Below are 72,089 nucleotides of genomic sequence, written 5' to 3'. Positions count from 1 at the left end.
GCTGTCTATAGGTACAGCAAATTAAGATGACATTTGCAATTATGAGAGATTCATTCTTCATTCTAGACCACGACATGAAGGAACTGACCATAATCTGGTGAGGTATCCAGAGACAGAGAATCTCCCAAACCAAACACGGGAAGACCTTCGTTGCTAGCTGTCCCACATGCCTGGAAACTGAATAGACATCAAGAAAGTACTCGTCGATCAGAGATTCACAGCATGTTATTTGTAACAGGGGCTCATAACATTTAGATAAACACAAACTCATCTTGTCAAGCTAAAATCCTTCTACCACTGGGAAATTAATACGAATACGCATCAAAGTTTCGGATAAAAATATACTCTACTTCGTCTTTCGCATCCGGATCTGGACTGAACTTCGCTTAAAGCTGTAACTTAGCATCATTAACTGATTCATGACGATGGCAACTTTATCTTCACCAGGTTCTACTCTTTCTCCGCTTACAAACATAACGGCCTCTAATGATTTTGATCATATGTATGAAGAGGTACTGAATCATCCATTTAATTTATGCATGTCGATTATAGCTGTTGCTCTATCGGTCATGACAAATACCTTTACCGTATACGTCTTGAACAAAACTGACTCTTTACACGAAACCGAAAATCTCCTTTATAAAGCACTTGCTATAAGTGACATCAACACTGCTGCAAGTCGAGCAAGCTTATCTATAATAATGATATTACAAATTGCTAAAGGATGCATACTGATATATCTTTATAATCTATTCGTAATCTATATTTCCGTCGTTATTATAGTCTTCGTGAATATCAATCGCTTCTGGATGATCATGTGGCCCTTCCATCATACACGCTCAGTGACGTCAAGGAGACTCTATTTTGCTTTATTGGTGAGCATGCTGAGCACATTTGCTTTAATAATGGTGGTTTATGATCTAGGCATGTCTATTACCTTACGGCAAATTTTATGTCCGAATGATTCTGCGGGAAAAAACAAAATATCAGATTTAGCTTCGAATCTGCTACTTGGTGCGCCAATTTCGCTTGGCCTCATTGTCATTGTCTTCACCAGCAGTGGTATTTTATCCAAGTCCAGACAACAGGCTAGAAGGATCGCCCAAATACGACGTAATTTCCTTCAACACAATGGACAACCCGATCAGAACAACCCTCAAGAAAATCATCAAGCAGTTGCTGCAAGTGCACTGAAGGGTCTCAGAACCATCAGCGCAATTACCATCTCATACATCATCGCATGGCTAGTACCTTGTGTCAGCTTATTAACCCCAATACATACTACAAATTGGCTTCAATATATTAGTATTTCTCTCATATCTTGTAATACAATCTGGAACCCTATGATTTTGTGTATTGCCAACAAGCCTTTCCGAATTGCTTCTCTGAAAGCTATATTGAAGATCAAAACTGCTTGTTGTAGAGGCAGTGACTAAAGCTTATTCGGTCTAAATTGCGCCTACATATACCACGATCGAAAAGCCTTCTGATAAAATAATGAACCCTTATGTAGATTTAATTGCCATGTTCATCACCCTTTGAAGTAGCATATGACACAAACTGACAAGGACTTGATGGGGACGAAGAGTGTACGTCACCGTGAAAGACACTGAAAGTCTGCTGTACAATAATAATAAATTAATAATGATAATTATAAATAGTCATCATAATAATAACAATTATATTCATCATACTTGTATAACGTTTAATACTACATTTCAAAGCACTTTACGTTGCAGTTATTAAAACCCTGGTCGTCAGATTCAATTGCTAATCGGCACATTATAGATCAACCATAGACGAAAGACTTCATGCATGGCTGGTTTTCAACGAAACGGTGTTAAGTCTTTTGTTCAATTATGTTTGTTGCTACGCCAGGCAGCCAGTACAAACGAATTCGTTTCGTGAAATTATGGAAATGCAAGCATTTCTTTAAACACACAGATTTTTGTTATTCCTAGCTCATTTGTCCTGGTTGAGGTCTCATATAAACGGACAGAAAATGAATCTTCTAGAAACGTGATTTTCTCTTCGAAATTCAGATACCGTCCGCCAAATGACTTTGTTGTACCTTTCCTTCAAATTAATTTTAATCGTTCATGTGTGAAATATGCATCATGTGAGTTGCATCAAATGAAAGAAGAGGATCTGAGCTTTACAAATACGTGTCATTTATTGATCATAATTGTGATTAAGTTATGATAAAACATCGATAATTCTCGGTTTCGTTTTTTCTGGGACGCACTGTATAGCTCGCTTTATTCCTACAAACAGACATACAGATGGATAACTTTGAGCGGTATTTCGGGGAAATTCCAATTTGAATTATTGCATGGAATTGAGTTTACAAATTCTCACTTAAGTAAATTTAAGTGAATTTAAGAAGAAACTTATAAGCATTTTTCATACATTTAAATTTACTGGGAATGTATGGGAAAGGTGCAGTACTTTATTTCATTTTGTTGGGTTTTTTGGCGAAAATTAAAATGGGAAAAGATACAATTCGGAATAGATTTACCCAATAGAGGAAAAGGACAGTTAGTGAATCATGTATAAATCTTAGCAAAATATTTACTTTAGCTAAATAAGAGATGAAAATACCGCCAACCGAATATAATATTATAAACCAGATTGGACAAGATAAAGTAGCAGAAAACGAGTTAGCGCTTTTACGTTATTCCTTAGTGATTCACTTAGAAAAGTGGGAAAATTGGCATGTATAGTGGTTGTCATGTAGCAGTTTCGGAATAAGTTTTGTGAATGAAGCTTGGTATTATTTTTGTTTTGATGTATTACTTTTACGGATACGGCATGTACACATCTGTATGATTTTATTTTTTATTGATACATCCCTTTTATTTCATGAACATAGTGATAATTGTATTTGGTCATAGACTTGTAATATCACGGTAATGCTCTAGGATTTTGTTTTTTAAATAATGTAAAAAAGTAACGTGAGACTGTATTGTTATTTTGTAATATACGTAAATACAAAAAAAAAACAAGTTTAACATTCATATATATTAACAAATGAACAAAAATCTTGCCAAAGAATGAACTATGCTCGACTAGCACTTGTGCTAACTTCTATTTCCCATAAACAACTTCACCTAAATTTAAGTAATACACATTATGTAGGTGTATATCTTTGTACGTTTAATAGTATGCAGATCTATGTCTAAATACATGTTTCGTTTTAAAACCATTACTGTTCAATCGACATTACTTTTGTATTATGTATAAATGTATCAGTATCATTCTTTGCTTTGTATGATTGTTCATATATTGTCATTATTGTGACGTGTTGTTGTTAATGAATTCAAATTCAAATGCCAAAAGCTTAAAGGCAATATTTGTGTTTTCCCCGTCGCAAATCAGGTAGTTCCAGGAGAGAGGAGGGATTAGGAGGGGAGGAGGGTGGGGTACGAAGGGGGTAGGGAGGGAGACTAGGTTTCTTGTGCATTGTGCACGGGGGGATCAGAGGGAACATTTTTATTTTTAATCTTATTCAATGTCATGAATTGTAATAAATTTGTTATTGTTGCTTTTTTAATATATTGTTTGTAATTATTTTGTTATCAAAACCGATGATTTTATATGTAACAAAAATTGCTTTCTTTTTGTCTCGATTATGTTAAATTTGGTTCATTGAATAAAGAATTAAATACCTTTATAAAAAAAGAAATATACCATTTCTAACAATTTTTCCCAGGTTGTACATTTTGACAGACAAAATGGTGCAATACAAATGTTCATGATTGATCTGCCGCGTAGCTTGGCAGAGCACCTATTGATATATTCTCCTTTTTCCTTCCTTTCTTTCTTTATAGATTTATATCGCTTCATATCTCATAAATGGCATGGTTAATGAAAATGAAACTTTCATGATTGGTGACACATGCATGATTTTTTTTATCCTAACGATAATAATTTGTTTATAACTGATGCGTGACGTCATTTAGGCACCATTTTGGTAATTCCTATAATATTGACTCTATCTCCGTCATACATTATCATTTCTGAATGATATTTGATATGCAAGAACATGACGTCATTGGTAAACTTATGGTCACATCCACTATTGTTCACTTGTATTGTGTTGCTGATACTATTATTAGCAATTGAAAATCACTTTTAGCCATTATTGAAGTAAATTTAGCTCATATACATTTGTTAAACCTCAAAATAGACGCACGCGCGCGAATGCAAAAATTGCCAAAAGTGGTTAAAAAAAGAGTACCTATTTTGAGCTCGCTATAACTCTTCAGAATGGCTGGTTATCCCCAATTTTTTTTTCTTGTTCTGATAGGCTATGATTCGGAAATGAGATTTCATGTATCATGTTTTCTCTTAAAACGCTTTGACGTCAACATTGTACCACTTAAAGAAAAACAATCAACTTTTATTTCGATTAGGTAATATTTGCCGTCGCTGTTTTGAATATACATGTATCTCGTCTGTCCCTATTGATGTGTCACATATGTAATTATGTCGTAGTTGAGTCGTTACTCTAGAATTGTGCAATGATGCCATTTTTTATCATAAAACGGAATCGTGGTCAGAATCTCGTCCGTACACTTCGCATTGCTTGTTGCTATTTATGATCCGACATATTCGTATAATCAATAATCAGAACTTTAACTTTATGGACGACGTGTTATTTGTATTTTTGCTCGCCTACTACTGCCATTACTGTACTGATAACAGGGTTGTATTGAACAATAGTCTGTTTCTGTTTCTACTTCATTGATTACTAAATATGCTTGAAAATAAGCGTGTTATATAAATTGAGGGTTGAACTTTTGTTAACAACATTTCCCATTGTGTTTCTACATGTGCTATGTCTCGATCAAAGCGGCAGGTCACCTAAATCGTCTCCGTGACGAATTCATTGTCTAGTTAATATTACAATTATCATCATTATTATTATTATTTCATAATTATCATTATTATTAAAATCATTATTAATTTTATTGACTACGGGTTAGTCATGGCGGAGTGAATGACAAAAGCAAATAACACATTTCCTTCCTACACACCCCTCATTCGGAGACACCGTTTTACCGCGTTTCATGTTCATATATACTTTAGAGAGACATACTCACTCTCTCTCTCTCTTTCTGGTTCTTTCTCTCTTTCCGGACCCACAATTGCTTGCTTGCACTAAAGGGTCTAAGAACAATCGGCGCCATTACCATCTCTTACATAATCGTATGGCTAGTACCTCTTGTCAGCTTATGGACCAATATAAGTACTATAACTTGGCTTCAAATTATTAGTATAGTTCTCATGTTATGTAATACAATCTGGAACCCTATAATCCTGTGTATTGCCAACAAGCCTTTCCGGATTGCTTTTTTAAAAATGGTATTGAAGATCAAAGCTGCTTGTTGTGCCGGCAATGATTAAAGCTTAATCGGTCTAACTTGAGCCTACATATATAACATGATCAAAAAGAAAATAGTGAACCCTTATGCATTTTTCATGTGCCATGGTCATCACCCTTTGAAGTAGTATATGACACAAACCGATAAGGACTTGATGAGGACGAATAGCGTACGTCACCGTCGGCACGTGCAGGATACTAAAAGTCTGCTATACAATACTAGTAATGATCATAACTAATTTGAATTTCGAATTTGAATTTATTAACAACAACACATCACAATAATGACAGTACATATGAACAATCATACAATGCAAAAAATAATACTGATACATGTATACATAACATAAGAGTAATGTCGATTGAACAGTAATGGTTTTAAAACAATATTTTTTAAACATACATCTGCATATTATTAAATGTACAAAAGATATATACGTAAATATGTATATTACTATATTTAGGTGAAGTTGTTAATGGGAACTAGAAGTTAGCTCAAGTGCTAGTCGAGCCTAGTTCCATTCTTTGGCAAGATTTTTTTTTCCGTTAATTTGTTTTTACATATGAATGTAAAACTTGTTTGTTTTGTATATACATATATACAACAAAATAATAAGATATCATGTAACTTTTTTTCTTTACTAAAATGAAAAAAAAAAAAAAAAAAAAACTTAAGCGTTAAATCTTTATAATGAAAGAAGACAAATCTTTGAAGAAATAAAATCATCAATGTGTTCATAAACATGAAAAGGATGTATTAATAAAAATAATCATACACATGTACGTACATGCACACATCCTGTAAAAGCTTAAGGCCGCTATAATCGTTAACAAAGAAGTGTATACATATATAAAAGGAAGACAAGTAATATAAAAGTAAAAAACGAAGGGGGATGGGATTGAGCCCACGTCATTTACATAATAATCATCTTCATAATAATAATAATAATAATAATGATAATCGCACTTGTAAAACGTTTAACACTACGTTTCAAAGCACTTTACATTGAAGTTATTGTTACACTGGTTATCAGATTCAATTGTTAAACCACACGTAATAGTGCACACGCTCTGCTCCCCTGGTGGTAGTGGAGTTAACTTCGTATCTTTATATTAAGCGGATAAATCTTGCTTTTATGGCCAATATGACGTTTTTATTCTTTCATTGCAAAATTGTGTCGTGAAGATAAAAAAATATGGTGATTTGCTTTCTTTTCTTAAATCAATGTACAGATGTTTGCCTACAAATGTGTCATTTTCTTACAGTTGTGCCAGGAGTTTAGATGTTGAGAGAAAATTAAGGCCTAATACAAATGTTCAGTATTGTTATAAATTAAATTGATCATCATCTTAATTATTATTATTATTATTATCATCATTATCACTATCTTGATAATCATTATTATTGTCATTATCACCAATACTAAATGGGACATGCTATACCTCTATCTCTCCTTCTTTCTCTTTGTCCTGACCCACAATTGATTGATAAATTTTTCCGTTCACCCTCCCGGGATACGCCAATGTTATAGGCAAGAGGCGGATAGCCAATATTAAAAGTTGCAAATAAGTAATGTTGCAAGAACTAATCCGTTTTGTTTGCTCTGTATCGTTATTAAAAGCTTTCTATCGACATGTGTCCGGTACAGGGGCGTACGCAGGGGGGGGGGTTTGGGGGTTCAAACCCCCCCCCCCCTTGGGTATTTTTATGTATGTAAATGTATGTAAACCCCCTAAAAAAAACCTAAACCCCCCCCCCCTTTGGTTTTTTTTCTTTTTTTTTCTTTTAATTATACCCACGGCTAACCTAAATAAGGTGACCTTACCCCCCCAAAAAAAACAAAAAAACAAAAAAAAGTGTCCGCTTACCCCCCCCCCCCCCCCCCTGAGGGACTTTTCGTCCGACGCGATTTTCAAATTTTCGGGAGCAAAATATTTTAAACCCCCCCCCCCCCCCCCCCCCCTCTTGAAAAAATCCTGCGTACGCCCCTGGTCCGGTATATAATGCCAAGCCATATTAAACGATCAAACGTTTCTTCTTTCAATCCCTTTGACTTGTGTCATCTGTGTTTGTTCTTGATATTAGACTTGTTCACTTTTTATTAATGTGCATCAATCAAAGCTCGGGGAAGTTGACATGTTAGGTCAAATTTAATATCAATTCAGTTTTCATCCCAGGCCGATAAGTTTGCTTTCAATAGGTAGAGGTAATTGAAGTAGACATTTTGCCAATATGAGAGTTTCGCTCTTCATTCTAGACCACGTCACGAAAGAGCTGAACATAATCTGGTGAAGTGGCCAGAGACACAGAACCTCCCAAACCAAACGCGGGAAGACCTTCGTTGCTAGCTGTCCTATGCCAGGAAACTGAATGGACATCAAGAAAGTACTCGTCGATCAGAGATTCACAGCATTTTATTTTTAACAAGGGCTCATAACATTTAAACATAAACTCATCTTGTCAAGCTAAAATCCTTCTACCACTTGGAAATTGATACGAATACGCATCAAAGTTTCAGATACAAATATACTCTACTTCGTCTTTTCCATCCGGATTTAGACTGAACTTCAGTAAGCTCCAACTTCTCTTTTGCATTATTCACTGATTCGTAACGATGATCAATATATCTTCTCTTGGTTCTACTCTTTCTCCGCCTTCAAACATAACGGCATTTCATGATCATGATCATATCTTTGAAGCTGTATGGACATTTTATACATACATGTCGATTTTAGCTTTTGTTTTATCGGTCATGACAAATACCTTTACCGTGTATGTGTTGGACAGAACTGACTCTTTACACGAGACTGAAAGTCTCCTTTACAAAGCACTTGCTATAGGTGACTTAAACGCTGCTGCAACTCAGGCAAGCTTCACTATAATGCGTATATTTAAAGCTACAAAAGGATGTATACTGATATATCTTTACACTGTGTTTGTAATCTATATATCCGTCGTTATTATAGTCATCGTGAATATCAATCGCTTCTGGATGATCATGTGGCCCTTCCATCATATGCGCTCAGTGACGTCAAGGAGACTCTATTTTGCTTTATTGGTAGGCATACTGAGTACGCTTGTATTGATAATGGTCGTTTATGAAATAGGCATGGCTACTAGCTTACGGCAGGCTGCATGTCCGGGTGATTCTCCACGAAGAAACAAAATATCAGATTTAGCTTCGAATCTGCTACTTAGTGCGCCAACTTGGCTGGGCCTAATTGTAATTGCCTTCACCAGCAGTGGTATTTTATCCAAGTCCAGACAACAGGTCAGAAAGATCGCCCAAATACGACGTAATGTCCTTCAACACAATGGACAACCCGATCAAAACAACCCTCAAGTAAATCATCAAGCCGTTGCTGCAAGTGCACTAAAGGGTCTCAGAACCGTTAGCGCCATTACCATCTCATATATCATCGTATGGCTAGTACCTCTTGTCAGCTTATGGACCAGTATAACTACTATAGCTTGGCTTCAAAAAATTGGTGTAACTCTCATGTTATGTAATACAATATGGAACCCTATAATCCTGTGTATTGCCAACAAGCCTTTCCGGATAGCTTCTCTAAAAGTGATATTGAAGATTAAAGCTGCTTGTTGTGGAAGCAATTATTAAAGCTTAATCGGTCTAAATTGAGCCTATATATATAACACGATCGAGAAAAAAAATAGTAAACCCTTATTTATTTTAATTGCCATGTTCATCACCCTTTGAAGTAGCATATGACACAGACCGAGAAGGACTTGATGAGGACGAATAGCGTACGTCACCGTCGGTACGTGCAGGATACTAAAAGTCTGCTGTACAATACTAGTAATGATCATAATAATCATCTTCATCATAATAATAATAACAATCACACTTGCATAACGTTTAACACTACGTTTCAAAGCACTTTACATTGCAGTTATTGTTACCCTGGTTATCAAATTCAATTGTTGAACCACATGTGATAGCGCACGCGCTCTGCCCCCCCCCCCCCCCCCCCCCGTTGGTAGTGGAGTTAACTTCTTACCCTTATATTAAGCGGATAAATCTTGCTTTTATGTTCAATATGACGTTTTAATTCTTTCATTGCAAAATTGTGTCGAGAAGTAAGATAAAACAAAACATGTTAATTTGCTTTCTTTTCTTAAATCAATGTACAGATGTTTGCCTAATGTGCCATTTTCTTACAGTTGTGCGAGGGGTTTAGATGTTGAGAGACAATATGGCCCAATACAAATGTTCAGTATTGTTTTTGATTAAATTGATCATCATCATTATTATTATTATTATTATCATCATTATCACGATCTTGATAATCATTATTTATTGTCATTATCACCAATACTAAATGGGACATGCTACACCTCTATCTCTCTTTCTTTCTCTTTGTCCTGACCCACAATTGATTGATCAATGTTTCCGTTCACCCTCCCGGAATACGCCAATGTTATAGGCAAGAGGCGGATAGCCAATATTAAAAGCTGCAAATAAGTAATATTGCAAGAACTAATCCGTTTTGTTTGCTCTGAATCGTTATCGAAAGCTTTCTATTGACATGTGTCCGGTATATAATGCCAAGCCATATTAAACGATCAAACGTTTCTTCTTTCAATCCCTTTGACCTGTGTCATCTGTGTTTGCTCTTGATATTAGACTTGTTCACTTTTTACTAATGTGCATCAATCAAAGCTCGGGGAAGTTGACATGTTAGGTCAAATTTAATATCAATTCAGTTTTCATCCCAGGCCGATAGGTTTGCTTTCAATAGGTAGAGGTAATTGAAGTAGACATTTTGCCAATATGTGACTTTCGCTCTTCATTCTACACCACGTCACGAATAATAATATAATCTGGTGAAGTGGCCAGAGACAGAGAACCTCCCAAACCAAACACGGGAAGACCTTCGTTGCTAGCTGTCCTACATGCCAGGAAACTGAATGGACATCAAGAAAGTACTCGTCGATCAGAAATTCACAGCATGTTATTTTTAACAAGGGCTCATAACGTTTAGATAAACACAAACTCATCTTATCAAGCTAAAATCCTTCTACCACTGGGAAATTGCTACGAATACGCATCACCGTTTCAGATAACAATATACTCGTCTTTCCAACCCGGATTTAGACTCAACTTCAGTAAGCTTTATCTCCTCTTTCGCATCATTTAACTGATTCATGACGATGGCCACTATATCTTCACTTGGAACTACTCTTTCTCCGCCTGCAAACGTAACGGCCTCTTATGATTTCGGTAAAATGTCTGAAGCAGAACTGAATTATCCTGTTTTTATATGCATGTCGATTTTAGCTGTTCCTCTATCGGTCATGACAAATATCTTCACCATGTACGTGTTGAACAGAACTGACTCTTTACACGAAACTGAAAGTCTCCTTTATAAAGCACTTGCTATAAGTGACATCAACGCTGCTGTAAGTCAGGCAAGCTTCAATATGAAAGGAATATTACAAATTACAAAAGGATGTATACTAATATATCTTTACACTGTGTTTGTAATCTATATATCCATCGTTATTATAGTATTCGTGAATATCAATCGCTTCTGGATGATCATGTGGCCCTTCCATCATATGCGCTCAGTGACGTCAAGGAGACTCTATTTTGCTTTATTGGTGAGCATACTGAGTACGGTTGTCTTGATTATTGTGGTTTATCATCTAGGTGTGTCTACTAGCATACGGCAAATTGTATGTATGGATGGTTCTCCAGGAAGAAACAAAATATCAGATTTAGCTTCGAATCTGCTACTTAGTGCGCCGATATGGCTGGGCCTAATTGTAATTCCCTTCACCAGCAGTGGTATTCTATACAAGTCTAGACAACAGGCCAGAAAGATTGCCCTAATACGACATAATGCCCTTCAACACAATGGACAACCCGATCAGAACAACCCTCAAGGAAATCATCAAGCCATTGCTGCAAGTGCACTGAAGGGTCTCAGAACCGTCAGCGCCATTACCATCTCATATATCATCGTGTGGATATTACCTTTTGTCGGCTTATGGACAAGAATAGATGCTAGAAATTGGCTTCAAATTATTAGTATTTCTCTCATATCTTGTAATACAATCTGGAACCCTATAATCTTGTGTATTGCCAACAAGCCTTTCCGGATTGCTTCTCTGAAAGTGATATTGAAGATCAAAGCTGCTTGTTGTGGAGGCAGTGATTAAAGCTTTATCGTTCTAAATTGAGTCTACATATATAACACGATCGAAAAGACTTCTAATAAATTAAAGAACCCTTATCCAAATTTAATTGCCATGTTCATCTCCCTTTGAAGTAGCATATGACAAAAACCGATGAGAACTTGATGAGCAGAGAGCGTTCTTGCAGGATACCGAACGTCTGCTGTACAATAATAATATTAATGATGATATTTATAATCACACTTGTATAACGTTTAACACTATGTTTCAAAGCACTTTACATTGCTGTTATCATTACCCTGGTTATTAGAGTCCACTGCTAAACCACACTTGATAGCGCACACGCTCTGCTCCCCTGGTGGTAGTGGAGTTAACTTCGGACCTTTGTATTAATCGGATTTTCACTTGCTGTTATGGTCAATAAGACGTTTTAACTCTTTCATTGCGAAATTATGTCGTGAAGTATGATAAAAATTATGTTTGTTTGCTTTTCTTTACTTAAATCAATGTACAGATGTTTGCCTAACAATGTGCCATTTTCTCACAGTTGTGCCAGGAGTTTAGATGTTGAGAGACAATATGGCCCAATACAAAATGTTCAGTATTGTTATAAATTAAATTGATTATCACCATTATTATTATTATTATTGTTATCATCATTATCACGATCTTGATAATCATTATTTATTGTCATTATCACCAATATTAAATGGGACATGCTATACCTCTATCTCTCCTTCTTTCTCTTTGTCCTGACCCACAATTGATTGATCAATGTTTCCGTTCACCCTCCTGGGGTACGCCAATGTTATAGGCAAGAGGCGGATAGCCAATATTAAAAGTTGCAAATAAGTAATGTTGCAAGAACTAATCCGATTTTTTTGCTCTGAATCGTTATCAAAAGCTTTCTATTGACATGTGTCCGGTATATAATGCCAAGCCATATTAAACGATCAAACGTTTCTTCTTTCAATCCCTTTGACTTGTGTCATCTGTGTTTGCTCTTGATATTAGACTTGTTCACTTTTTATTAATGTGCATCAATCAAAGCTCGGGGAAGTTGACATGTTTGGTAAAATTTAATATCAATTCAGTTTTCATCCCAGGCCGATAAGTTTGCTTTCAATAGGTAGAGGTAATTGAAGTAGACATTTTACCAATATGAGAGTTTCGCTCTTCATTCTAGACCACGTCACGAAAGAGCTGAACATAACGTGGTGAAGTGGCCAGAGACAGAGAACCTCCCAATCCAAACACGGGAAGACCTTCGTTGCTAGCTGTCCTACATGCCAGGAAACTGAATGGACAACAGAATATACTCGTCGATCAGAGATTCACATCATGTTATTTTTAACAAGGGCTCATAACGTTTAAACATAAACTCATCTTGTCAAGCTAAAATCCTTCTACCACTTGGAAATTGATACGAATACGCATCAAAGTTTCAGATACAAATATACTCTACTTCGTCTTTTCCATCCGGATTTAGACTAAACTTCAGTAAGCTCCCAATTCTCTTTTGGATTATTCACTGATTCGTAACGATGATCAATATATCTTCTCTTGGTTCTACTCTTTCTCCGCCTTCAAACATAACGGCATTTCATGATCATGATCATATCTTTGAAGCTGTATGGACATTTTATATATACATGTCGATTTTAGCTTTTGTTTTATCGGTCATGACAAATACCTTTACCGTGTATGTGTTGGACAGAACTGACTCTTTACACGAGACTGAAAGTCTCCTTTACAAAGCACTTGCTATAGGTGACTTAAACGCTGCTGCAACTCAGGCAAGCTTCACTATAATGCGTATATTTGAAGCTACAAAAGGATGCATACTGATATATCTTTACACTGTGTTTGTAATCTATATATCCGTCGTTATTATAGTCATCGTGAATATCAATCGCTTCTGGATGATCATGTGGCCCTTCCATCATATGCGCTCAGTGACGTCAAGGAGACTCTATTTTGCTTTATTGGTAGGCATACTGAGTATGCTTGTATTGATAATGGTCGTTTATGATCTAGGCATGGCTACTAGCTTACGGCAGGCTGCATGTCCGGGTGATTCTCCACGAAGAAAAAAAATATCAGATTTAGCTTCGAATCTGCTACTTAGTGCGCCAACTTGGCTGGGCCTAATTGTAATTGCCTTCACCAGCAGTGGTATTTTATCCAAGTCCAGACAACAGGTCAGAAAGATCGCCCAAATACGACGTAATGTCCTTCAACACAATGGACAACCCGATCAAAACAACCCTCAAGTAAATCCTCAAGCCGTTGCTGCAAGTGCACTGAAGGGTCTCAGAACCGTTAGCGCCATTACCATCTCATATATCATCGTATGGCTAGTACCTCTTGTCAGCTTATGGACCAGTATAACTACTATAGCTTGGCTTCAAAAAATTGGTGTAACTCTCATGTTATGTAATACAATATTGAACCCTATAATCCTGTGTATTGCCAACAGTCCTTTCCGGATTGCTTCTCTAAAAGTGATATTGAAGATTAAAGCTGCTTGTTGTGGAAGCAATTATTAAAGCTTTATCGGTCTAAATTGAGCCTACATATATAACACGATCGAGAAAAAAAAATAGTGAACCCTTATGAATTTGTCATGTGCCATGTTCATCACCCTTTGAAGTAGTATATGACACAAACTGATAAGGACTTGATGAGGACGAATAGCGTACGTCACCGTCGGTACGTGCAGGATACTAAAAGTCTGCTGTACAATACTAGTAATGACCATAATAATCATCTTCATCATAATAATAATAACAATCACACTTGTATAACGTTTAACACTACGTTTCAAAGCACTTTACATTGCAGTTATTGTTATCCTGGTTATCAGATTCAATTGTTGAACCACATGTGATAGCGCACACGCTCTGCTCCCCTGGTGGTAGTGGAGTTAACTTCGGACTTTATATTAAGCGGATTTAACCTTGCTTTTATGGTCAATATGACGTTTTATTTTTTTCATTGCAAAATCGTGTCGTTAAGTATGATAACATTATGTTAGTTTGCTTTCTTTTCTTAAACTAATGTATAAAATTATGCCTACAAATATGCAGTTGCGCCAGGAGTGTAGATTATGAGAAACATTATGGCCCAATACAACTGTTCAGTTTGGTTATTATTTGAAATGACCATAATCGTTATCATTATCAGTGAATTAGGCCATGGAGAAGAAAAAGGCAAAGATAATGTCATGACTATAGGTTTTAAAAATAATGAGTTTGGATATTTATTTTCAAGTAAGAATGATTCATATGAGACATTAACAGGTGGAATATTTTGGGTGATATTCCTACACCCTCTCTCTCTTTCTTTTTCTTCTTTATTTCCTGAACCACAATTGCTTGTTCAATGTTTCCATTCACACTATTTGGCTAGGCCAATATTGTAGGCAAGAGGCGTATATATGACCAATAATAAAAGTGGATGTTCAATGAACTAATCCGTTTTGTTTGCTCTGAATCGTGTTTAAAAGCTATCTATTGTCATGTGTCCAGGAAATTGCCAAGCCATATTAAACGATCAAACGCTTTTCCTTTTTACCTATACGAATTGTGTCATGTCATGTTTGTTCCGCCTTGTGTCACGTGTGTTTGCTCCTGAGCTTAGACTTTTCACTCTTCGTTAAGGTGCGTCAATTAAAGCACATGGAAGCTGACGGATTTGGCAAAATTAATATCAATTCAGTTTTCATCCCTGGCAGATGGGTTTGCTGTCAATAGGTAAAGCTAATTAAAGTTGACATTTTGCTATTATGAGAGTTTCGCTCTTCATTCTAGACCACGGCATGAAAGAACTGAACAGAATCCGGTGAAGTGTCCAGAGACAGAGAACCTCCCAAACCAAACACGGGAAGACCTTCGTTGCTAGCTGTCCTACATGCCAGGAAACTGAATGGACATCAAGAAAGTACTCGTCGATCAGAAATTCACAGCATGTTATTTTTAACAAGGGCTCATAACGTTTAGATAAACACAAACTCATCTTATCAAACTAAAATCCTTCTACCACTGGGAAATTGCTACGAATACGCATCACTGTTTCAGATAACAATATACTCTACTTCGTCTTTCCAATCCGGATTTAGACTCAACTTCAGTAAGCTTTATCTCCTCTTTCGCATCATTTAACTGACTCATGACGATGGCCACTATATCTTCACTTGGAACTACTCTTTCTCCGCCTGCAAACGTAACGGCTTCTTATGATTTCGGTAAAATGTCTGGTGCAGAACTGAATTATCCTGTTTTTATATGCATGTCGATTTTAGCTGTTCCTCTATCGGTCATGACAAATATCTTCACCATGTACGTGTTAAACAGAACTGACTCTTTACACGAAACTGAAAGTATCCTTTACAAAGCACTTGCTATAAGTGACATCAACGCTGCTGTAAGTCAGGCAAGCTTCACTATAAAAGGAATATTACAAATTACAAAAGGATGTATACTAATATATCTTTACACTGTGTTTGTAATCTATATATCTATCGTTATTATAGTATTCGTGAATATCAATCGCTTCTGGATGATCATGTGGCCCTTCCATCATATGCGCTCAGTGACGTCAAGGAGACTCTATTTTGCTTTATTGGTGAGCATACTGAGTACGGTTGTCTTGATTATTGTGGTTTATCATCTAGGTGTGGCTACTAGCATACGGCAAAGTGTATGTATGGATGGTTCTCCAGGAAGAAACAAAATATCAGATTTTGCTTCGAATCTGCTACTTAGTGCGCCGATGTGGCTGGGCCTAATTGTAATTCCCTGCACCAGCAGTGGTATTCTATACAAGTCTAGACAACAGGCCAGAAAGATTGCCCAAATACGACATAATGCCCTTCAACACAATGGACAACCCGATCAGAACAACCCTCAAGGAAATCATCAAGCCATTGCTGCAAGTGCACTGAAGGGTCTCAGAACCGTCAGCGCCATTACCATCTCATATATCATCGTGTGGATATTACCTTTTGTCGGCTTATGGACAAGAATAGGTTCTAGAAATTGGCTTCAAATTATTAGTATTTCTCTCATATCTTGTAATACAATCTGGAACCCTATAATCTTGTGTATTGCCAACAAGCCTTTCCGGATTGCTTCTCTCAAAGTTATATTGAAGATCAAAGCTGCTTGTTGTGGAGGCAGTGATTAAAGCTTTATCGTATTGAGCCTACATATATAACACGATCGAAAAGACTTCTAATAAATTAAAGAACCCTTATCCAATTTTAATTGCCATGTTCATCTCCCTTTGAAGTAGCATAATAAAAACGATGAGAACTTGATGAGCAGAGAGCGTACTTGCAGGATACCGAACATCTGCTGTACAATAATAATATTAATGATAATATTTATAATCAGACTTGTATAACGTTTAACGCTATGTTTCAAAGCACTTTACATTGCTAAACCACACTTGATAGCGCACACGCTCTGCTCCCCTGGTGATAGTGGAGTTAACTTCGGACCTTTATATTGAGCGGATTTTAAGTTGCTGTTATGGTCAATATGACGTTTCATTTCTTTCATTGCGAAATTGTGTCGTGAAGTATGATAAAATTATGTTTATTTTCTTTCTTTGCTTAAATTAATATATAGATGTTCGCCTATGAATATGTCATCTTCTCACAGTTGCGCCAGGAGTGTAAATGTTGAGAGGCATTATAATATAGGCCCAATACAAATGTTCAGTTTTGTTATTATTTAAAATGACCATCATAGTTATTATTATCATCATTAATATCATTATCCTTATAATCATTATTATTATCATTATTATCATTATCATTATAATCATTATTATTGTGATTTACTAAGGGGTAGTCGTGGCCGAGTGAATTAGGCACTGGGAAAGAAAAGGGTAAAGATAGTGACTAAAGCAAGTCTTACGGCTCCGTCCCATACCCTCCTATAACTCGGAGGCACTGTTTTACCGCATGTCATTATAACCTCTACGTAATGAGACATTCTATATCTCTCTTTCTCTCTCTTTCTTTCAATCTCTCTTTCCAGACCCACAATTCCTTGTTCAATGTTTCGATTCACCCTACCTGGCTACGCCAATCTTGTAGGCAAGAGATGGATGGCCACAAAAAAAGTTACAACCAAAAAAATGTTGCATTAACTAATCCGTTTTGTTTGCTCTGAATCGCTACCAAAAACTTTCAATTGACATGTGTCCAGGATATTGCAAAATCCATACTAAAATATAAAACTCTTCTCCTTTTTGCCTCTTTGACTTGTGTGCTTTGCTCCTGAAATTAGACTTTTTCGCTCTTCATTAATTTGGGTCAATCAAAGCTTAGGAAAGCTGATGTATTTGGCAAGATTAAAATCAATTCAGTTTTCATCCCTGGCAGATGGGTCTGCATTCCTAGCCGTACTCTGATATTATTTTATAGAGCCTTTATAAAACCACACATTTCTTACGGAATAGAGGTGTGGGTAGCACTTATAAGATATCCTAAAAAAAACATAGTGTATTACAGGCGGTTCGTGCTTTAACATTTAGTAAATGGAGAACTCCTACAGCTCCATTATTTAAAAATTCTAAATGTGTATAATTGACATGACTTATCAATATCTACTTTTATGTTTGATCTAGTCCATGACAATTTGCCCCTTTTTTAAATAGAGTACTGTGACATTGTAGAGCATAGCAAGATTCACTAGATTTCTGAAATAATATCCTTATAACAATAACCCATTAAGATTAGTTAGGTCCTCCACACAACAACTTCTGCAAGTACCACGGCAGCTATAGAACAATATTATGACGTACGGTGAAAGGTCTCTTGTATCTCTACCAAGTGCTCTTCGTTCTCAGAATAACCCTGAACTCTTCAAGAAACAACTCAAAACATGTCTTTTCAATGATGCATTCAATTAAACCATGTTTCGTAGATTTTTAAGTATTGTTGTTGTTAATATTGCTATGTATCTTAAGTGTAGAATAAGGTATCGATATTGTTATGTATTTTTAAGTGTATTACCTTGGACGTAAAGCACATTGAGAGTTCTATCAGTTCTGAAATGCGCTATATAAAATGTTACTATTATTATTATTATTATTATTATTATTTTAGCTATTCCACAAAACAAAAATAGGTGGACAATTACGTGTTCCAAGATCTAGAACGACACAAAATCAACGTTCATTGTCTTTTGCGGGCAGTGAATTTTGGAATAGATTAGCTATTAGTGTCACATTTACAAGGTCTAGAAATAGTTTTCGGAATTCTGTTAGTCGTCATTTGTTAAACAAATCATGAATTTAATATCGGGTTAAATAATCTGCATATGTACAAAGGTTATATTCTACATTATCAGTGTGTATATTGTAAGACATTGTTAAGTGTTCGTAATTTTTAAAGTATCGATTATATTAGTAAATTCATTATTTTTGTTTTGTTATATTCTCTAAACTTACCAAAATACTTTGTTTAGCTGTTTAAGGGGTTAGGCTCGACTAGCACATAATTATCTGGCCCCTTAACCAACCAAAAGTTTATCTTCTTGTACAATTAAACTCATTGTATGAAATATTTTACTGTATTACAGTTGGTAATAATACAGTTGGTAAATCAAATCAAAATCAAATCAAAAATATCCACTAGATCTTGGCACCTACTTCTCTACAAAGAACTTGCTGTTCGCAATATCATCAGCGCTACGACCCTAGGAACCTACACTATTGCATTCTCATTTCAAATTAAAGAGGTTTGATGGAGATATTTCTAAAAGCATTATTCGTGCTCTATGTATCAGTGATCATCTTTGTTTTGATCAACATTAATCGCTTCCATTATTCGCAAAATACACCCGACATGCAGCGCAAAAGTTAGACGGTATGGTCGATACATGTACCTTCCTGATCTTCGAGTAAAAGAACTGGGGGTGTTTCACAAAACTTGTCATCAGTGACAAATGACAGTTTTTGTCTGATTGGTTAACAGCATATTTGTCACTGATTTTTGTCATTTTTCATTGAAAAAAGGCTTTGTGAAACGAGTCCCTGGACATTTCCTCACTCTGAGCATTTGCAGACATGTATGGAGGTGCGTACTGCTCTAGGAAATAACAAAATATCAGATCTAGGTTCATGCAATCATGCTTATCATGAGCCATGCATCCACTGTGCATGTCCTTCAAAACCATCGACAGCCCTACGAGAACAGCACTCAAGGAAATCATCAAGCCGTTGCTGCAGGAGGACTGAAGGGTGTCAGATCCGTTGATGCCATCACCCTTTCATACATCATCTTAATTATGTTGACCACCTGTAATCGACCTAACGAGCATGGACAGTTTCGGATCGTGTGATGTGGTTCCAGGACCTAGTGTTAGCTCTTGCACTCCTTAACACTATCTGAAAATCCCTTGATCTTTTGTATCATCATCAACCGATTCTGAAAAGCATATTTGACAGTGGTTGGCAAGCTGAAATTGGCATGCTGCGGAAATGGATGGGAATTGGATATCATATAAGCATATATACATATGTATATAGTTCTTTAAGTTCCTCGCTCTTGTCCCATTGGATGAATATTGATGTATACTATTGTCAAAAGGGCATGTAAAGCACTTAAGTGGCACTTTATATTATTTTACTATGCTTGTATCAACTAGTACTGAAGGTGCCCTAGGCCCTGGGTATAACACGTTATACTGTCCCTGCCATAGTGGAGAAGTACTTCTACAAGTTGAGTGTTCAGTGACACAAAGGCGTAACTCCATATTTTTCCAAAATGATTATTTGATATCAAAATGTTCAGAAAAATGTGGGCTTTCCAGAACACACAAAAATTTAACTCCACCCAACATCCCATTGAAGTCAATTGCTAGTGAAACATAGACTTAAGGCCCAAGTGCTCAGTGACACATAAACCACTTTTTCTCGAAATGGCCAAAATGGAGTTACGTCATTGTGTCACGGACCTCTCGAAGTATATACTCTTCCAAGTACTGCATGTGTCTCGTACTACATGTAATTGCACTATATGTAATGGCATTACATGTATTTACTAAGCAACTCTTCATCGTCATCATCATTTATTAAAGTCAGCATTTTCCCTCTTACGAGGGGTTATCAACTTTCGCGCCATGATGAAAATCCCTCCATCAACTTCTTGTCTCGAGCATCCTCCTCATTTAGACCATCCTTACTCGCTGCTTTGTTTCTTCACCATATCTTTTCATGATATCTTCGGTTTTCCTTTCCCTCTTTTGCCATCCATATCTTCAAGATCCTAAGCTCTTTTCACAGGTCCATCATCTTCCCTTCTCAACACATGACCCATCCATCTTAATTCACTTCTCTTTTCACAGGTCCATCATCTCCCCTTCTCAACACATGACCCATCCACCTCGATCGATCCAAAACTCTTTACCACTTCCACCATAGTTTCTTCCAGACCGAACCTTTGTGTTCTTTTTGTCATAGTTTCACATCACACATCTTCTGTATCGTGGCTCTTTCCATTCTCCTCTAGATAACTTCTTCTACTGTCTTCGCATTTCAAGATTCTGAACCATATACCATCGCTATTCAAACACAAGCCCTCATAGGTCTTATCTTTTGCCTTTCTTTAAATTCATTTACCAGTTAAACAAGGGAGAGAAATGTAAAAGTACTACTAATATGCATTTTTTTTTAAATACAGAGTTGCTTCTATATAACACATTATGAAAAAAACTGTCTGTTTCGAGTTAAAAGGGTGTGAAGTCATAGCATTTTTACACAGAATTAAAGCCCTCTGGCTCTAGACGAAATATCAGCTAAAACTTGGTCTTTCGGACCAAAGAAATTACCTTGTTATGATAGATACCTCATTATATTAGAGCCTATTAAACCAAGGTTTTACTGTACAATATAATACATTCCATCCAGGTTTTATTCCATGTTTCAGTTGTTTATTCATAAAGGGTGGACATTGTAGTTGGTTAACAATTTTACAAAACATTGTAATTAATCAGAGTTCACAGAGTGACATTGGATTCTTGGAAGGTGCGTAAGAGCCTCACAAGGCCTGTCCTCATCAGCTCGAGATTGCCAAATAGCCTTCTACTTCTGATTTGGGAAGTAGTCTCGAAGTTACAAATCGCGTTTTCATCAGCTCGAGACTTGAGCTCGAAACTTGAAACTCGAGCTCAAGAAATTGGCTTGAGATATTTTACTCAGCGTTTGCACATAGTGCGAGTCTTCGGGCTGCTGAAGGCGCACCGGACAAATAGCGGGATACTTTGCAAACTAGCCCAAGATATCTTGGGATGATTATTTCAACCAAATATCCAGCTAATTGCAACTTCGGGCTGATGAAGACGCAAATTAACTGGATAATTTGCGATCGGGATAGTTCAAAAAGCGGGTAATTTGGCAATCTGGAGCTAATGAGGACAAGCCTACAGAGACACTGAAGCGTGATCACTCAATACTGTGCTTTGTTGAAGCTGAAAACAAAAACCCTATCTGTGAAAACAGTATTGAATACCCCTGTTACTCACTGATTTATAGTAATGATTTGAGTCTCTTTGATCCTCTACTTTTTTTACAAAGACAAACTATACAGTGTACATACATAGTAGTTATTGTGTTATTATCATTGCGGGTGATTTGCGACTGGCTCTTAACTCTTTATTCGCCATTACATCGAAACCCTAAACTGCCATATATATTGTTTGGAGCCAGAAGACCTTAAAGATTAAGTTGAGTTCTGGTCATGCGATTGCATTGTGAAAGAAACGGTGTGGAATCGACCAGAAAAGGTTGATCATCTAGCATATAAGAATTTGTGTGTATTGCAAGGTTCTGGAATCATCAAAATGATAAGAAATTTGGCCAAGTCCTGGTAAAGTTACAAACACTGTACACAGAAAGATGTATATGGGACTACATGAACATGTGGAGTCCCAATTTTTATCATGTTACATTCCATATTTGGAATATTAAGGCATTGAAGAGCCATGCTTTTCAGGGAACATTTTTTCTCCGATGTTCTTCCACACTTGCATAATACAATAACTCTCACAAATTATTTTTCACCTCTTCCCAGAACTCAACCTTCTCTTTAAGTCTTATATTTGAACACAGGCTTAATGCCCTTCTTCTAGCTCTGCACAGATTATATTACTCACAGATCATATTTTCACTTATTAAATCACTTGATTAAGAACTTAATTTGTATCAATTATTACTGAATTCCTACTGTCTTTTGTCTTTATTTCAAATTTTTGACAATAATATTTTTAAACAAATTATTGTGTGTCAACTGTTTTGTTAATTGCATCTGTTTACTGTGTACACATATATCGTGGCATTTGTTGTTTTATACTCCATTATTTTTGTTAATTTACTTAGCTAAATCATATAAGGTCTATGACAATTTTCTCTTATTTTTTTCTTCAATAGTCTGGGCGTCTAAAAAAAGTTATAAGCTTCTCAGTAGACCAATCCACATTTTCCCATTACTCTATTGTTCTCATTCTCAATATTGTCATCATGCTCTGCATTTCTTTCTCTTCAAATCAATGTAAATACTTATCATAAGCTTGAATAATATGTGGAATATGAATAAATGAAGAGTAAAGGACACTTATCTTCACAGAACTTTTTTTTTAATGCAAAAGGGTTCAGTATATAACATGATAATGTCAAAATACCATGGATTAGGCGTTGAAAAGTTGGCTTCAGGCTCAAACTTCAAAGACTAGCACCACTTAAAATCTATCAATCAAATCTCCTTTGCTTTTTGAAACGATCCTTGTTGCATCGTATCATCGAACGGTGAAATTAATTTGATTATTATTGATTACCATGAAAATTCGTTTTGGTATACCTCAAAGAAGACCATCGGTTGCAATCAATGAGTCAAAACAAGAGTGCTTTAGGAAGTGTATTCATTAGAACATAAAATAAAAACATAAGGTTTCAAACTACATGATTCTACAAAATAATAAAGTAATGGAAGATAAGTTATTATCTTTATCATTTATATTTTGCAGAAATATGGCTGATACTTTCTGATTAAAAATAAGGGTCTCATGATTGCAAATTGGCAAAATACTAGCCATAAAAACTTGGGTCTCAAAATAAATTGGGTGAAATTTTGAAACTAATAAGAATTACAAATGCTATATTTCTTGAAAATAGTATTTTCTAATCTCAAAGAGAGAATATTTTAACACTTTAGTCATAATTCCTTCCTGAATATTCAGTGAAAAAGGGGGCTAGTGAGGCCCTCGATTAGACTGCAATATGAATTATGCAATCAACAGTTCTCCAAACAAAAATGGACTTCCTAATGAAAAATCAAGAAAAATAATTCCATCGAAATCAGATTAGAAGAAGTCCGTTGCCCTTGCCCTCTTCTTCTCTACCTTTCCAGACTTCTTTGATGACCCTTTGACCTTTGCACTCTTGACCTCTGACCTTGGGGGTGTCTGCTTCAGGACAGAGAATGCTGGCTTCTTAGATCCATCGAAAGGCACACCGGGACTCATCTTGATCCTCTGCTTGTATTCACTCGCAGCTAAAGCAAAGAGAAAGAGACAAAAATTACATGATCTGCACACAAGGAAACGAGCTACTGTAAAACAACAAACTTTCGCGCACAGCAAACTTCAGAAATGTCATGGTTGAATGGTTTAAGCACTTGACTTGCAATTCAAAGGTCGTGGTTTGATCCCCGATACGGCACTAATGTCCTTTGGCATGGTATTAAACTTCATTTGCCACACTCACCTTACTTTAAATGAGGAAAAACAAGGAAAATAATCAAAACTGTAATCAACACAGTGTCAACATTGAGAAAGATTATACATTGACATGTTGCCAGTGAAAATCAATGATGATGACAGCACTACTGAATTCAAGACGATAGCTCAGTCGGTAGAGCAGTGGTCTCGTAATCCGGTGACCCGGGTTCGAAACCAAGTCGATGCACTAGTGCCCTTTGGTAAGGCATCAATCCTCATTACATGGTCTCTGGGAGAGGACCTTAAGCCATTGGTCCGCTGGTTGCTTACTTACAAGCATTTATGCTTTCTTAGCAGTCAGGTAAAATAACCACCACTTGAAATAACTTGCCATTTGAAGTCAGGAAATCACCATCTTTAAATATCTTTAAATCAAAACTGAAAACATATCTTTTTTATTAACTATAAATCTAAGCATATCAGGAGCTCTTGTAGCACAGTAGAATATATACTTCATGTTGGATAGTTTCTGCACTCTATAAATGTATTATTATTAATATTACTACATTAGATAGCTCTTAGAAAAAAAGTAATTTGGTAAACTCACCTTGGAATTGGTTCATGGATAGCGCAATCTTCACCCTCTTTCTCGTCATTGGCGGTGAGAACTGTGTTTCAACACGGCTCTACATATCATAAGATAAGAAAGACATGTATAAGTCAACGGTGATAACTGGGTTTTAACAAAGCTCTACATATCATAAGATAAGAAAGACATGTATAAGTCAGCGGTGAGAACTGGGTTTCAACACGGCTCTACATATCATAAGATAAGAAAGACATGTATAAGTCAACGGTGAGAACTGGGTTTTAACACGGCTCTACATATCATAAAATAAGAAAGGCATGTATAAGTCAGCGGTGAGAACTGGGTTTCAACACGGCTCTACATATCATAAGATAAGAAAGACATGTATAAGTCAACGGTGATAACTGGGTTTTAACAAAGCTCTACATATCATAAGATAAGAAAGACATGTATAAGTCAGCGGTGAGAACTGGGTTTCAACACGGCTCTACATATCATAAGATAAGAAAGACATGTATAAGTCAACGGTGAGAACTGGGTTTTAACACGGCTCTACATATCATAAAATAAGAAAGGCATGTATAAGTCAGCGGTGAGAACTGGGTTTCAACACGGCTCTACATATCATAAGATAAGAAAGACATGTATAAGTCAACGGTGAGAACTGGGTTTCAACACGGCTCTACATATCATAAGATAAGAAAGACATGTATAAGTCAGCGGTGAGAACTGGGTTTCAACACGGCTCTACATATCATAAGATAAGAAAGACATATACGAGTCAGTGGTGAGAACTGGGTTTCAACACGGCTCTACATATCATAAGATAAGAAAGACATGTATAAGTCAGCGGTGATAACTGGGTTTCAACACGGCTATACATATCATAAAATAAGAAAGACATGTATATGAGTCAGCGGTGAGAACTGGGTTTCAACACGGCTCTACATATCATAAGATAAGAAAGACATGTATAAGTCAGCGGTGAGAACTGGGTTTCAACACGGCTCTACATATCATAAGATAAGAAAGACATATACGAGTCAGTGGTGAGAACTGGGTTTCAACACGGCTCTACATATCATAAGATAAGAAAGACATGTATAAGTCAGCGGTGATAACTGGGTTTCAACACGGCTCTACATATCATAAGATAAGAAAGACATGTATAAGTCAGCGGTGATAACTGGGTTTCAACACGGCTATACATATCATAAAATAAGAAAGACATGTATATGAGTCAGCGGTGAGAACTGGGTTTCAAAACGGCTCTACATATCATAAAATAAGAGAGACATATATGAGGCAGCGGTGTGAACTGGGTTACAACACAAGGTACATGGTTCAAATCCCAGCTCAAAATTAATGTCCTTTGCCAAGAAATTAATCTACATTTGCCAATCTCTACCCAGGTGTAAATGGGTACCTGATATGCTCGAGCGCTGATAAATTTGGCTGCTCGCCTATACCCATGGTAAAAATGTTTAAGCGTCATGAGCGTCGATGTGTGATGGATATGAGCGTTATATATAAAGGTGCAACCACTATTATTATTATTCAAATGCACATGACGGGGATGAATCTTAATAATAATAATAATAATAATAAATTACATTTATAAAGCGCTTAATACAATGTTTCTAAGCGCTTAACATACAAGTAAGGTACAACGTAAAATAAACATACAGGAATAATAATACATAATTCTAATAATAACATTACAGATAATTAAAACTGCCCTATAAACATTTTGATTGATCCATGCAAGCAGTTCTACGAAATGTACTCCAGTGAGAATTACTACCCGGTCAATTTCATACAGAAACGAAATTCCTTAATCAACAGAGAACCCAACACTATACCAAACCCCAATCCTATACCTTTGGCAAAGTAGAGCATGGAGCAAAGGTCACTGGAGTGAAAGTTGCTGGAGCACATGTAAGATCCCCTTTCAAGGACTGTAATACATTCTTCAGGGATATTACTCTAGGAGATCCATTCCATGAAATTAATGAGCGCTACAGTTGCCAGAGCTAAGGCCAGGGTAATAGTATCCTAAGTCCTTTGGAAGTGCATAGAGATGCTATATCATACTTTGATATGCGCTACACAAAAACTGCATATTATTGTCAAATATCTACGGGTAAAGCTTGTTGTAACATTGAAATGCCAGTTACTCACATGTGCCTTTGCTCTTGGTAGTGTACTGGGTTCCATCATCTTCTTGGACTTCTTCACGTACGCTGGAGGAGTAGAGACCTTCTCGAAAGCTGCAAATGGTTTGGGCGACCCTTCCTGCTGAGCTGATTTGACCTTTGACCCTTTTGACGCAACATCAACAGTGTTCAACTCCATTTCATTGGTATCATTAGTGTCATCGCCTGTTGGTGATTTCTGCTTTTTCCCTTTCTTTTTAGATTTTGTCCTAGGAGTTTGTGGCTCGACAGGTGCAGCGCCCTCTACAGTCGCACCATCCACGTCACCTGGGGAATCTCCAACTATTTCCGTGCTTGATTTATTTACGCTCAAACCAGAATCACTGTCCGTGTTGCTTTTAGCATCTTCAGACGATTCATCACTCATTTTTGCCTTTCCCTTCTTTTTCTTTTTTCTCTTGCTTGCCCCCGTAGGACTAGGAAAGGTTTCCGCTTCAGCATCCCCTTCAGGATTTGCGGCTTCTGATTGGACGGATTCTTCTACAAGTACTTCGTCATCTCCCCTCTTTTTTCCTTTCTTTTTCTTTCCTTTTGCTTTGGCGGATTTTAACTCTGTGAATTCATTGTCAACATCAGTTGTTTGTTCAACAGTGGCTGCTTTTTCCTCTGTCTGTTCTTCAATCGAGGTTGTCTTTTTCTGCTTCTTCTTCTTCTTCTTCTTGCTAACCGTCTCCGTCTCATCTTCTTCCTCCTGCTGTACCTTCTTTTTCTTCTTCAGAACCACCTCTTCCTCTTCTTCCTCCTTCTCATCATCAGATCCTTCACCATCATCTTCACTATCATCTTCTCCATCTTCGTCGTTTCCACCTTTCTTCCCTCTCCTCCTCTTCCTCCTCCTGTTCTTCTTTTTCTCCCTCTCCTGTAGTTTCTTCCACCAAGGTAGTTCATCCTTGAGGTACTGGTTGTCCTTCTCCTCCCGAATCTGCTTCAGGAGATCAGGCATCGGGTACACCCCCTTGGCTAAGCTTTGGAATCTGACAAATCAAACAACAAAGAAGAGAAAAATATATATCTGTGGTTAATACTATTTCACATTAAAGCCCTACTGCACTAGTTTGGCCAGGAGGGATTAGACCTCCCTGCAAGGTCACTAACAGGTGGCTATCTCATCAAATCAGCTCTCAATTAACATAAGAAAACGGTGATCATGGGGGACAAACAGGCACCGATTAGGGATTGTTTGCTATATAGAGGGGGTAAGAAGGTACAAGTAGTACAGCGGGATTAAGAAAGTCATAGATATCACCCCCTCCCCCTTTCCTGGTTAAGATTCGGAATCTACAAAACAATCCAAAAGAAAGCGGGAGAATCACAATTAAGCATCATACAGAAACATCAAAGAATATCAAACGTGTCCAAAGATTTAAAACCTTTGCATTGAACAAGCTACCAAGAATTAACAGGCAGTCAAGAAACACCTTCATGATTACATAGTAAAAAATATGCAGTCTTGCTTGCTATGTGAAACCTATTTAACCCTGGAATTACTAGATTATTGTATCAAAAATGTAAACTACATACTGGGCAAGCAGTTGCTGTACATTAACTACAAGCTGGTGCAACCTTAACCCTTACTATACTGGGCTATTTTAAGCACCTCCCTGACTGGGGGAGGGGGGTCGAATGTCCGATGAACAAAGAAAATTGCATGTTTGTAGATATTCATGTAAGGAACAAGACGTTATAATCATTTTTAATGTATTCTTTTGTTTTGGAATACATCAAGTTACTTTTAAAAACATATCAAAGACATGTGCTCCAAAATCAAAGAATACATTGCGTACTGGCATACAGTCAAACCTGTCTATTAAGGCCACCCAAGGGAAACACAAAAAGTGGTCACTATAGACAGGTGGCCACTAAGACAGGTTTTACTGTATTTCACAATCTAATAGAGAAGATTATTCCAATAAGATGTGAAATAAACTATACTAAGGCTCAGTGACTTACATACAGTGCAACCTGTCTATAAAGACCTCCCAAGGGAGATAAGAAAAGTGGTCTTTATATATAAAGGCAGGTGGTCTTTATGTACAGGTTCCTTTAGTTCACGTTTCAATGAGAAACCATTTTCAAGGGAAACCAAAAATGTGTTTTTTTAAGACAGGTCATTACAATAAGCTCTCGTTACAACTATACCCCACACTTTAACACAGGAGTCTATGTAATCTGATGGGGTGCCAGGACCCCATTTTCGTTTCTCTCGTTAAAACTTTGAGAGAGCTTCTACTTTAACACAGAAGTCAATGTAATTCTGATGGGGGGCCAGAACCCCATTTTCGTTTCTCTCGTTAAAAACTTGGACAGAGCCTTGAGGCTCTGAGTGAGAGATTAAGATATTGGATTGCAGCTGGACAGATTAAAGCGCTAGTGTTAACTTAGGGCTTATCACAATCTCAGCTCTAGTACAAGTACTGTAGTAGTGGTGAAAGTAAAATGGGGGTTTCAATTTTAAACGACGAGTTTTTGACATGGGTGGTCTTTCTATACAAGTGGTCACTAAATATAAATAGTCATAGAAAATAAGACTTACCTTTCAACCATTCTATAGATTGGTTTTCTGTTGCGTGTTGGAATGTTCTTCTCACTGGCTAGATCAAACAACTTGTCTGCAATCATCCCATAGTCGTACTGTAACACCAGAGACAAATATAAAAAGAGCACTTTAAATAAATCAATCATGTTCTAATCTGTACCACAATAGCTCAAACACCTACTTTTAATGGCTATTGGGGGAATTACACAGGACATGGGGGGACAGGAACACTCACTAAATAGACCATTTTTATACAGAGGCCAAATCTAATGCATACATCTTTGTGAGGTGCCCCGGTATTACTTCATGCATCTGTTAAAAGTAATTGTATTTCAAAGGTCAGAATGTGAACTGAATACATTAGTTGCTGCAAGGTAGGACAAACATTATAGCTTGCCCTACCCAACAACACTTAATGTACGCATTTTGCATTCTGACTATTGAAATACAATCATTCATTACAGATGAATGCAATATTTGTATTGAGGCACTTCACAAAGACCTTTCCATCAAATTTGGTTACATGACGAAAATAGTCTATTAATTATCAGATTCACATGAGGCTTGTTATCTTACGATCAGTTGATGGTTTCAATTCCTACACATGTTTTTAATGTCCAGTAACAAGGCATTTAATTTCAGCTGTTTCTCTCTATCCAGGGCCCCATTTCATAAAACTTGTAATCAATAACAAATGATAAAGTTCTATGACAAATCTGCTCTCAGCCAATCCAGGGGTGAAAGTGAGCACTAAAAAAAAAATAGGTTTTTTGTTTTCCCCTCAACCACGCCCCCCTTGAGTAAAAAAAAGAGAAGAGGATTCGCGGGGGAAAAAATGGCATCTAACAACATTCCCCACTTTCGAGTTAGAAAATTGGAGAAAAAAAATAGGGCAAAATAGGGAAGATTAGAGAAAATAACGGGGAAATCGGTAAAATTAGGATAAATTTTTTTTTTTTTTTTAAACCGAGAAGAAAAAAATCGGGGGAAAATCAGGAAATTTTTTTAAAAAATCAGGAAACCGATTTAAATCGGGGTTTTATCAGGCCTGCCAATCAAAGGCCACTTTTTCAGTAGCTTATAACGGTTATTTTTACTTGTTATTGATAATCAGTTTTAAGATACAGGGCCTAGGTGTTGAACATGGATTTCTTGGAGTGAGGAAAGCTCCACGCAATGCACCAACTTGCACACCTAAACCAACATAGATGAGTTTATTTAGCTGGCTTAAATCACTATACCACCACCAACTCGTACAAGTCCCAGATCGTACACTCTATTTCTGCATGCTACAAAAATGTTCAAAATGTTACAAAGATTCAAGCCTTTTATTTAATTTCTTGTGACGCATGCACTAGCAGCAAACATTTAACACAATTGATTATACTTGTTGAACTTCTCTGAGAATCTGAAAAGGTATGATTTACCTGAAGAGGTGGAACCATCTCCTCCGGAAACATGACTTTGGCCAAGATATCAACGTCATCTTCTTTCTCCTCCTCCTCTTCTTCTTCTTCATCATCATCCTCCTCGTCGTCAGCCTTTCCTTTCCTCTTCCTCTTCCTCTGCTTTACAGCTGTTAAAGAATTTCAGAACCCACAAATTTGAAAATTTGAAAATTGAAAATGATTTAGTGGTGGTTATTTAACCTGACTGCTATTAAGAAAGCATAATAATAATCATGATATTTGCTTATATAGCACCTAACACTTACTTTATCAGAAGTCTCTAAGTGCTCTAGAATAATGCAGCATAATTACCCTGGCTTTAGCAGTGCAGCTGGTACGCGCGCTGCGTTTCAAGGAATAAATTCGTACCAGGTACCCATTTACTTCACCTGGGTGGAGTGTGGCAAATGTAGATCAATAAATGCTTGTTAGTAAGCAGCAAGAGGACCACTGCTCTACCAACTAAGCTATCACACCTCCTCTATCACAGACAGCAAGTTACATCTCTACCCAAAACAAAAAAATGAATATTGACAATGCTTTAGTTGTGATGCTTTTGCTGATCTAAAGAATAATTTGGTGGCCTACCATGTTTGGAATAATCATTAGAAGTGAGTGGACGTTGTGCAAACTTGTGCATACGTGTGCTTGTGTGTAGATTCGTGGTCAGGTGGGTACCGAGGTCACTCATAAAAACTGTACCTTCACTTTGTAACTTTGTAAATCTAACTTTTAAAATCTCCCGTCTTTAAGACTCTCCTGTATTTTTGTGTGTGCTTTTTTTTGCTTGTTTTTTTTCTGAGGGGGGGGGGGGGGGGGGGGGAGGAGATAATGAAAACAAATTCCTTCTCACCATTCTTGGAACTCTTTGTTCTATCCTCATCCGATGCTATCCCTTCATCCTCCTCTTCTTCTCCCCCCTCTCCTACGTCCGACCTTTCAACCACGTCCTGGAAAATATCTTGGAGCATCACATCACGCAGCTTCTTACTGAAATGCACAAGAAAATTGAGATCGAAAAATGAGATGAAAAATGAGATAGAACTAGATGGAACTTCAACTGCGCGCAGTCGAAATGATGCCTCCGTCATAGAGCAATTTTACAAACAAAAACAGAAGAAATTTTTCAAATTCAAGTTCAATTGTAATCCATTAACAGTTTCTCAGAATATCGTGATTACAAGCAATTTCTCATATACATATATGACCCTTTGATCTTTGACCTCATGACCCTAACATCTACTCAGTTCATTGGCTCTACGAGATGTCCCGAGTTAAATAGTAATCCATTTGTCAGTTCTAATGAGAATGTGTTCACGAGCTATTTTTGCATACATGAGCCGCATGACCTTTGACCTTGACCTTATGACCCCAAAATCTAATCAGTTCATCGGCTCTGCAAGTAACATACATGACCTAATTTTGGCAGGAATCCATCAATCGGTTCTTCAGATAACGCGATCACGAGCTGTTTTTGCATACATAATGAGCCCTGTGACCTTTGACCTTTGAACTCGTGACCCCAAAATCTAATCAGTTCATCGGCTCTGCAAGATACATACATGACCAAAGTTTGGCAGGAATCCATCAATCGGTACTTCAGATAACGCGATCACGAGCTGTTTTTGCATACATAATGAGCCCTGTGACCTTTGACCTTTGAACTCGTGACCCCAAAATCTAATCAGTTCATCGGCTCTGCAAGATACATACATGACCAAAGTTTGGCAGGAATCCATCAATCGGTTCTTCAGATAACGCGATCACGAGAACGGGACGTACGGACGGACGGACGGACGTACGGACGTACGGACGGACGGACGGACGGACAACCCGAAAACATAATGCCTCCGGCTACTTCGTAACGGAGGCATAAAAATACAGTCTTTATATTATGTGCCATCAAAAGAGTACACAATTCTTGGATTTTACTAATTTATTTTATTAATTTATTGACCACTTGTGGGATGGAACACCCTGATCAGCACGAGAGCTGTTAATCATAGCGATCTGCTTGCATTAAAAACAAATACAGATTTTAAAAAATATATATTAACTAAAAATCAATGAACATGTCAAGATCAGAAAATCAAAGAGAAATACACATAGGAATGTGATATATACACAAATAACCTGACACACCATCAATGATGTGAAATCGATTAAGGGATGAATGGTTGCTTGCTTTCTTGACAATTAAGGCTCTCAGTCTACTCCTAACTACAGATTATTTGTACCATGCAGGCACTACCAATACCACCATACAGTATACTGTAAACACGCGCTGAGCGACCCCAAAACATATTTGCGTTGCATGCAATTTAGCCCGTTCAAAACACGCATAAGAAATCATGATTATATTTTTGTGAGTTCTAAAATTTGTGCTTGCCGATCTTAGCGCGAAATCTGCGAAAATGAATGTACCCTTGAATATTTCTACTTTTACAGTAGCTTATTGAAGGATCCATAAAAAGGGAGATGGTAAAGCTTCATACTGTAACCAAGGTTGAAAAGTTATTAAAAATTCCCTTAGTACAAGAACGAAATGGAATTTGTCTGCTTTCCAACAAACATTGATTACAATATATCATATAATACTGGTCATGAATTTCAGAAAAAATATAAACTTACTTGAGAGTTTTGGTGACCAATTCCGCAAAAGGGAATAAGAAAGTAGAGGCCTGCTGTGGACTCAGCTGCAAAGGATGGAAGAATGCAGATCAAATTTACTTTGGGATCTAGTACATCGAGGGTTCAGTGACACAAAGACATAACTCCATATTTTGCCTAAATGAGTATTTGATACCAAAATGTTCTGAAAATGTGGGCTTTCCAGGAAACACAAAGACTGAACTCCACCCAATGGCTAGTGAAACATAGGCTTAACTCCTTAAGGCCCAAGGGCTCAGTGACACATAAATCACTTCATTTCATACAATGGAGTTATGTCTTTGTGTCCTTGACCCCTCGACATGTAGGTAGTTTGAATATCCCAATATCTTACAAAAAGATTTCTTTGATCATGTAGAATACGTGTAGTGTACGTAGTAATCATAAAGACAAATTCACCACTGTAAACTAACATATTCCGTGCTTTCCGCTGTGAGTACACACCTAAATAGACATTACCAGGTTGGTATTGTCTACTTAGGTGTACTCAAGTCACAAGCATCAGGGTGTTCAACGCTCTTCCCAGCACCAAAAGGCAAAAACCATTCATTATACACCCGACACAAAACAGGTACAACCGACACCAAACACTAAGCACTTTGTAGCCAAAAATACATATAGATACAAGACACCAAACACATAAACAAACACATAAATAGTAAAGATGTTCAGAGAAGGCATAGACCTGCATGCAGTGGCGTACGCAGGATTTTTTCAAGGGGGGGGTTTTAAAATCGGGTCCAAAATTTCGCAACGACTCAGGAAAATTTGAAAATCGCGCCGGCCAAAAAGTCGTTCAGTGGGGGGGGGGGGGGGGGGAGGGGGGGGGGGGGTAAGCGGACACTATTTTTTTTTTTTTGGTAGTCCAAACAAAATCGCAACGACTCAGTCAGCCGAAAAGTCACTCAGTGGGGGGGGGGGGGGGGGGACACTTTTTTTTTTTTTTTTTTTGGTCTCGAAATTTGAAAATTTGACATTTTGTTCCGTTGGGGGGGGAGGTCACCTTTCTTAGGTCAGCCATGGGGGTAATTTTTTTTTTTTTTTTTTTTTAATAATTTAAAAAAAAAAAAAATCCAAAGGGGGGGGGGGGGGTTTTAGGGATTCTTTAGGGGGGTTTACACACATAAAAATACCAAGGGGGGGGGGTTTAACCCCCCCAAACACCCCCCCTGCGTACGCGCCTGCCTGCATGTATCACACTGCAAACTTATACATCTTTTGTGCATTCCCTTGCGAGCTCATCTAAGTAGATGTTAGCAAGCTGGAACCTTATAACATCTGGGGGGGGGGGGGGGGGTGTTTCACAAAAACTACGATCGACTTTAAATTGGACTTAACAATGACAGGCCATTCATGCCACTGGTTGCTCTCACTATTGGTCTTTCAATCATGATCCTTAGATAATCTTTTTTCCTTCAATAATGAATTATCAAAAAAGATAAATTCTGTAGATTTGTGACCATGATTTGTACGTCCCTTGAGAAACCAATGCCAGGAATAGTTAGAGGAACCAGTAGCATGAAATGCCTGCCATAGTTAAGTCCAACTTAAAGTTGATCTTGTCTTTGTGAAACACCCCTCTGGACATGCAAACTGTCCAGACTCCATAATGAACACCAAACACAAAACAAAAGACACCAAGCACCAAAAAACACAAACATGTAACAGAGAATGTGTAGACCTTCCTGTGTAAACTTACATCTTCTGTGCCTTCCCTTGCAAGCTCATCTAAGTAGACATTAGCAAGCTGATACCTCAGACCATCGGGACATGCATCAGTAGTAGGATTCAGGGCACAACGACTTATGGAAGTCAGGAAACACTTCACCAATCTGTAATGTGAATTGAATAGGAGGGAGATTGATAATAATAATAATAATAATATTGGATCTGGATTAAAATGAATTATACAGTGCGTCCCAGAAAGAACAAAACCAAGAATTATCAATGTTTTATCATAACTTAATCACAATCATAATTAATAAATGACACAAAGATCCTTCTCTCTCATGTGATGCAACTCATATGATGCATATTTCATGCATGAGTGATTAAAACAATATGAAGAGAGGGTACCAAAAAAAGTCATTTGGCGGGTGGTATCTGAATTTCAAAGAAAAAATCACATTTCTTGAAAGTTCATTTTCTGCCCATTCATATGCCACCTTAATCAGGAAAAATGAGCCAGGAATAACAAAGTTCTGTTTGTTTAAAGTAATGCTTGCATTTCAATAATTGATTAAATGAATTTGCTTTCACTGCCTGCCTGCCTGCCATATTAACAAACAAGAGTTGACAAAAGGCTTAACTCTGTTAAGTCTGTTGTCAACTCGGTTTGTTGCTAGGGCAGGTAGCCAGTGAAAACAAATTCATTTAATCAAAATATTTGTGCATACATAATGAGCACTGTGACCTTTGACCTTTGACCTTGTTACCCCAAAATCTAGTCAACTCATTAGCTTTGCAAGATACATATATGACCTAAGTTAAGCAGGAATCCATCAATTGGTTCTTGAGATAACACGATCACGAGAAAGGGACGTATGGACAACCCGAAAACATAATGCCCCCGGCTACTTCGTAACGGAGGCATAAAAACTAACACAAAGGCTTCCATCATCCTACAAGTTCCCTATTTTTCTTCTGAGTATGGAGTGGCAAACGTGCCTTGCTGAAATATTTATGAATTCAAAATGTAAATTCAACTTCCTCCTTTTTAAGCTAATTATTTCTGGAAAAACAAAAATATGTATTCTCATCTTTGGTGAGAGCTGAATACTTACTCTTCATCCCATTCGTTGTTGTGGAGTACAACCAGCATCTGACGGAAACTGCGTCTTATAAGCTGTCCATGTTTGGGATAAAAATATATGATGAATAATTAAGACAAAACTTTTAGAAGATAATTATAGTGTTCAAGTATGTTTACATTTCCCTTTTCATAGCCACTTTTGCTTTGCACAAAAAGATCATACTTTTCATATTTATTGTTCTTAATTTCCCCTGCTTTCTGTGAATTATGCAGCAGTTTCTGTATTTCCAAACTGAAATAACTAATAACATGATGCAGAGCTTATGGCAGGTCTTGACGCTTACAAATTCCCACTTTGTTTTATATTGCCCAATCATTTGTTTTCAATTTTATTCCATCCTTTTACAATACCATTCAATTCCAAACAAAGTGATAACAGTTGTCCTATTTCATTCACTATTACTATTATATAATCTCATTTCCTATTTTGCTTACAGTATCATGGGTACTTTACAGTAAGGATAATTGTTTTCAATGCTGTTACCATGAGATACTTGTCCATGCGAAGATGATCGATGCCCATCCACTCACGCCGCATGGTAGCAAGGAATGTTTCAAAGAAGAGGCAAGCTGAAAAACAAGGGAAAATTCTCAATTATAGCTAACAAATAGAGGATGATGCAACTTTTGTCCCGCAAAAATTGCTCGGGGCTTTATTTCATCATAAATATAGGGTTCTGGTTATGGTTATGATTGGGTTGTTAGGTTAAGATGTAGAGATTATAATGGTCAAAGGTAAAAGTTAGAAATTTGGTTAGTGTCGGAAATTGTCCCATGAGTAGGTGCTGTATAATCTTATGGGAAAAACAAGTAAATAATTTACATTAAATGTATCATGAATAAAAGTGTTTAATACAAAAGAAATATGAGACAATGTTACCGAGGCACTTTAAAGTGACTTGGTAACATTGCCTCAGATTCTGAAACAAAATCCTGGATTTAGCTCATGCTGCAATGATTTTATAAATCTTTAGGTCAGTCAGGAACCCATGACCATTACAAGCCGATCGCCTGTCTGATTATCAAGATATTTATGATTGGAAATCGAAATTTAATTTTTCCGTTTTCCTAACTGTTTTTAAAACACTAGTTTGGGCAAAATGAGTATGGTAAAACCGGTCATTCAAAGATTTTTACTTTTTTTAAACACTTCATGATCATTTTGAAGCGCAATTTTTTATAGGGTTTCAATATTACACCATATCACAGACACTGTAGGGCCATGCATCTCAGATTTAAAATTGCTAAACTATGCCTTTAAGCAGAAGGTCATTATTACTTCATGGTACAAGTCTACTGAAATTTGAGAGGTACATTATATTCAGAGCTGCCAACATTTGATTTGGGTAATCAGGGAGATTTCTGAGAGAGCAGCATCGAACGACTTCATTGTTGGCGGGAACCAAGAATGGCCTTTTAGTCCCCCTGGTGGGGGGGGGGGCAGGGGGCAGGCCCCCAAAAGCTCTTGGTTTTAAGCCTCTTTGAAACCCTTTTAGAACACATTTTTTCAATGATTTCTCAAAATGGAAGGCTTTGATATGGCACATTTTATTTGCATACAATTGATAACATATGAACTTCACATCATATTTCAGACTATGAACTCCTGTTACCTCTATTGTGAAATGGGGGATGTACTTGTGGAAGGCAAGGACTGGGGTGTGCTTGAGGGTTTTCCTTGAAGTGACTGGTAGGTTGCTTGCTTGAGTTTGCTAAGGAGGTCCTTGCTATACTCCCTTTGGTAGCATGGGACATCTGTGTTGGCAATTTTCTCTGTTAGGAGTGCTTGAAGTGTTTTCAAATTCATTGATCCCCTGAAATCAGTTTTGTTCTTCCTAACAATGCTAAAAACTCTTTCACATGAAGCATTGGAATGTGGTATCACAAGCAAAGATTTCATCACTTTGCTCAGAAGTGTGTATTTCTTTGAGCCATTGCCATCCTCCATCTTTGAAATTGCAGACCATTTCTTGTCTATTCTCAAGTTTTTGTTCAGGATCTCTGGTTCCCCTGAAAAGTCTTCAACCTGGTATTGTGCAAATTCCAGCTCAAGCTTGTCCAGGTCTCCATTCTCTGATTGTCTGTTCAAAATGCAAGGGTACTTTTCAACAAAGTATTGCACAGATGAAAATGACACATCTCTTCTGGAACTGACATCAATCACTTCAGCCTCCTTAAGGAACTTAACATCTAGTGGCCAGGTTTTCAAGGCATAGTCACATGCTGATTCATAATACTTCCTCACCGACAAGTAGAAGTATGTCAAATCAGCATCTGTAAGACGAAGGGGAGAATCATCTTCTGGGCTTGTTGTACTCTCCAGGTATTCCTTGGCATCTTTTCCAATCATTAGATCTTTATCTGACTTCTGGCAATCTCTCTTACCATACTGCACTTTCTTGACATCAGAACATTCAACAATCACTGTTGGCTGCACGAATCTAACAAGCATATCTTGGAAGGTTTTATTAAGCTGCTTATTAAGAATGTGAATGCAGGGTTCTTCTCTCTGTAGAATTTATTCTTTTTTATCATTCTGTGGTCAAATCTTTTAAATAACCTTGCATATGCCAGATAATTAACAAAACATCATTGTTACCGAGAGAGGGCGCTAAATACGATTTAACGGTCAAATTCGAATTTTCAAAACTAAGGATCGAAGCAATTCATAAAAATGATGCTATTGTCTTGCAATGTGTGTAACCTAACAAACTATTAAAGTTCATGATACTGGCATAAAACAGTCAACGTGCAGATTAGTATTTCAAATAAAAACATAAAATCGTGAGAAAATCCACCCTTCAAGTCCCGCACACGTGTTTATGAGTAAGTCTAAGTTTTAGGGAGATTAATGAGGTCCCCAACTACTGACGAAATGAACTCAGGTCTATGGTATAGAGGGGTAGACTATTTCTCGATTTTACAAATCTAAGAACTGTTCATACTAACCTGAAAAAGCTCTGTATTCCTTTTGTATTGCCCCTTGCTTTCGCGGTTTGCTTGTGTTTGTCAGATGTGATGTGGCGAAATACATCATTTCTTCCCCCACTCTTGATGGAGATATCTGCGCCGCAAACTGTACAAAATGCGTAGTATTCGCCTTTCGTAGATTTCCCAACACAAGGCCATTCCAAGTGGTAGTCATCTTTATATTTCTGATAATATTTCGACTTCGACATTGTCCTGGATGATATTTTAATACTCAAACAGAGAGCAAAATACAGCCTTGTTTTGGACAAAGTTGACTTACGCCTTCGGAAGATGCAAGTTATATCGATGCGTTCCCAACGGCAAAGGAGATCAGAAAAAAAAAGTCGGCTTCAAAATCCACTCTGCAGTAACACTGCCATGTTGGTATCAAATGATAATCCACTTAAAAATCACATCGCAAAAGTCCCCAAATCAATCCAAAAACTGATGTTGAAATGTGCAGTTTTTTGGGCCGATCGCAGCAGACAAAGTCTGCTTGTTGTATCAGTGCAACTTCTGGCTGCTCTGACGCGACCGATCGGAAACCGGCACCAACGTACCGGGACGCTACGGGGGCCCGCGAGGAAGCCGCCCGGCAGAGCAAGCAGGCGAATTGCTATCACACAAACACCACTCACATTATCACATGTTCCCAATGGTTTGTTAGATTAGCCCGCCAGTCGTTCGGCGTAACTCTCATTTATTACGCTGTTAAATAAAGTACGATATCACGGTAAATTTATATTCGACGACTGGATAACAGGAAAATTCATATTACAGAATTGCCGTGTGTTTGTATACGTACGTACGAACTCAACATGCTAGTCTTGTGAAACAGTCGTTTATGAAAATAATACAACTTAAAATCTGGAAATCCGGGAGATTTTTGCATGGGGTCAGGAAAACGGGATATTGGGTCAAAATCCGGGAGTCTCCCGCAGGATCCGGGAGACTTGGCAGCTCTGTATATTTTCTCTTCTTTATTAGCTAATAAAATGAGAAATCCCTCTCATGTTTAAAAATAATAGGACAAGTACAGACTACAGACAGCGCAGTCAAACCCTTGGTAGTGATTATTGGAAATACTAAATGGCAGTCACTTCAACATTTGTTTGTATGAACAACAAGGAGAGAAATGTTGGAAGTATTATGTTTTGTTTGAGTTAAGGAACAACTTAATTTCATTGAATTGTAAAAATGTTTGTTTGATTCAATAAAATAGCCTATGGAGGGCTAAAACATTTTTTTTTTTATAATTATTGGAAATTTGCTTTGTGGCACGCACACGGACTAACAACCTTCTGCCTGAGGGACAACAATTCGACCTTTGACCTTTACCTTCTTCTGGCCGTCTGAAGCAGTGGGCCATATCTGATATTTGATCTGCTAGCTCCTCTTGGATGACTGGTTTGTCACACATCCACATACAGTAGAAGAGACCTTTCCATAGCTTCATCAATTCCTCATTGCCAATATCTGAAAAGAACATATAAATAGATTAAGATGGTTGGATTTTAAGATTACCGAGGAGGGGGACAAGGGTAAACTTGTTTAAACAACCAACACAAATGTAAAAATCACAAATACTTATAGATCTAGACCTAGGGGGTAGGGTCTTGATCCTAGCACTATGAACATGATGGACAAAGAAAGCGGACAGAATATACAGTTCCTCATTCTACCCTCAACAATTGCTATGTTAGACAAAGGAACATCCCTTCACTGTTATTATGTAAACATGTGTAGAACAGGTGAATATGCAAAATTGACACGAAGCAGGTAAAAAACATAAACATTTTTAAATCGTGACGTGCTAGGCTAGCTAGGGTATCTCCACGCCAGAGTTATGCCATAGGGTAGAGTGCCCAGTATTCGGTCACTTAAGGGGAAATTGCTAATATTTTGAATTCTTACCTCTTTTATTTGGCAATCTACCCATCAAAAGAAAAGAAATTTATTCCTCTTACAGGATTTTCAAGTCACTTAAAATATAGAATAATAAGCAAAATACTTCCGAAAGAAAACGGAGCATTTTTCTGCCCAGAATTCGGTCGCGCCGAATAGAATTCGGTCACGCAATTTGTGCGTGGTATCTCCGTCGCCAAGGAGCGAAGCGTATTTGCGCACTATTTTCACACAATTGCGCGATAAAACACTGAATGTCAATGCGTTGACCGCCTCCCATACTACTGCACGGAGAGGTAGGTAAACAATATCTCAAATGTGTCCAAAATCACACTTTCCCGCACCCGACCAATATTGGACAGTGGCTTTGATGAATTTTATGTTAGCTTTAATCGTAATTACATCCTGAATTTAAAAATTGGAGGTAAAGATAAGGAAATAATAGCAATTTTCTTACCAGACCGGTACAGCTCAGCTCCCTTTTCACGTGTACCGTGTGAATTCACGATCTCTACACAATGGTGATGACCTCTGACTGGCACTTCGTAAATGTGCTAGCTGCTTCCGTATAATGCGCTAAATAACACTTATACAGCGCATTATACGGAAGCAGCACAATCACGGAAGTGCCAGTCAGAGGTCATCACCATTGTGTCTAGATCTATCATGTCTATTTGTGTATTCATGCAAATGCCACTAGAGTCTACAATTTTCAGTGAATTTCATATTTTACTCACTAGACCTACTTTTAGGGTGTCTGAACGATTTTTCAATTTTCAATTTGGGATCGTTTTTCACCATTTTTGTTTGATATTTGAATTAAAAATGTAATCAGAATAATACATTTCAAATTTCAAGTCTCGCCGATGTTTCTATCAAAAGATACAGCCCCTTCAAAACGCTGAAATATTCATAGCATTTTGCTCAGAATCGACGAAAAAGACGTACACGCAGAGTTATGTTGTTTTGCTAAATTTAGCCAAACAGCTGTATCGCGCGATATGCAAGCGTATGCATATCGTACGCAAGTTGCTCAGCCAATGCGCGACTTGCAAGCTTGAGCTACGCTGTCTCCGCGACACGTGCCATTGACTAGTATGGTTAGCGTTCGTCGCACAAAAAACCCGGAAGTGAATGCACGTTATAGTCAATGGCAATATCGCGGAGATGTCTCCGCGATATTGCCATTGACTACAACGTGTATTCACTTCCGGGGTTTATAGTGGGAACGGCCATCCATACTTTCATTCACTATAAGCGCACATGTTACGCGATGTAACCATGGTTTGGACTGAGCGGAGCTCACGCCTCCCTAATTAGCTGATTCCAAAAATGTGGGAGGGTATTTTCAAACTGTTATAACAAATGATCCCTTGGGGCTAGCAAAAAAAAAAGCATCTGGATATTATCCTTACGTCTAGCCCTGCTTAAGCCGCGGGGCGGCAGCTCAGGAAAGTGGCAAATTTTGGAGCTAGGATGCAAACAACATTTCAATCGCTATTTTGACCAAGATATTTTTAGAATTCTGGGGGTGGCCCCCGATGGGGAATATGGAGAAAAACCTGCTCTTTCATATGACACCTCATTTATTGAGTTTCACCTTCAGGATCATTTGTTATAAAGGTTTGAATTTCAAATTTTTTCATAAAATCATTGACCAATTTTGGATGGTCGCGCAATGCACGTAGACCACATAGGGAAGCGTACAATCTATGGGAAGGGTTTTAGCACACAACATTGGGTGCGCGATCAGACACCCTACTACTTTGTGAAAAGCATTGATGTGATAACTAAGATTCTGAATTAGCGCTTGGTATTGTACAATGGTGTTTCAAATTTTGAGAATCAAAAGAGGTCGTCTAAACAGTTTTTAATACACAAGAACTAGGGTCTATACTATTGCTGCTATGTGTGCATCCACCTACATGAAAAAGCATGAATGGGACTGTGTAAGAAATCGTGTCCATTATCTATTTGATAAAATAACCTTCAAACACTCGATACTTACTTCCATCCTTTTGCGATCTTGCAGCTATCCAGTGTCTTAACCGTTTTACTGCCCTGTCACGTATTTTTGTTACATTCGATGCCAATCTTTGAGCAAAATGTATTTCTACACCGTACTGTGACTGCCCACATGGCGCTGCCATCTTGAATATATAGTCTAGTCTTACAATTCAGACGTAAAGTGAACAGCTATAATAATCCGATAGATTCGATCCATGCAACGCAACTTCGTAAACGTGCACATGCAGACAAAGAACAAAAGCTCTTGAATAAATATCATCTTTTCTCATTGTCCCTTTTTAGCTTAGTATAATTACTCTAGCGCTAGCGGTTCTGGGCCTTTAATTGGCTCAATCAGAGGTTGCCTTCCGGGGGGGGGGGCCGGGGGGGGGGGGCAGTTTTTCTCGTACCCCAAAGTGTTTTTACATAGGTAAAGTTCCCTTTAAATTTGTAAGAAATAAGAAGTGACCCTTTTTACAAAGGTAATGTGTCCCTATTACTTTGTAAAAAGCGCCCTACCCTTTTCACCTCTAATAAGTTCTCCTTTTATTTTGACACGTGCTCCTTTTCCTTCGACAAGTTCCCTTTGCAACAATTGTGTCCATTTTCCATATTCCCTATACTCTATAGTATACAAATATACACTGCCTTGAGAGGTTCTGGTTAAAACTATGCGCAAGAGGTGACTCCAATAGTACTATTTGCTGAGGGGTGCAGCCCCGAAGCAAATGGTACTTTTGGAGTCACCGAGGCCCATAGTTTAACCAGTACCTCGAATAGAAGGCATTGTATATTTGTTTTATATCTTGCATCAAAAATTTATTTAAAAAAAAAAAAAAAAAAAAAAAAAAAAACATTTTTTGGAAGAAAAAAATTTAGAACCCCAAAAATGTCAATTTTTATCTAAAAACATTTAAAATATTTTGTTTCATTAAATTAAGATTTGAAAAAAAAAATTGATTCAATTCAAAAAAAAAAAAAATCACATTTTTTTTCAACTCCCAAATAATAAACCAAAATAGTACTCTCATATAGTACTTTCTAAAAATAGGTCAAATATTTCTGGTCATGTGACGAGCTCTCAACCAATCAAAAGCCAACAAATTTTTGATGCAGGATATAATAATCTCTATAGTAGGCCTAAGTGCCTAAGTGCCCCTTTGCAGGTACGAGAAGGGCCCCTTTTAAATTTTGATTAGTGGCCCCTTCACCTCTGCCCTTCCTCTATGATTAATAACTACCCATTTTTTTAACTCGGATAATTAGTCGCACCTTTTATTTTCACGTGTGCCCCGGCCTTTTCCTTTCTAATAATTGCCCCTTTTCCTAGCTTATATATGATAAGTGCCACCATTAACAAAAAGAGACCCTCTCCCCTTCTCATAATTAAAGGCCCCTATGAAAAGTGTCCCTTTTCATCTCTGTTCAGGCACGGGAAGTTACCCTTTTTCACTTCAGATAAGTGCCCCCTTCACCTCCTATAAATGCCCCTTTAAAATCATTTTCTTTCAACTAGTGAACATTTTTCTTAGTGCCCCTTTTTCATTCACATAAGTGGCCCTTTTCATATGTGGTCAATGCCCCTTTTCAGGTGCGATAAGTGCCTCTTTTCACCTCTGATAATTTTCCATTTAACAATGATACGTGTCCACTTTCGTTTCTAATAGGGGACCTATTCTCTTTTCACAAATGCCCCTTTTCACCTTTTATAAATGTCCCTATCAAAATTTTCGGTCGACAAATGCCCATTCCCTATTTTCATGGCTGATTTTTGTCTTCCCTGGTGAGTGCCTCTTTTTGAAGGTGTAAGAAGTGCCCTATTTTCACCTCTGACAATTATTCTTTGTATTTTTCGCACTGCGACTTCACAAATCTCAAGACCATCACACCCAACTGCAAAGCATGATGATTAAGCAATGGTGTATAAACAGTGAAAAAAATACACGGGGGCTCGGGGCGAATTAGCCCCCGAAATGCCTAAAAGAGCCCCCGAAAATCAGAAAAGAGCCCCTGTAAATTTGCATAGAGTTCAATGCAAAACAAATTTTAGAATGGTATTTTCATGCAGGCAAGCTTGAAAAGTAGCCCCCGAAAAATAAATATTAATTTTTTGCCTGTGTATAAAGTGAAGCAAATATTGTAATCCCAATGTAAGGGTATATACCAATGTCTAAAAAATTGCATATTTTCGCTTAGAGATTTCCCTTTGTAGGTGCCCTTTATTCTTGGTGCCCCTCCCCCACTTTGGCAGTCGCTCGGCCGCCCCTGAAACAGACAGTTTGTATGAGATCAGGAGTGGAAATTTTCTGTCATTTTGAGAACCAAATTTTGCATCAGTGATATTCTGTTTATTTTAATTGAGTTTCCCGCAGAGAGCTCTCAGTTGGTTTAATTAAAGAAGGAAGAGAGTCAAATGAAGAACCAAAAGCAATATGTTTTTTAGTTACTAATGAGAACTATGTTTTTTTTTAGATCTCCTTACACAGATATTGGAATGGGTTTTTCACGATGAATGTTGTTTGGAGACATCAATATTTATAAAGTGTATGTTTCTATCACCAGAAAAAAAAGAATTTTCTGTCTACATGAACCTTTCCTGGTTGCTTAATAATGCATTCGCCCACTGATAACATAATACTTTCACAAGTTTATATCCCTCACCATTGGATTTTTTTGTGGTAATGTCTAAATTTCGTTTAAGAATAGATGATATCAGTCTGGTAGGCCTACACTGCAGGCAAGAGTCAGGACTAACATTTAGCATGTTATTAATTTTATTACCACTCTTATATTATCTGAAATGCTATCTTTATTGAGGGTGACTTGAAAAAGTTAATAACTTCAAGGTTCAAGGTTCAAGGTTCATTTTTTTTAATTTCTTTCACAACATTTTTACATATAATAATAGAACAAAAAAAAGCATAAGAAAAAACAATTTAAGTGCAATTTTAAGTCGATATATAATCCAAATGAAAGAAAGTGGAGACCTATAGAAATGCTGGGCTTGTAAGAGCAAGGTCCCCATATAACATAATCCATCAAAGTTTCACCTTTTAAAATGTTTCAAAGTTATCAAAACTACACATGATTAAATATGGGGGAAATATTTACAAAAGGGATAGCTTGAAATTTGAAAAGGAGAGGATGAAAATATATACAAAGTTCGACGTTGGGGGGGGGGGGGGGCACATACATGTAATCGATCGAGGTAAAAAAAAAGTTCAACCGATCCTAGAAATGAGGGGGCACGTGCCCCCCCCCCCCCCCCCCCCCCCCCCCCCCCCCCCCCCCCCCCCCCCCCCCCCGTGGCTACGCGCCTGTATAGGGGAAATGGTATTGGTGTAAAGAAAAAGAAAAATAGAAGAGAGGAGGGGGGGGGGGGGCCGGGAGGGAGAGAATGTGAAATGCTGACATTTTTGTTGAATAATCAAACATAGCAAAAACAAAAAGGTAATGCACGTTATCAATAATTATTTAAGCGTATCCATGTAACTAAGTCAGGGGCTTGCCTCATACAAGCTCTGCTTTTTTAGCAAGCCCCTCCGTTTTGAATTACTTCATCAAGGTCATTTTTTTTTCTATTGTTCAGTACTGTTTTTTCCCAATATATCTTATCAACTAAATTTTGTTCTACATAATACTGAATTTACTTTGTTTATATTATATTTGACTGTATTATATTATGTCTGTTTATATTTTGTTTGTTTTGAAACGGAAATAAAATCTGAATCTGCTGAATCTGAATCATTTCTGGTGATATAATTTTTACGTTTTAATTGCGACTTGCCACATGCTTCTACCTCTTGGTTGCTTTGATCCATTGCCGAAAATATTTCGGCACCTATCACCCCCCCCCCCCCCCCCCCCCCCGAACCACGGATACACTCTTGGACTCCTACTTTTAACAAAAATACGATTAAAAATGATTCCGTATTTTCAAAATTTCCAAAATTTGCAAAACACCCGAAAAACACCCCAAAATTGTGAAAAATTCGTCTTGTTTTCGAGAAAAATGCCCCCAATTGTGAAGGAGTTTCAAAGCTTGAGCGGCACACTCCGTCCAAACCAAGTCTGAGTACCCCCCCCCCCCCCCCCCCCACGAGTACGGCGAGCCTGCTTACCCGGAAGTGAGTTAAGATGATGACAACAAAACTTACAACGAGTCTATCCAAAATGGCAACTATCATGGCACTTGAAACTCATATCCGGTCATTAATATTTACCCTTCTTGTCGTCCTTTCTGGTAAGTCTTTTGAGGTGAAATATGTCTAGATGGCTAAGTTCTGAATGACACTCCTTATCTATTTGTTATTGATGCGAATTTCGTGTAGTTCTAGTCTTAAATTTGTGTCGATGAGCAGGAGCGCGAGCGAATCATGTTTCATTCGTTCAACACAGATCGCCTATTGCTGCCATTGCCAAACGCCACGGCTATGCCAACGCTATAGTTTATGCAGCTGCATGCATGTGCAACTTGCACTTGGATACACCATTACATTACATGTAGGCCCACGCGTACAGATGCTTTTGATCATGATAATCTTTGTCGCAAAACGTGATGTATGTAGGCCCTAGCCCTTTTTGTTTGTCTGTTTGTTCTACATTATCTTAGATTTACAGTAGATTATTTCAAATTGAAATTGAGAAGACTTCTGCTGCGACTTCGAAGCTAGTGAAGGGGCGCTGGTACGAGAATGAGGATTGTCCTCATAAACGCAGACAAAATGCGTCCTAAAAAATAAGGATCGTTGGCATTTTCACGGACGTTTTTTCCTTCATCAGCGCTCTGCAGGTTTCGGGTTACCGAACCGTCCACTGGTGATGCAAAAATGGATTCCGCGTAAGAAAATAACCCTAGACTGTTCACCGTCTACTTTTATGAGTTGTCCGTCTTCCCAAGGTCAAGGATTTATCGCTCATAATGTAAAAGTCTCTGTACAACTACAAAGTCAATGTAAAAGGCATCAAGAAAATCATTGCAGAATGCGTTTTTCGCATTGCCAACGCAACACGCTGATCAAAAATATGAAATATCTGCGAAAATGCAGACGATCCTGATTTTTGAGGACGAATCTGTCCTTGTTTATGCAGACGATCCTTATTCTTGGTCCAGGGCCCCTACTGCCAAGGGAACGTAACACAAAAATGAGCTAAGCCTGAAGTTTGAGTTAAAATAAAAAGAAAGAAATGTAGATTAAGAGGGGTAGTACTTGAGGAAGAAGAAAAACGTCAAGTTCAAGATGTTTTCTATCAGTCATGAAAAACACAGGGATTAAATTCTTTAAAGGGATCCGGTAACTTTGTCTCAGATTCTGAAATAAAATTCTGGATTTAGCTCATGATGCAATGATAATTATAAAACTTTAGGTCAGTCAGGAACCCCATGACTTTTGCAAGCCGATCGCCTGTCTGATTATCAAGATATTTATGATTGGAATTACAAATTTTGAAAACCGTTCGCCTGACAGTTTTCATTATACTGCAGTCTATTGGGGGAAACGAGTATGGTAAAACCGGTCACTCAAAGATTTTTACTTTTTTGAGGCACTTCTTGATCATTTTGAAGCGCAATTTTTTTAGGGCTTCCCCTTACCGAAAACGCAGGCTTATTTAGCCTGCTTTGAACCTGCGTCTGGCCTGCATTCTTAAATACATGCTAATTATTCTATTGCATGTTAAATTTTAGCCTGTATTTTGCAAAATCAGTCTTAAATGTTTTAGCAGGTTAAATTTTAGCCTGCATTTTGCAAAATCAGTCTTACATGTTTTAGCAGGTTAAATTTTAGCCTGTTATTAGCATGCATCTTGCAAAACACAGTCTAACAGTTTTTAGCAGGCTAAATCTCAGCCTGCAGTTTAAAATTAGCATGCATTTTGCAAAATACAGTTTTAGCAGGTTAAATCTTTAGCATGCCAGATGAGATGCAGTTTAATCTTTAGCATGTAAATTTCTATCATAATTTGTTAAACCTGCAATCTGAAGAAATGTCCTCTGAGCAGGTTTAGAACACAAATTTAACCTGTTATTGCTTTTTACAGGTTATTTTTCACATGCACGTTTAATGTTATATATCAGGGGTGATTTGAGAGTTGAAACAAAAATAGGTTCATAGAAAGCCGAGCAAGCAAGGTTTCGAGCGCTTGGGGAGGCATCCCAAGACAAAAATCCAGTTGAAACCAATTGAACACCAATTTAATTTTCATTTTTTCAGTTGGTTTTAATTGGTCTCAATGGGACTTTAATAGGACTTCAGTTGGTTTCAATTGGTCCAGATTGGCCCTATTGGACCAATTGGCCTAGGCCCTATTAGACTTTAATGGGAACTCAATTGGTTTCAATTGGACCAATTGGCCCTATTTTGGACTTCAATTGGTCCAATTCAGTTTCAATTTCATTTTATTTTCATATTACACATGTTTATTTCATTACATTTGGCATATGTTACATTTTTTGTAATAATTTTTTTGGGGGGATGCATGTATACAAACGAACAGAATAATACATAAGACTAAGTTAAATAAAGGAAGAAATATGATGGAGCCTAAAGAGAGAGCAATGTTTTTAGGCCATAGTTATAACATTGATATAGTCTTGTGTTTATTAAATATCGTAATTGAATTGCAACTTATATGAAGAAAAGATATATTTGAACCCAATTGAAAACCTTACAGTCTATGGGGCTGATTGGTCCAATTGAAGTCCCATTTAAGTCTATGGGGATGATTGGTCCAATTGAAACCATTTGAAATAACTTATGGGGCCAATTGGTCCAATTGAAACCAATTGAAATCCCGATTAGAGTTAAATGGGGCCAATTGGTCCAATTGAAACTAATAAGACCAATAGATCTACCAATAGGAACAATAGGACCAATATAAACCAATAAGACTAATTGAACCCAATATGGGACCAATAGAAACCTATAGAAACCTTCATTTATGTTAGCCTGCCTTTTCGATTAGCATGCTAAAATTAACCTGCAATACTTAGGCTTGAGTCGGTACGGTCGATCACACCGGGACCCGACCGTTGCCGTCGGGTCCCGGTTTCGTTTTTTGAGAACCGACGCTCCGAAAAAAATAATGAAATATGTAAGAAATTGCAGTTTTGCACACCACTAAAATCAATCCACCTTAAAACTTAAGTATTTAATTGTTACCAATCATATTCTAGCTCATCCTGAATCAATCAATCCTGAACTGCTGATATAAATATGGGTTGCAAAGCAGTTCGCCCCATGGGGTTGTTGTTGCCAGCTGCTAGCCAGCTACTGTACTGGCCGGGTCTCTCGGCAGGATTAATGAATCAGGTTGAAAGAAACATTAATGTTTGAATAATAAAACGGCTTTCTAAAAAGTACTTCTTTACAACATACCGATCGAATAATTTTTAAAAGACGAAATAGATATTTTTTCTTTGATTTTGAACACCGCATGCTTCTTTTAAAAGCTGAAAATTACTTGCTAATCACAAGAAGTTTCGATACGGATAGCTGTTGCAAGGCAAGTTCAGACTAGTCTCGAAAAAATGCGCAGTGCTCATCGTTAGCTGTAATGCGTGCCAGAACGAACCTAAACAAAGACGTGATCGTAACGAAAAAAAATCATTAAAAACTACGAGAGCACAATTGGAAAGACAACTACTCAAAATTATCGTAAGCAGATACATAACTTGGAGGAAGAGTACAATAGTTGTCCAAGAAAAGCATCAGAAATAGTGATATTTAAGGAGCTACTATAGGTACAATTATTATCAGAATGGGCCTGCAGCTCCGATCTACACGTGTTTAAACTGAACACGAGGCTAGAAAACAAATACCGCCCTCTACGGTAAAAGCAGTATAACAAAGGGTTCGAGTATTTGCAGCAGGCCCAATGCGATAAAAATGTACCCAGTTACTCCTCGATTATCACAATTTCTGTGGCATTTCTTGGGCGATTACTGAATTCTTTGTCCAAGTAATGTATCTGATTATGGTAATTTTGAGCAGTAGTTCTCTTTCCAATTGTGCTCTCGTAGTTTTGAATGATTTCTTATTTTCTTGTTACGATCAAGTATATTTGTTTTGGTTCGGTCTGGCACGCATTACAGCTAAGAGGTGCACTGCGCATTTTCCGTGACTAGTCTGAACTTGCCTTGCAACAGCTATCCATATCGAAACTTCTTGTGATTACCAAGTAATTTTCAGCTTTAAAAAAAAAAGCATGCGATGTTTAAAATAAGAGATAAATATTTATTAGTCTTAAAAAATTTATTTGATCGGTATGTTGTAAAGAAGAAGTTTTTAGAAAGCCGTTTTATTATTCTAACATTCATATTTTTGAGCTGATTTATTCAACCTGCATGAATCAAAATGGCGGCTCGAATGTTGTCACGAATGTTGTCTTTATATTTTTGCTCGAGTTTTTTTAAACTTTTAGAGGCACGATAATGGCACTAAACATCGCCAATCATGGATGAAAATATTGTCAAATGGAAGAATATACCAATCTGTGCCGAGGTATGCATGTGTTGATTTATTTGACTGATAAAAAAGGTCACTTTTAAGGGACATACTGATGATATGCGCTTTTAATAGAGGCAAGTGACAAATCCTGCGAGCTGATTTCGGGACACCGGGTCCCGATCGGTGCAAGGCCGTCGGGACCCGGTTTATGAAAATCCCGACATGACTCAGGCCTAGTATCTCATGAATATTCATTATTACTTTACACGTCTCACAGAAAAATACATTTATCATGATTAATTGTTAAGCAAATTATGACAATTAATGCACATATCAATTTTGTGATTGTATTTTTCTTTGGAAATTATTGACCAATAGATTATTTGTCTGATCACACTTACATTCACGTTTTAGCAATAGATATATTGATTATACGAATACTAACCAATTCAAATAGCATGTATGTTTTCTATATATAGGTGTATGAGCCTGTACCTTTACAAAAGTCAATCTTGTATTAACTTCAAATGATCTTTGTGATGGAGTTAGTCTAATGCAATTGAGGTTAGAATATTCCTATTGGTGGACACTTGCAAATATTGATTATGATGTATCAATTTATCCCTCGTTCCTCTACCTGAGTCGATATACCAATAGAAGTCTTGTACCGATAGTGATGGCAATTAATCGAATATCTTCATTTTTGTTAGCCTGCATTTTAGATTAGCATGCTGAAATTAACCTGCAATTAACTTACATATTTCAGCGTTTTTGCAGGCTAACAAAGCAGGTTAATTTGCTTACTAAAAAAGCAGGGCAATTTTGCAGGCTAATTGAGCCAGGTTAATATGATTTTGCAGGCTAAAATAAGCCTGCTTTTAAAATGTACAGGCTAAATTAAGCCTGCCTAATTTGCATATTTCGGCGTTTTTGCAGGTCAGTGCTTGCTAAGGAATTAGCCTGCTTTTTAGCAGCTATGCAGGCTTGATGCAGGCTATAAGCAGGCCTGCCTTTTCGGTAAGGGTCAATATTACACCATATCACAGACACTGATAACACGTAGGGTCGTGTATCTCAGATTTAACATTGTTAAACGATCCCTTTAAAGCTGATTAGTTTAAAGAGCTTTAAACTAATCATCTTTAGATACAACATCATTAACACAGAAAATTTCGGTGCGGTCGTTCGAGATTCACACGCTCAGTAGGGCCATTGCGCATTTACGAGCAGTACATTGGTAAATGCGCAATGGCCCTACTGAGCATTTAAAGAGCAGTGCCAGGTCTAGTTAAGGATGTATTTCCGTTCACACACAAAACGTCTTGCTCTCTAGATACAGGGTTTGTATCTGCAGCCTGCTTTGACCAGCGTATGAATCGCAACTTCGCAGCTCTGCTCATGTTATCAATTCTCTTTTCTCCCAACAGTTGTTGACCATATCCATGGCGCTCAACAAACAACGAGCAGAAAAACCCATAATATGATCTATTATGATATCAAGAACTTTGGTCCCTGTGTAAGGAGATTCAATGCCACTCATCAGATTGGATGCACCAGTAAGTATATCTACAGGCCTTTTGCTTGGAAGTACCCCTTTTTTTTTACAACTCCCCCATTCAATTCATCATCACACAAAATGGTTAAAACATCTTTTTTCTGATGTTTACAATAGGCCATTTTCGTAATGTAACCAAATTGAATGCACAAGTCTTTGTGAATTGCCTCGATACAAACTATTTCAATCACCTGGTAAGAATAATAGTATTTCAATAGACAGAATCTGAACTGCATACATTAGTTGTTGCCAGGTAGGACAAACTCTATAGCCCGAATTCACAAAGGAGGTTTGTTGACAAACCTTGGTTTAAAAAAACCGCGATGTACGAAAACCTCCTTTGTGAATTTGAGCCTATGTCTTGACCTACATGTACCTAGCAACACTTAATATATGCAGTTTGCATTCTGACTATTGAAAAACTATTATTCTTATCAGGTGAATGAAATAAATTGTATTAAGGTACTTCACAAAGACTTATGAATTAAATTTGGTTACACTGAGTAGGCCCTTTTGATTTTTAGAGGGCATACAACAATGCAATCTATAGAATGTTTTGATTAATGATGTAGAGGGAAAGTGAACTCGGGAGAGGAGTGGAAATATTTGATATTTTAGATGACAGCAAATTGGAGATTTGTCCCTGAGCACATTATAAGTTACATTGTAATAACAGATCAGTCAATATGAGATTGAAGTAAATGTACATGCAATGTAATGACCTCCATGTCTAAACTTTAAAATGTTCATGCAATACATGTATATTATTTTGTCAAATATATTTCGGTCTGCCACCAACCTGTATCTGTAATGTATCTGTTATCAGCCAATTCAAGTTGTTGAATGTTAAATTGCCTTTTAATATTGTAATGTTCAGTGCGTCCCAGAAAAAACGAAATCGAAAATTATTGATGTTTTATCATAACTTAATCACAATTATAATTAATAAATGACACATATTTGTAAAGCTTAGATCCTCCTTTTTCATTTGATACAACTTATATGATGCATTTTTCATGCATGATTGATTAAAAACAATTCGAAGAGAGGGTACCAAAAAGTTTTTTAGCGGGTGATATCTGAATTTCAAAGAGAAAATCACATTTCTAGAAAGTTCATTTTCTGCCCTTTCATACGACACCTCGATCAGGAAAAATGAGCCAGGAATAATGAGCCAGGAATAACACAGTTCTGTTTGTTTAAAGTAATGCTTGCATTTCCATAATTTGGTTAAACAAATTTGTTTTTCACTGGCTGCCTGCCTTATAGCAACAAACGGAGTTGACGAAAGACTTAACTCCGTTTTGTTGACGATCAGCCATGCATCAAGTCTTTCGTCTTCTCTCTTCGTTTTGTTTTTTCTGGGACACACTGTATAGCCATGCACATAACATATTTGAGCAGTTGTGTCTTTACAATACCGTTTTCAATTCATCCTATCATTAGCGCGTTTTCGCAAACACGACAGAAGGCAAAGACGACGGTAACGCGAGCAAAAAAACAATCTGCGCATGGGCGAACCAGAATTTTCTCCGTCCTGTTGATTTTCACGCCTGTACAGGGCCATTAAAGCATTTGTTCCCTAAACAGGACGGAAGAGCTGTATCGCTGTAATTCTCCCGTGTTGCAAAAGCGCTCTATTATCGTTTGATGTCATCCTTTCTCTATTACAGGTGAATTCAATGGGAACAATGGAGTGCTTCACCTCATAGAGAAAGTAGCTGATCTGGACTGGTTGCTTAATACTGGTACCTACTCTCCATACATAGCAGTGATGTCACCTCAAATGTTTACATTGTAAGTGGAAGACACTCTTTGTTCTATCAATGGCCCTGGTTTCACAAAACTTGTCATCAGTGACAAATGGCAGTTTTTGTTATAAGCTACTGAAATCCTTGATTCTGATTGGTTATCAGCAGATTTGTCACTGATTTTATCATTTTAGTCATTTGTCATTGAAAAAAGGCTTTGTGAAACGGGTCCCTGGTTTTACGTGATTTATTGTATTTCAGAAAACGATATCATGTAGGATATTTCAAACCCAATATCAATGAATAAACAGTGAAAGATAATAATAATAATTCTGCTTTTATATAGCATTTAATACATCTATGATGTCTCTAAGCGCTTTACAGATATACTGTTACCCCAGTCATTGGATTCAATACTTGCCCCCACACACTGTGTGCACAATCTCCACTCCCTGGGGAGCATTCCAGCCAGGCGTTACCCAATTTGCCATCAAATTTCCTGATTTCACATGATATTCCATGAATGCACTATACATCGACTAGTTACACCTCTTTTTCACTCATCTTCTATTCAATTTTTTTAATCCGACCGTCTACAAATACCTAATCAGAGAAGAAATTGTAATTTATTTCTTGTTTACGGTATATTCAGGGAACATGTGAGGTTGACTCCTACAACATAACAGTTCCAACAATTCCATAACAAATTCACTCAGAGCCATGAATGCTATGATTTCCGTTTAACTTATATAAAGAATTGTAACTTGTTGATAGCAAACAGGTCCCATCAAACACCATCAGATAAAGAAAACACTGATTTATTCCTTGTTCATTTTCAGAGAACGGTATCATGGTGGATCATGCAGAAACCGTGAAAGGACGGTGATAGATACCACACTATGGTCCACATGCTATACAACATGTCCCGATTTCACATGATATTCAATGAATACACTTTACACCTCTTTTCGCTCATCTTCTATCAATTTTTTAACCCAACCATCTACAAATACCTAATTAGAGATGAAACTTTAATTGTTTATTTTCAGAGATAATGTGCAGAGACTGTTGGATTCTAAGAAGGTTAATGGTATCATGGTGGACCACTCGGACCCAATGTCTATGATCAATCAAACAACACCATTCTCACCTGACAAGTCATGTCCTAATGATAACTATGGTAAGTGTGTAGTGTAGCGGTGGTTATTTTACCTGACTGCTAAAAAAGCATAAATGCTTGTTAGTAAGCAACCAGAGGATCGATAGCTTTGGGTCCTCTCCGAAAGACCTTGTATTAAGGATTAATGCCTTACCAAAGGACACTAGCACATCGCCTTGGTTTCGAACCCAGGTTGCCGGATTATGAGACCACTGCTCTACCAACTGAGCTATCGCGCCTCCTCAAGTCATGTAGAAATAAGTAATCTGTAATATATACAGTCAAACCTGCTATAGAAAGACCACCTGTCTACAGATACCACATTTTTTGTTTCCCTTGAAAATGCTTTTTCATTGAAACATGTACTAAAGGTCCCTGTACATAAAGACCACCTGCCTATAAAGACCACATAGGCTATTGATTAGCAGACAATCATTCCTTCTTATTTTTTGCTTCCTCCTTTTTTCTTCTTCTATTCAATAGTATTTGAATATATTTACTTACAACATTTTTGCCTTCATGCTATCCTTATGTGCATGTACTGCAGATTTCTTTCTTTATTTGAATACTTATGGCACAGATGCATTTTTCTGAAAATAGGTACCGTTATCATCATGTTTTCAAGTGCGCAAAGTTACACTGTATTCCTCAATATACTTTGAGATCATTTTTGCGGTTGAAAGTTGACAGGTTTGAAATTTTTGATAAAAAGATTTATTTATTCAATTCAATTCATTTCAAATCAAATGAGTTTTATTCAAGACTTGTCAAAAAGTCTAAAGTTTACATCAAACATACAATCATATAATAAAGCATTAAAAAAAAAAATATATATATATACATATTTAAAGAAAACATAGCAAATTGGAAAAATATATAAAAATGAATAAATGTTTACATAAAAACATCAAAGCAGTATTTCTGTTGTTTGTTTCTCTCTAGGGATGTATGCAGGGAACCCGGAGTATTCTAACTGTAAGAAGGTCACTTGGAACAGTGTAGGGAACGGGATGACCTTCATGGATTTGGGCATTCCTATCTTTGCTCTCATTGATCCAGAAGATGTTCAAACTGTAAAAGATGTAAGTACATAATTTCAACAGAGACAACGGGATCGATATCCCAGAATTTTGGATGCGTATGATACGCCGTCATGACAATCCCCGTCCAGCTGGCCAGCACCGGTTGGTTGAGCACCTGTGTGCTTTGTCCGTTATTGTTTGAATGATTGATCAAATTATTTGACTGTCGGTCCACCCGTAGAGTATATAACACGCTTACTTACAATATACTTTATCACCTGATGAAGTGTTGCAGCGGCGCACGAAACGTCGTGATCTTTTAGATCCCTTATTGACCATACATTGCGAGACAAACGAATATCACTAGCGATATTATTTTTGATACTTCATCCGCAATTAGTAATATATTTAGCATCACAATGATGTTAGTAACAATATTAGTAGTAAGTTTTACGTGTAAAGTAGCATTGTTTTGATGATTCAATATTGTTGGAGCTGGGCCCTGGCTCATTTAGCTTGCTATTAATAACAAATGATAAATTTCTATGACAGATTTGCTCCCAGTCAGTCAGATGCCAGGATTTCAGTAGCTTATAGTTCATTTGTCATAATTTTTAATTGATATAAAGTTTTATAAAAATACTGTGGCCTTTACGCCGGCAAATACGGTAATGCTATTACCGTATTTGGATAATGTTACCCCAGAATTAGCTCTGGCAACTGTAGCGCTCAGTGCATACAAAGAATGAATCCTACCAGGTACCCACTTACTACACTTAGTTGAGTGTGGCAAATGTAGATTAATATCTTGCCAAAGGACATTAGTACCACCTGGGATTTGAACCCCTTGCCTTGTAGTTCACAGTCTGGAGACTTATCCACTAGACCACAGCACCTCTAAGAGACTCACTGCACAGAATCACTCCTCACAATATCATAGAGATATCGACTGCTTTGAGAGCCAGACCTCGAATATTAAAGCAGTCGATACGTCTTTTATATGCCGAATTGAAACAGAAATCTACCAAGAATTCTCACCTTATCCTTCTCTTGAGTAAAGTTTGGTTAAAACATCACAGAAAATCTGAGAAACTGTCTGTTAATCTTCGCTGGAAAAATGACTGAAAATTTAAATCATTTGGGAATCGCAGACAAAAAGCACTGCATGGTGTCCGCGCTCGCACAAAGACAATTTAAACACGTAAACCAATGGGGATCGCAGCATGACAGCATTTTTAAAAAGAATAGTGACTGGTAGGCGGGTATGAGGGGAATGGTTAAAATCACGACTGCAATTTCGACCATCAGATGGCTAGATTTCTAAAGAGAGGTATATAATGATTTATACTTTGTTTTATGTCCAGTGTTACGAGGAGCACAACCATCGTGACGCGGAGGGCAAAGAACAACCCTTCCCACAGTGCGCCGGTGAGATGTACGACTTCATGTTCGGAGCAAAGGACACACCCACCTGCATGTGGAGAACACAGAGGATGACAAACCTGGAATCAAGTAGGTGGCATTTTTCAACTGTAGACAGTCAAACCTGTATATAAAGACTGTTCCAAGGGTGATAAGACAAGCGGTCTTTATATGCAGGAGGTGTTTATGTACAGGTTCCTTCAATAATACAGGGCCCTATTCTGTAAATATCAATTGTAAATATGTACATAAGAGATAGTGGACTGCAAACCTGATTGATTTGGATCACTCAGTTCAGGGGGTAAAATGTGATTTCACTGCATTTAAGTTGTTGATATTGTTGATGTTTTTTAATATTATTTTAATACATTTATTCCAATAAAACTTTCTCCCTAGCATGCAAAGACAACCTGGGCAGTGTTTCACGAAACTGCCGTAAGTACAAGTTCACCGACACCTCATTGAAATGCGTGTATTAAGTTTAACACACGTTTCAATGGGATGTCGGTGAACTTGTATTTATAACGGTTTCATGAAACGCTGCCCTGGTTATAGATATCCTCCCTTCCTGTGTCCTTTGAGCAGTTTACACTATTAATGTCTGTATCAAATGTAATGCCTTGGGGAACGCTAAACCCTATACACAGACTTGCTAAACCTTGGTATTGTTTTATTCTTGCAGGTGTTTACTGTGATCCGTTAGGAGACTGGAACGTCTGGGCCACTCTTCTACCAACCAATAAATCGACACCTCCCCCTGATAAATCAATGATCATAGCCGCAGCTCAGGTGAGAATCGAACCTTTTTGTTGATTTTGGATGCCTCGGCAACAACTACATTTAAAGCCCCACTGCACTACTTATAGCTACTTGTGCCCTCTAAATAGCAAGCAATGCCTAATCGGTGCGTGTTGGTCCCCCATGATCCCCTTTTTCTTATGTTAATTGAGAGCTGATTTGATGAGATAACCACCTGTCAGTGACCTTGCAGGGAGGTCTAATCCCCCCTGGCCAAACTAGTACAGACAGGCTTTAATTCCTTGAAGCATAACCCTTTCTCTGCTTGTATGTTTGTGTACATGTAATCAGAAACATTCACAACTTGGAACTTTTCATGAGTTGTTCATGATGGGTTTGCTGTGTGCAAGACTTGTACATGATGGGTTTGCTGTGTGCAAGACTTGTACACCCATTAATGGTACTTCCACCAAGTCTGGTGTCAACCAATTTTGACCTACTGCACATGAAAACGGATTACTACAGTATCTTCCTTTAACCTTCCTCCCTTTATTTCACACCATATAGTTGGACATAGCTGACCTATTCTACCAGGCGTTGCCTACACAGGGTGCAGAGAACACAGTATCTGGTTTTGTGGCCCTGCTCGCTGCGGCCCAGGCCATAGGAGCGCTGCCTTTAGAAACCAAACAGGACATGAAGAACATCATGTTCACTTTCTTCCAAGGCGTAAGTCTTACTCTGCTACTCGAAAAATATTTGTTCATTTCTCATAAAATTGTGTTCAATGGGCTTGAAAATGTGAACATATAATTGCATGCCTTTCAAAACAAATGATGAAAGGGTACTGTTGATAAAGAATATTTGTTGCAGTGCATGAAACCTGATTTTTTTTTTCAAAAGGATTATTATAGGGGAGAAATCACACAGGCAAATATGACTGCATTGATGATATCTGTCTTTACCCTTCAGATTTGCTGCCATAAGATATTTTACTGAATTTGTTACATTGCAACTTTCAAGAGTACCTATCAAGACTGTTCTTGCGTAACTGTATTACATCATCTTGAGCTCTACGAAGCGCGATAGCTCAGTCGGTAGAGCAGTGGTCTCGTAATCTGGGGACCGGGTTCGAACCCAAGACGATGCGCTAGTGCCCTTTGGTAAGGCATTAATCCTCTTTACCAGGTCTCTCGGAGAGGACCTTGAGCTGTAGGTCCTCTGGCTGCTTACTAACAAGCATTTATGCTTTCTTAGCAGTCAGGTAAAATAACCACCACTACATTATTCACCAAATTAATTTACTGGTATGTTCTACAGGAAAGCTACGATTACATCGGATCATCACGTATGGTGTACGACATGAACAAAGGGATTTTCCCCTACAAGCTTGACGATACGAAGACACAGCCATCCAAAGTCAACCTGTCGACCGTCGCAGCGGTCCTAGAGGTACGACAGCTGGCCTTGTCGGAGGGAGATCATTTCTACATGCACATCGACCCCCTGTCACAGTCAGACTCAACTACACAACAGGGGGTGAGTGACTCTTCAAGACTCTTTCCGATGAGTTCGGCCATGGGGGATTAGACCTCCCTGCAAGGTCACTGATGTTTTCTTATAAGGCACTTTACTGATTAATTTTAATTTTATTTTAATAATAACAAGCTGTCAAAGGTCATTGGTGTTTGAAATAGACTCAAAGATATTTTACCATTACGCATACTTGTACAATTGTATAACTCTATGATTTTGCCTTATTTTAATTATTGTATTATTGTATGGGGCAACTGCGCTTCGTATCTGCTTCAAAAGCTATTTTTATTACAAAAAAGAGCCTTCAGGGTTATAACAAACTCATATTATAAAGCACATACAGGTACATTGTTTTTTAAGCTGAAGTTTTTAAAACTTTATGATCTATATGATATAAGTATTGGAGCTTTTATGTTCTCTTACATGTACAATATAACTACTTTACCTGATTGTTTTAATAATTATTTTATTTTTAATAGAGATATAAATCAATATAGTACTAGAAATTCACACAAACTTTATGTTCCTTCATTTCGCTATAATTTGTCAAGAACAGTAATAAAATATAAAGGATCCATTATTTGGAATAACTTACCAGATTCTCTCAAAGCATGCCCAACATTGTCTAGTTTTAAGCGTAATTTTAAACACAAACAAATATCAAGTTACAATATACTTTTTTAGCTTTTATTAATTCTGCCTGTCCTTGTATGTGTGTTTATATGTCTTAGTTAATGTAATGTCTATATTGTCAATATTTTGCTTTTAATTACTAAAGATTTTACTTTTGGGGTTGTAGAAAAAGGGGACCAGCCTAGATAGGTCAATGGCCTTTGCTGGTCCCTCACATCCCTACTCCACCCATTAATCAATTTTAGTGTTACTGTTGTTGTTTTATTTGTTCTTATTATATTTTATATATATTGCATTTTGTATAATTGTATTTTTAATGTTATAATGATGTTTTTATTGGATGTGAAATAAAATGAACTTGAACTTGAAGATTCATTTTTTAAGCGCACAATAAACGAAAAGTTTCTCTATGTGCTTTACAAAGTAAAAAAATAAGCATGTACTGGGTAACCAAAAGTGCCCCTGGGTTGAGAGAGGCAAATGTGTAGATCGATGTCATGTCAAAGGACCTAACTACCTTGCCAGGGTAGAAAAAAAATGTCCATCCCATCCAAGCCAGCATTAAATGGCTTGACGAAGGAACCTTACACTTCTTCCTCTTTAAGTGCCGTGTCCTGAGACGTTGGCGACCATGGAATGCCGCAACTCTCTGTCCCATATTCTATGAAGTAATTCATTTTCCCTGAGATCGATTCCACTTTCAGAAATCCCACTCTTTAAGCTACTCATCCACCGAATCCTCCTTCTACCCCTACTCCTTTTCCCCTCGATCACTCCAGTCAGTGCAAGATTTTCCACACTAGCTAATTGAAATGACCTTGCTGTCTTCTTTTAGACGGAGAGACTTATGCAGCTCCTGAGATCCTCCGCAGTCAACGTCACAATGAACAACGTGTCTCTGGACCAACCACTTCCTCCAGCCTCATTCCAGCAGTTCTTGAGAAACGGGACAGACATACCGGGAGTTGTCATCACAGATCATGAGAGGGAATATGCAAATAAGTAAGTTTGACTAAGTTCTAAGCAGTGTTCTAGCATGCTGTTGTCAGAAAGACAAGTATACCAGCAACTAAGTAGTAGGAAACATACTTCACAGTTCACATAGTGGCTTGTATTAGACTGAAATGGTTTTACAGCTCAAATGTTTAACTAAGTAATGAGATAAATGTAGTTTGTACAGGCATAACTGGGGATATTGAAATATGTCAATAGAGGACAAAGCCACTAGAATGCAATTATTGTACACAATGAAATATTGCTTCTTTATGTGTCTTGCATTATGGGTAGAGTGAGGTTCTTCCACACTTGCATAATAACAATGATAACGCTCACAAATTATTTTTCACCTCTCAGAACTCAACCTTCTCTTTAAAGTGCCCAGTTTTTGCATTCTGCAAGTGCATGAGTTGTTCCCCTCTCTTTCATTAAAACCCTCACTATCTGTCTTCATCAATAGTGATCTGTCAGTTTATAACAGGTTCAGTGACCCAATCAAAATTCTATATCAAGTGTCTCTCCAAGTTCCTCGGTCTGGAGCCGTCCGTTTCAGCGTTTCATACCCTGTTGCTCCACATTCTGTGATTAGATATCTGTCTTAGAATCTGAAAACCAGAGAGATATTCTACTAATGAATTGCTTTATAACACTTTAATATTGAATAGATGTTCTGTAACTTGTTTGTCATTTCTTGTTCTTGTTTTCTAGATATTACAACAGTCGACTGGATATTGCTGAAGTATGGGGGATCAACTATACCCAGTATAATAGCACTGAATTTTTACCCATATTCCCAGTTGCACAAGTAAGTCTCATTTACCCTGTCTGTCTCACTCTTACACGTACATTTATTTGTTTCTAGGGGGTGTTTCACAAAGACTAAGATCGACTTCTAAGTTGGACTTAACTATGGCAGGCTGTTCATGCCACTGTTTGCTCTCACCATTTACTGGCATTGGTCTCTCAAGGGACGTACAAATCATGGTCACAAATCAACAGAATTTACATTTTTTTATAGTGCATAATTGAAGGAAATGTTGGTATCTAAATATCATACTTGAGAGACCAATGGTGAGAGCAACCAGTTATGAATGGCCTGCCATAGTTAAGTCCAACTTAAAGTCGACCTTAGTCTTTGTGAAATACTCCCTTGATCTCATTGCAATGATATTACTTCATTTGTAGCTGCAAGACTATAAGGAAACCTACTTACAACTTCCTGTGTCTATTAGATCGACTGGAACATGTATCAGGACCCTGTCTCATAAAACTTGTTATCAATATCAAATCAAAAATTTCGATCACAAATTTGCTCTCAGCCAATCAAATGCCATGATTTCAATAGCTTATAACAGTTATTGTAACTTGTTATTGACGTCAAGTTGTTTTAAACGGGGCCCTAATTGAAGCCAGGGCCTCTGCTGTCATTCTTCAGTTATAATCAATGGTTATAATGTGACTATTATTATATTATCGTTGCTTTCAGTACCTGCACAAAGTGAAGAGAATAAAAAGGATAGACGGTTAGAAGAAAAATAAGCGCATCTGCTATTTAGGCCAAAAGATTGTCATCTTAAAATGTCCTGGTTTCAGGGCCCCATTTCACAAAATTTGTCATCAGTGAGAAATGACAGTTTTTGTTATAAGCTACTGAAATCCTTGCTTCTGATTGGTTATCAGCAGATTTGTCACTGATTTTTGTCATTTGTCATTGAAAAAAGGTTTTGTGAAACAGGTCCCTGAACATTGAAATTGTATTGATATCTAAGAAGATAAAGTCATCATTTTGCACCTCCAATGTCATGTTCTGAATATACAGGACATGTGCTACTTGATACGGTTTTGTTGCTTTATAGTATTTGCAGAACCTGGGCAAATCGTCTTTCCAACTAGTCAGAGTTTCTTTTCAGGCTCACTGGTTGAAAACAACCGGTATCCCTCATCTTGCTCTTGTGAATGTTTTTAGATACATGGCACCATTGAAATGCTGTGAATTACCATCATTTTGCACTTAAATTCCAATTCTGCAGACCCTCACAAACCTAGCCACGACCATTGCAAGGGGTCTATACCTGTATGCAAGACCAGGTGCTACAGATGCTGATAACATAACGGCTGATGTAAATTTGGTAAGTGTCAACCTACTTCTAAGACTACTTTAACCAAATAAAGAAAGATGCTTTTTTTGTGTGTGATTGGTTTTGCACCTAAATTGAGGTCCATGTGCTTATCGTCTCTGTTAAGAGTTAATTTTTACAGAGGCTTCAACTTCAAGATCATTTTGAGATACTCATCACAAAATCTCACCGTGCACTTATTTAACCCTTTATTTTAATTTACAGATATATAAGGCATATGATTAGAATTTATTTTTGTTTTGTTGCCATTCTTACTTCTTCCCAAAAGAGGTCCATGTAGCTGCCTCACGTGGGAGCAGGCCTTATCCTTCTGTTGTATCACAATTCTATTCAAATGATATTTTCCCTCTTTCTAGGTGAATGATCTCTTGTACTGCTTCAATCAGAGACCTAACTGCAGTCGAGTACGGGAAGCAGTCAGCCCGGAAGAATGGAAAAGTAAGTACATATTCTACCTATTTATTCAGGTGATGGATCAACTTTAAATCTATAAATCATAAATTTGTTTTGTGCTAAGAAGTACTCTAGACATGGAAGACATTTGGGCTTAAATTGTTATAATGTTGTCTGTTTTCAGGTATACCTCTTGATGAAGCGTTTTCTTATTCTCATTGAATATTCTCTCTTCTCTGATAACACCACAGGTATATCTAACAGCACGTATAACTATTACGTGGGAGTCGATAGCCAGCAATCTCAGGTCACCATACTGGTTGGTAAACTGTTGGCTTACTACCTAGAACTGGACAGTGAACCCATGACCCAAGATACCGCAAAGGAGAACTGTATAGGGGAGAAGGATGATCAAGTAAGTAGTCTTTCTGTTTCCTTTTCTTGGGATTGGAGGGGGAGGGGGGGGGGGGATTTCCCCTCACTCTGTCAAGTACTGAAAAAGTAAGAAGAAATAATAGTAGTGATAATACTCAGCTCTTTTATAGCGCATAACACATTACAGGATAGCATGTCCCTATGCGCTTATAGATAGCAAGAAAAGAGAGAAAATGAAAAGAAAAGGGGAAAAGGACCAGAAAAGAAGATGCCCGAACGGAGCATTGTATATTTGAGTTTTATTTCCCCACCCTTTCAAGTGCTGAAAAAGTAAGAAGAAAGAGATAGCAAGAAAAGAGAGAAAAGGAAAAAGGGAGAAATAGAGAGGGGAAAGGGAGAAAGAGATAGCAAGAATAGAGAAAAAAAGGTATTAAGAGAGAAAGAGATATATGTAGCAAGAAAAGAGAGAAAATGGAAAGAAGAGGGGAAAGGACCAGAAAATAAGATGCTTATACCACCTCATTCCACGTCCCTCATATTAGGAGCATTGTATATCTGAGTTTTTATTTTTCTTGTAAGAATGATGCTCCTCCCCCTTCATGCCAGTGCTTAGTTAGCTGATGATTTTGTTTTGTTTTGTACTTTGTTTTTTTGTATTCTTTGTAACTGTTATACATGTACTTCTACAAGTTTATGGAAATGAAATAACATTACTTTAATTAAAAATATTCAATTGATACGTAGCAATAAAAACTGGACATAACATAAAGAAGTATAGCAGTAACAAAGAATACAATAAACAGAAGTACAATAATATAAACAATAATATATGTGTTTACTGCCAAATGAAAGATTTCTTCTTGAAGTTGCTGTTAAATACAATGCACAATGTATTGTCTTTGGAGATATAATTAGGATTCCCCCTTGGACTGGAAGAATCATATCATGTTTTCATTTTTATTTTATTTCATTTCATGGAACATAGAGGAGTATTGTAATAATGAAGAATACAAGAAAACAAGTACAATTATAAATTAAAAAACAAAATTAAAAAACCCATCAACGAATGCCTGTGGATTACCAAAAGAAATGTGAGTTTCTGTAGAAGGCTTTCCCCATACTTTTTTAGGTAGAAAGAATACCCTATTATTCCAACTTATAAATAATGTTAATCTGCGTTCACTGGCTACTGAAGTAAGGCTCGTTCAGATATGCCTCAAAAAGTGCCACATTTTTTTCTTCAAAGATATAAATAAATGGTAACTGCCCACAACAATGGTCCCACTGGTATACACTTAGGTCTGTGTTATAAGGTACAGAAACGTGAAGCTAAGTCCTTTACTGGTATACGGCATCACAAAAAGTAAAAAGCCGTGGTTTACTCCATCAAAGCTCACGATATCTTGCGAAGCGCGATTTTTTCCAGACTCCAAGTTTCTGCCACTGACAATGCAAATCATGTTTTATCGCCTTGACAGATATTCAGCTATGACTTCATGGCTGGCGCTGATTACAACGGCACCCATGGGCTTTGCGTGAAGAGCTCCCGACATCTCACCCCGGCCATCTCGCCAGCCTTCGACAGCGAGACTCCAGATTGGGGGTCGACGGTATATTCCACGTGGACGGAGTCTCAGTGGAGTTCTTACCGCATTAGGGCTTTCCTAAAACCAAGCAGAAGCCAGGAGGTGAGACATAGATGGAAATTAACATTAAGTATTTGAAGAGTTTAATTCCAAAAAGAGCTAAATCCACTTTTGATGAAAATTGAGTTATTGATATCAGAACATTGTTTACTTCAGTACCTGTCTTTCAACAAAAGTATTTACCTAAATTTTGGGAGCAATTGTGAAAAAATGCACCTTCTCATATCACTTTTCCATAGACGCCTGTACAAAATCTGGTAAACAAATTCTTTTTTCTCTCAAGTTACAAAAATGTATTTAGCTCCTTTTGGTATTAAACTCTTCATTTATTATCCATGTACTTACTTTACTTTACTTTAATCCGGTGATGCTATACGGCTATGCCTGTTCATTGATTGTAGATGTCTTCTTCAGTGGTTATGCAAGTGGGAAAGGACAAAAATGTGTGCAAACTTGCATTATCACTTATCAGTTTTAATAAACAGCTTATACAGGCTCATAGACAAGATTTAGAGGGGGAAAATTCAATGGTCAAAGTGTGCAAATCAATTTACAAAATGAAATAACCGTAATAGATTCATAACAGCTTTAGTTGGGTAAGTTTCATGAAATAAGTGTACGATGAGGATGCCGACAGAGGGAGACAGATGTTGAAGAGGACCAGAGGTAGGTAGGCAGAGGAGGTGGGTGACATAGCAAGATCATTCTGGGCCCTATTTTTCAAAACTTATCAGTAACAAAATACAATAATTATTACAAGCTACTGAAATCCTTGCATTTTATTGGCTGCGATCTTTAGAAAGTTTTGTTTCGTTTAAGTTTTGCTGGTCTGAACAGCCCACCCCAACTCCTGCATGGCAAACAATTTATAATTAAATTGAACCATTTTTTCTCAAAACGTGATTCCATGAACAAAATTCAAGATAATGTTTTTACTGCAATATAATTCCATTACCAAAACTCAAGATTGGTTTTAAGTTTGCCTTTTCTCTTCCACAGACGAATTTCTGCCAAATGATATTTAATAAAGAAAGATTAAAGTCCCACTGTCCTACTTGTAGCTAATTGCTCCCTCTATATAGAAAACTTCCCCAATCAGTGCCTGTTGGTCCCCCATGATCCTCTATTTCTTATGTTATTTGAGAGCTGAGCTGATGAGATAGCCACCTGTCATTGACCTTGCTGTGTGGTCTAATCCCTCCTGGCCAAACTAGTACAGACGGGCTTTAAGTTTGACTTATCTCTTCCAAAGACAAATATCTGCCAAAAGACATTTAATAAAGAGAGATTAAATAATGATCACCTTGTTGTTTTTCTCCCCAGGTGGTAGCATTCTCAGTTGGAATGATTGTGATCCTAATCTCCTTATGCGGTGCATTTTTCCTGAGCAAGAGATCTGATGATCTGTTTCCATAGTACCGGTAACCGTCTCTTCCGCTTCGTTCTCATCTGGACCAAACTTTGTATATTCAGAACTGTTCGTATCCCCACACATGATTGAAGGCAACAAACACTTTTAAAGTGTTCCACTGAACTCAAATTAGTGCTTGTAGGTAATTTATAAATAAATGCTCTTGTGTATCTACAAAGTAAAAATAAAGAAATACAAAGAGAGATAGATAGAGAAAAAGAGAGAGAACGAGAGAGAGAGGTTGAATGAAAGAGAGAACGAGAGAGAGGGGTAACAGGGAGAGAATGAGAGAGAGGGAGAGAGATAGGGAGGGGGAGAGAGAGAGAGTGAGATAGGTAAGGGAGAGAATGAGAGAGGGTGAATGAGAGGAAGAAAGAGAGAAATTAACCATTAAAGAAAAACGTGATTAGAGAAAGAGAAACAAAGGAGCATAATAAGAGAGAGAGAGAGAGAGAGAGAGAGAGAAATAGAAGAAACAAAAATGATTAGTTGAGATGGTGAAGATAAGAGTGAGAGAGCTTCATTTAGATTGATTTTATACCTTTGATAATGATTTGCATCATGCTTGATAAGCTTGAATCTACCTTTGAATATTGTATAAATCGCCACTTCTTTTACATTACCGTGATCTCTTTTTCGAGTGCAATAACATACTGATAACATACTGATATGTTCATATTGTCAAGGGATAGTGTTGTATATACATGTAATAATAAAAGATGCAAAGCCTATGAATTTAGAGAATTGACTTTCAAGCATATTGTGCTAAAATATCCTTGTATTGCAATCCTGCTAACAAAAATTAAGCACTCTCTTTGTAAAATCAGGAACTCTCACAAATATTGGTAATGGTCGTGTCCACAACAAGAACTTGCATGATTTGCAAAACACACTGTGTTATGATCCATATTGCAGCATTAAAAAAAATAATTGATAAGTCACCTAATTTCTGGTTTTATAGTTCATATTATGTTATTATTATTATGTAAATCTGTCTTTAGTCCAATGGGAAGGTTGTCCAGCAAGCTGATTACCTCTTTGCCAAATGACTCTCTTTTTTTTTTTATCGAAGGCCAACAGATAAACAAAACACTATTGTGCTGTGGAGAAGAAAACAAAATGTGTTTTGATAATCTTTTGGTTTTGAATTCTTTATCTTGTGAATCAATTTTTCTTTGAGATTATGAAATCAAGTGGCAACTCAAATGGTTGCTTCTGCCTTATGTTATTTAAATTTTGTTTGTGTATATGCTGTTCCAGTTTACTTAAGGTAAAAATATGTTAAGAGATTGTGCATTTTATATTTCTGTATTCATTTTCAAAATGTTTTTGTTGTATTATTTCTACTACATGTACTTAAGGCATCTTTAAATCTTCTACAGGTAACTCTGCATAAGTCAAATCTGTTGGGAATAGATTGACTTATAATGCAAAGTTTGATTTTGGAAGTGAAATTAACACATATTTTGCATAATTTGGACTAATAATTTGAGTTAGGGGAAATTTGACTTGCTTGACTTCGAGTTTTGCAGAGTTAACTGTATTTTCCCATTTTTTTTCTTCATCTTTGCCATTTATTATTATTAACCTTTATTTTGAATAGAATTTTCGCGTGGAAGTGTACTCTTGCCCAGCACTAAATTATCTTATGCAACAGCGCCATAAGTAGTATTGCGGTTGTATTATTACAACTTGGGTTTATGGGCCATTTATCTCAAAACTTTCAACAATCAACCGTATTGATAAAGTAAAACTTTTTTTAATGCATTTGAAGTGGTTTCATGATTAAAGTACATATCTATGATACACGTGTAAGGAACACGTACACTGTAAAGTTGTGCTTATTATCCTTTATCAAGATTAATCAAAATTAATCAAATTAATCAATTGTTCTTGTGTTTGCTGGATTTGTGAATTTTCATCCCGGCACATTTGCCTTGCCATCATGCTCACTTGTCACATACAACCTAAGAATATTTACTTAAGAAATTCACATTGTAAGAAAGGTTAGTCGTCTCCAATTGTTCACATATTCTCTTTCAACAGATAACTTTTTACATTGTCCAGGGTCCATTTCTGGGGCCCAAGGAAATGAATTTATTGCAATTAGTATGCATAATGTACCAAATGAGTTTGCAAAAGTCACTTGATCATGGTGGAAGATTGTGTATGTAGCTGAATTTATTTATTTTCAAAGATGTAGATATTATTATTAGATTAATTAGTATACAGCTCAGAGAAGTGCTAAGGCATACATGTAGTGATATGATGCATACTTCTAATTTCTCAATGCCAGTTATCGGTGTAAAGTCGTTAGCAACATTTACTGTGCCTTCAAATCAATGCACTTTGAGGAAAATGCTTAAAGCACCATAGGAATTGAATCTATTCTTATTATTGTTATAAATCCAGACTGAATTTCATACCATTCAAGAAAAAAACTTCACTTCTGAAAAAAATGGTGAAAAACAAATTGTTAGTCACTCCAATGGTCCTACTAAACATTCCCATTACTGCATGTTATGGTCATCAGCAATTTAGTACGTTGACTACACAATGGTTTTGGAGGCATGCTGCGTGATTTTAATCCATGGGTTATGCACTGGATTTGAGCTGTAGTAGGTAGTAGTTAAGGTAATGTTAATATTCGGAAAGCCTGTTTTTTATAAATATTGTAATGAATTTCAGGAATAAAATGTAGATTGACAAATGCACTTGGTTGTACTGATTCTGTTTTAATTGAGTCTTTCTCCCCTTTCTGTTTTTTTTTCCTTCTCTTTTTTATTGTTGTCCTTTCAGTTATGAGAGAGTGATACATATGATGGGAAAGAAATGTGAATGGTGAATCTAATTATTGTAATGATGATAATAATGATAATACTACTCCTAGTAATAATAGTAATAATAATCTCTTAACGTTCACTCCAAATTTTATTAAACCGAAAATGGAAATTCTTTTTGCCCAATTGATCGTGAGCCTGGCAGCCACAGAGCAGCGCCGGATCGACGTTGCTCTATCCCTTATTGTTGAACACCAAACAAGGTAGCAGCAACTACCGTCTTTTAACGTCTTTTGGTATGACGCTGCCGGGGTTCGAACCCGCGACCTCCCGGTTGTGAGGCGGACGCTCTACTGACTGAGCCAACACACTGGTAATAATAATAATTGTAAGAATAAGGATAACAATTACAATAATGATGATAATAATGATGATAATTACAATAAGGATGATAATTATGATAATTATAATAATTTTCATCTATATTTCCCAATACACTAAAATGGAGATAAAGAAGGGGAGACAAAAAGAGAGCTGACAGTGAGAAAGAGAAACAATAAACAGACTTGGGGGGGGGGGGTGTTTCACAAAGACTCTAAGTTAGACTTAACAATTATGGAAAGCCGTTAGCATCTTAGGAAATATTTTGCAAAAGTTATT

General features: G+C 37.2%; 2 protein-coding genes across 4 annotated transcripts; one reads left to right on the top strand and one right to left on the bottom strand.

The window, feature by feature from the left end:
• Nucleotides 1–22,501: 22,501 nt before the first annotated feature.
• On the bottom strand, nucleotides 22,502–43,606 carry LOC594061 (ribosomal RNA processing protein 1 homolog A). Of its 3 annotated transcripts, none has more exons than XM_030978181.1 (12): nucleotides 43,429–43,605; nucleotides 40,854–40,991; nucleotides 37,030–37,115; nucleotides 36,517–36,578; nucleotides 35,433–35,565; nucleotides 33,695–33,759; nucleotides 31,917–32,053; nucleotides 31,043–31,194; nucleotides 29,613–29,710; nucleotides 27,045–28,053; nucleotides 24,882–24,960; nucleotides 22,502–24,108 (listed from the first exon to the last, which is right to left on the bottom strand). In XM_030978181.1, exons 1-12 carry the CDS (start codon nucleotides 43,568–43,570, stop codon nucleotides 23,918–23,920), a joined length of 2,292 nt encoding a protein of 763 aa, XP_030834041.1. In that variant the 5' UTR covers nucleotides 43,571–43,605; the 3' UTR covers nucleotides 22,502–23,917. The 3 variants fall into 3 exon arrangements, with proteins under 3 accessions (XP_030834041.1, XP_030834042.1, XP_030834043.1); XM_030978182.1 differs by having other exon boundaries at nucleotides 31,043–31,191; XM_030978183.1 differs by lacking the exons at nucleotides 22,502–24,108; nucleotides 24,882–24,960 and adding an exon at nucleotides 25,762–25,872 and having other exon boundaries at nucleotides 43,429–43,606.
• Nucleotides 43,607–47,555: 3,949 nt separating this feature from the next.
• On the top strand, nucleotides 47,556–68,849 carry LOC583230 (nicastrin). The gene is made up of 16 exons (XM_030978180.1): nucleotides 47,556–47,670; nucleotides 53,302–53,430; nucleotides 55,103–55,226; nucleotides 56,230–56,360; nucleotides 57,282–57,421; nucleotides 58,726–58,873; nucleotides 59,466–59,572; nucleotides 60,089–60,250; nucleotides 60,842–61,060; nucleotides 62,526–62,692; nucleotides 63,395–63,491; nucleotides 64,717–64,815; nucleotides 65,181–65,262; nucleotides 65,469–65,632; nucleotides 67,071–67,280; nucleotides 68,562–68,849. The coding sequence occupies exons 1-16, from the start codon at nucleotides 47,565–47,567 to the stop codon at nucleotides 68,652–68,654; spliced, it is 2,178 nt and encodes a 725-aa protein (XP_030834040.1). The 5' UTR covers nucleotides 47,556–47,564; the 3' UTR covers nucleotides 68,655–68,849.
• Nucleotides 68,850–72,089: the final 3,240 nt, after the last annotated feature.

Source organism: Strongylocentrotus purpuratus, unplaced genomic scaffold, assembly GCF_000002235.5.
Source record: "Strongylocentrotus purpuratus isolate Spur 01 unplaced genomic scaffold, Spur_5.0 spur5_scaffold_1, whole genome shotgun sequence".
In the NCBI taxonomy this organism is placed as follows: domain Eukaryota; kingdom Metazoa; phylum Echinodermata; class Echinoidea; order Camarodonta; family Strongylocentrotidae; genus Strongylocentrotus; species Strongylocentrotus purpuratus.
Note: the sequence above shows the minus strand (reverse complement) of the source record. Positions and strands in the feature narration are given on the sequence as shown.

What these genes read in the sequence shown, in the direction of transcription:
- LOC583230 (XM_030978180.1), top strand. Translation starts at nt 47,565, where the DNA reads ATGATGACAACAAAACTTACAACGAGTCTATCCAAAATGGCAACTATC. An exon ending in CCTTCTTGTCGTCCTTTCTG is followed by an intron (nt 47,671 to 53,301) that starts GTAAGTCTTTTG and finishes TTCTCCCAACAG; the next exon opens with TTGTTGACCATATCCATGGC. An exon ending in ATGTTCAAACTGTAAAAGAT is followed by an intron (nt 57,422 to 58,725) that starts GTAAGTACATAA and finishes TTTTATGTCCAG; the next exon opens with TGTTACGAGGAGCACAACCA.
- LOC594061 (XM_030978181.1), bottom strand. Translation starts at nt 43,570, where the DNA reads ATGGCAGCGCCATGTGGGCAGTCACAGTACGGTGTAGAAATACATTTT. An exon ending in AAGATCGCAAAAGGATGGAA is followed by an intron (nt 40,992 to 43,428) that starts GTAAGTATCGAG and finishes TGTTCTTTTCAG; the next exon opens with ATATTGGCAATGAGGAATTG. An exon ending in AACAAAGAGTTCCAAGAATG is followed by an intron (nt 31,195 to 31,916) that starts GTGAGAAGGAAT and finishes GAAATTCTTTAA; the next exon opens with CAGCTGTAAAGCAGAGGAAG.